The 72,089-nt window shown below is 35.1% G+C and overlaps 4 protein-coding genes and 1 long non-coding RNA gene across 5 annotated transcripts; 1 reads left to right on the top strand and 4 right to left on the bottom strand.

The window, feature by feature from the left end:
* The first annotated feature begins 28,599 nt into the window (after positions 1-28,599).
* On the top strand, positions 28,600-32,313 carry LOC139432357 (uncharacterized). Its single transcript, XM_071200838.1, has 3 exons — positions 28,600-29,155; positions 29,220-30,665; positions 30,713-32,313. Exons 1-3 carry the CDS (start codon positions 28,600-28,602, stop codon positions 32,311-32,313), a joined length of 3,603 nt encoding a protein of 1,200 aa, XP_071056939.1.
* A 4,311-nt stretch (positions 32,314-36,624) lies between these two features.
* Positions 36,625-37,628, bottom strand: LOC139432392 (uncharacterized). The gene is made up of 3 exons (XR_011642203.1): positions 37,535-37,628; positions 37,415-37,480; positions 36,625-37,356 (listed from the first exon to the last, which is right to left on the bottom strand). It is a non-coding gene; the product is annotated as an uncharacterized lncRNA (long non-coding RNA).
* A 2,341-nt stretch (positions 37,629-39,969) lies between these two features.
* LOC139432356 (uncharacterized) lies at positions 39,970-40,809 on the bottom strand. Its single transcript, XM_071200837.1, has one exon. The coding sequence runs from the start codon at positions 40,807-40,809 to the stop codon at positions 39,970-39,972; it is 840 nt and encodes a 279-aa protein (XP_071056938.1).
* A 15,046-nt stretch (positions 40,810-55,855) lies between these two features.
* On the bottom strand, positions 55,856-57,052 carry LOC111423958 (uncharacterized). The gene has a single exon (XM_023057342.2). The coding sequence runs from the start codon at positions 57,050-57,052 to the stop codon at positions 55,856-55,858; it is 1,197 nt and encodes a 398-aa protein (XP_022913110.2).
* A 5,493-nt stretch (positions 57,053-62,545) lies between these two features.
* Positions 62,546-66,424, bottom strand: LOC139432355 (uncharacterized). The gene has a single exon (XM_071200836.1). The coding sequence runs from the start codon at positions 66,422-66,424 to the stop codon at positions 62,546-62,548; it is 3,879 nt and encodes a 1,292-aa protein (XP_071056937.1).
* Positions 66,425-72,089: the final 5,665 nt, after the last annotated feature.

Raw genomic sequence — 72,089 nt, 5'->3', positions numbered from 1 at the left:
GCTACAACTTTTGTAGTAAAAGTTTTTCTGTACTCTGCTTCCGATACCGTTTTTTTTCAACACTCTTCTATTTTTAACATTCTTGAAAAATTTTCGACATTGATGCATCTGGGAGCAAAAACGTTACAGACCATTGCGTTAAGGGTACAATTTGCTACTACTTTTGTAGTAAAAGTTTTTCTGTACTATGCTTCCGATACCGTTTTTTTTCAACACTCTTCTATTTTCCACATTTTTGAAAAATTCTCGATATTGATGCATCTGGGAGCAAAAATGTTACAGACCATTGCGTTAAGGGCACAATTTGCTACAACTTTTGTAGTAAAGGTTTTTCTGTACTCTGCTTCCGATACCGTTTTTTTTCAACACTCTTCTATTTTCCACATTTTTGAAAAATTCTCGATATTGATGCATCTGGGAGCGAAAATGTTACAGACCATTGCGTTAAGGGCACAATTTGCTACAACTTTTGTTGTAAAGGTTTTTCTGTACTCTGCTTCCGATACCCTTTTTTTTCAACACTCTTCTATTTTCCACATTTTTGAAAAATTCTCGATATTGATGCATCTGGGAGCAAAAATGTTACAGACCATTGCGTTAAGGGCACAATTTGCTACAACTTTTGTAGTAAAGGTTTTTCTGTACTCTGCTTCCGATACCGTTTTTTTTCAACCCTCTTCTATTTTTAACATTCTTGAAAAATTTTCGACATTGATGCATCTGGGAGCAAAAATGTTACAGGCCATTGCGTTAACGGTACAATTTGCTACAACATTTGTAGTAAAAGTTTTTCTGTACTCTGCTTCCGATACCGTTTTTTTTCAACACTCTTCTATTTTTAACATTCTTGAAAAATTTTCGACATTGATGCATCTGGGAGCAAAAATGTTACAGACCATTGCGTTAACGGTACAATTTGCTACAACTTTTGTAGTAAAAGTTTTTCTGTACTCTGCTTCCGATACCGTTTTTTTTCAACACTCTTCTATTTTTAACATTTTTGAAAAATTTTCGACATTGATGCATCTGGGAGCGAAAATGTTACAGACCATTGCGTTAAGGGCACAATTTTCTACAACTTTTGTAGTAAAAGTTTTTCTGTACTATGCTTCCGATACCGTTTTTTTTCAACGCTCTTCTATTTTTAACATTCTTGAAAAATTTTCGACATTGATGCATCTGGGAGCAAAAATGTTACAGGCCATTGCGTTAAGGGCACAATTTGCTACAACTTTTGTAGTAAAAGTTTTTCTGTACTCTGCTTCCGATACCGTTTTTTTTCAACACTCTTCTATTTTTAACATTCTTGAAAAATTTTCGACATTGATGCATCTGGGAGCAAAAACGTTACAGACCATTGCGTTAAGGGTACAATTTGCTACTACTTTTGTAGTAAAAGTTTTTCTGTACTATGCTTCCGATACCGTTTTTTTTCAACACTCTTCTATTTTCCACATTTTTGAAAAATTCTCGATATTGATGCATCTGGGAGCAAAAATGTTACAGACCATTGCGTTAAGGGCACAATTTGCTACAACTTTTGTAGTAAAGGTTTTTCTGTACTCTGCTTCCGATACCGTTTTTTTTCAACACTCTTCTATTTTCCACATTTTTGAAAAATTCTCGATATTGATGCATCTGGGAGCGAAAATGTTACAGACCATTGCGTTAAGGGCACAATTTGCTACAACTTTTGTAGTAAAGGTTTTTCTGTACTCTGCTTCCGATACCCTTTTTTTTCAACACTCTTCTATTTTCCACATTTTTGAAAAATTCTCGATATTGATGCATCTGGGAGCAAAAATGTTACAGACCATTGCGTTAAGGGCACAATTTGCTACAACTTTTGTAGTAAAGGTTTTTCTGTACTCTGCTTCCGATACCGTTTTTTTTCAACCCTCTTCTATTTTTAACATTCTTGAAAAATTTTCGACATTGATGCATCTGGGAGCAAAAATGTTACAGGCCATTGCGTTAACGGTACAATTTGCTACAACATTTGTAGTAAAAGTTTTTCTGTACTCTGCTTCCGATACCGTTTTTTTTCAACACTCTTCTATTTTTAACATTCTTGAAAAATTTTCGACATTGATGCATCTGGGAGCAAAAATGTTACAGACCATTGCGTTAACGGTACAATTTGCTACAACTTTTGTAGTAAAAGTTTTTCTGTACTCTGCTTCCGATACCGTTTTTTTTCAACACTCTTCTATTTTTAACATTTTTGAAAAATTTTCGACATTGATGCATCTGGGAGCGAAAATGTTACAGACCATTGCGTTAAGGGCACAATTTTCTACAACTTTTGTAGTAAAAGTTTTTCTGTACTATGCTTCCGATACCGTTTTTTTTCAACGCTCTTCTATTTTTAACATTCTTGAAAAATTTTCGACATTGATGCATCTGGGAGCAAAAATGTTACAGGCCATTGCGTTAAGGGCACAATTTGCTACAACTTTTGTAGTAAAAGTTTTTCTGTACTCTGCTTCCGATACCGTTTTTTTTCAACACTCTTCTATTTTTAACATTCTTGAAAAATTTTCGACATTGATGCATCTGGGAGCAAAAACGTTACAGACCATTGCGTTAAGGGTACAATTTTCTACAACTTTTGTAGTAAAAGTTTTTCTGTACTATGCTTCCGATACCGTTTTTTTTCAACGCTCTTCTATTTTTAACATTCTTGAAAAATTTTCGACATTGATGCATCTGGGAGCAAAAATGTTACAGACCATTGCGTTAAGGGCACAATTTGCTACAACTTTTGTAGTAAAAGTTTTTCTGTACTCTGCTTCCGATACCGTTTTTTTTCAACACTCTTCTATTTTCCACATTTTTGAAAAATTCTCGATATTGATGCATCTGGGAGCGAAAATGTTACAGACCATTGCGTTAAGGGCACAATTTGCTACAACTTTTGTAGTAAAAGTTTTTCTGTACTCTGCTTCCGATACCGTTTTTTTTCAACACTCTTCTATTTTCCACATTTTTGAAAAATTCTCGATATTGATGCATCTGGGAGCGAAAATGTTACAGACCATTGCGTTAAGGGCACAATTTGCTACAACTTTTGTAGTAAAGGTTTTTCTGTACTCTGCTTCCGATACCCTTTTTTTTCAACACTCTTCTATTTTCCACATTTTTGAAAAATTCTCGATATTGATGCATCTGGGAGCAAAAATGTTACAGACCATTGCGTTAACGGTACAATTTGCTACAACTTTTGTAGTAAAAGTTTTTCTGTACTCTGCTTCCGATACCGTTTTTTTTCAACACTCTTCTATTTTTAACATTTTTGAAAAATTTTCGACATTGATGCATCTGGGAGCAAAAACGTTACAGACCATTGCGTTAAGGGTACAATTTGCTACTACTTTTGTAGTAAAAGTTTTTCTGTACTATGCTTCCGATACCGTTTTTTTTCAACACTCTTCTATTTTCCACATTTTTGAAAAATTCTCGATATTGATGCATCTGGGAGCAAAAATGTTACAGACCATTGCGTTAAGGGCACAATTTTCTACAACTTTTGTAGTAAAAGTTTTTCTGTACTATGCTTCCGATACCGTTTTTTTTCAACGCTCTTCTATTTTTAACATTCTTGAAAAATTTTCGACATTGATGCATCTGGGAGCAAAAATGTTACAGACCATTGCGTTAAGGGCACAATTTGCTACAACTTTTGTAGTAAAAGTTTTTCTGTACTCTGCTTCCGATACCGCTTTTTTTCAACACTCTTCTATTTTTAACATTCTTGAAAAATTTTCGACATTGATGCATCTGGGAGCAAAAATGTTAGAGACCATTGCGTTAACGGTACAATTTGCTACAACTTTTGTAGTAAAAGTTTTTCTGTACTCTGCTTCCGATACCGTTTTTTTTCAACACTCTTCTATTTTTAACATTTTTGAAAAATTTTCGACATTGATGCATCTGGGAGCAAAAACGTTACAGACCATTGCGTTAAGGGTACAATTTGCTACTACTTTTGTAGTAAAAGTTTTTCTGTACTATGCTTCCGATACCGTTTTTTTTCAACACTCTTCTATTTTCCACATTTTTGAAAAATTCTCGATATTGATGCATCTGGGAGCAAAAATGTTACAGACCATTGCGTTAAGGGCACAATTTGCTACAACTTTTGTAGTAAAGGTTTTTCTGTACTCTGCTTCCGATACCGTTTTTTTTCAACACTCTTCTATTTTCCACATTTTTGAAAAATTCTCGATATTGATGCATCTGGGAACAAAAATATTACAGACCATTGCGTTAAGGGCACAATTTGCTACAACTTTTGTAGTAAAGGTTTTTCTGTACTCTGCTTCCGATACCGTTTTTTTTCAACACTCTTCTATTTTCCACATTTTTGAAAAATTCTCGATATTGATGCATCTGGGAGCAAAAATGTTACAGACCATTGCGTTAAGGGCACAATTTGTTACAACTTTTGTAGTAAAGGTTTTTCTGTACTCTGCTTCCGATACCGTTTTTTTTCAACACTCTTCTATTTTCCACATTTTTGAAAAATTCTCGATATTGATGCATCTGGGAGCGAAAATGTTACAGACCATTGCGTTAAGGGCACAATTTGCTACAACTTTTGTAGTAAAAGTTTTTCTGTACTCTGCTTCCGATACCGTTTTTTTTCAACACTCTTCTATTTTCCACATTTTTGAAAAATTCTCGATATTGATGCATCTGGGAGCAAAAATGTTACAGACCATTGCGTTAAGGGCACAATTTTCTACAACTTTTGTAGTAAAAGTTTTTCTGTACTATGCTTCCGATACCGTTTTTTTTCAACGCTCTTCTATTTTTAACATTCTTGAAAAATTTTCGACATTGATGCATCTGGGAGCAAAAATGTTACAGGCCATTGCGTTAACGGTACAATTTGCTACAACATTTGTAGTAAAAGTTTTTCTGTACTCTGCTTCCGATACCGTTTTTTTTCAACACTCTTCTATTTTTAACATTCTTGAAAAATTTTCGACATTGATGCATCTGGGAGCAAAAATGTTACAGACCATTGCGTTAACGGTACAATTTGCTACAACTTTTGTAGTAAAAGTTTTTCTGTACTCTGCTTCCGATACCGTTTTTTTTCAACACTCTTCTATTTTTAACATTTTTGAAAAATTTTCGACATTGATGCATCTGGGAGCAAAAACGTTACAGACCATTGCGTTAAGGGTACAATTTGCTACTACTTTTGTAGTAAAAGTTTTTCTGTACTATGCTTCCGATACCGTTTTTTTTCAACACTCTTCTATTTTCCACATTTTTGAAAAATTCTCGATATTGATGCATCTGGGAGCGAAAATGTTACAGACCATTGCGTTAAGGGCACAATTTGCTACAACTTTTGTAGTAAAAGTTTTTCTGTACTCTGCTTCCGATACCGTTTTTTTTCAACACTCTTCTATTTTCCACATTTTTGAAAAATTCTCGATATTGATGCATCTGGGAGCAAAAATGTTACAGACCATTGCGTTAAGGGCACAATTTTCTACAACTTTTGTAGTAAAAGTTTTTCTGTACTATGCTTCCGATACCGTTTTTTTTCAACGCTCTTCTATTTTTAACATTCTTGAAAAATTTTCGACATTGATGCATCTGGGAGCAAAAATGTTACAGACCATTGCGTTAACGGTACAATTTGCTACAACTTTTGTAGTAAAAGTTTTTCTGTTCTCTGCTTCCGATACCGTTTTTTTTTCAACACTCTTCTATTTTTAACATTCTTGAAAAATTTTCGACATTGATGCATCTGGGAGCAAAAATGTTACAGACCATTGCGTTAACGGTACAATTTGCTACAACTTTTGTAGTAGAAGTTTTTCTGTACTCTGCTTCCGATACCGTTTTTTTTCAACACTCTTCTATTTTTAACATTTTTGAAAAATTTTCGACATTGATGCATCTGGGAGCAAAAACGTTACAGACCATTGCGTTAAGGGTACAATTTGCTACTACTTTTGTAGTAAAAGTTTTTCTGTACTATGCTTCCGATACCGTTTTTTTTCAACACTCTTCTATTTTCCACATTTTTGAAAAATTCTCGATATTGATGCATCTGGGAGCAAAAATGTTACAGACCATTGCGTTAAGGGCACAATTTGCTACAACTTTTGTAGTAAAAGTTTTTCTGTACTCTGATTCCGATACCGTTTTTTTTCAACACTCTTCTATTTTTAACATTCTTGAAAAATTTTCGACATTGATGCATCTGGGAGCAAAAATGTTACAGACCATTGCGTTAAGGGCACAATTTGCTACAACTTTTGTAGTAAAAGTTTTTCTGTACTATGCTTCCGATACCGTTTTTTTTCAACGCTCTTCTATTTTTAACATTCTTGAAAAATTCTCGATATTGATGCATCTGGGAGCAAAAATGTTACAGACCATTGCGTTAAGGGCACAATTTGCTACAACTTTTGTAGTAAAGGTTTTTCTGTACTCTGCTTCCGATACCGTTTTTTTTCAACACTCTTCTATTTTCCACATTTTTGAAAAATTCTCGATATTGATGCATCTGGGAGCAAAAATGTTACAGACCATTGCGTTAAGGGCACAATTTGCTACAACTTTTGTAGTAAAGGTTTTTCTGTACTCTGCTTCCGATACCGTTTTTTTTCAACACTCTTCTATTTTCCACATTTTTGAAAAATTCTCGATATTGATGCATCTGGGAGCAAAAATGTTACAGACCATTGCGTTAAGGGCACAATTTTCTACAACTTTTGTAGTAAAAGTTTTTCTGTACTATGCTTCCGATACCGTTTTTTTTCAACGCTCTTCTATTTTTAACATTCTTGAAAAATTCTCGATATTGATGCATCTGGGAGCAAAAATGTTACAGACCATTGCGTTAAGGGCACAATTTGCTACAACTTTTGTAGTAAAAGTTTTTCTGTACTCTGCTTCCGATACCGTTTTTTTTCAACACTCTTCTATTTTTAACATTCTTGAAAAATTTTCGACATTGATGCATCTGGGAGCAAAAATGTTACAGACCATTGCGTTAACGGTACAATTTGCTACAACTTTTGTAGTAAAAGTTTTTCTGTTCTCTGCTTCCGATACCGATTTTTTTCAACACTCTTCTATTTTTAACATTCTTGAAAAATTTTCGACATTGATGCATCTGGGAGCAAAAATGTTACAGACCATTGCGTTAAGGGCACAATTTGCTACAACTTTTGTAGTAAAGGTTTTTCTGTACTCTGCTTCCGATACCGTTTTTTTTCAACACTCTTCTATTTTCCACATTTTTGAAAAATTCTCGATATTGATGCATCTGGGAGCAAAAACGTTACAGACCATTGCGTTAAGGGTACAATTTGCTACTACTTTTGTAGTAAAAGTTTTTCTGTACTATGCTTCCGATACCGTTTTTTTTCAACACTCTTCTATTTTCCACATTTTTGAAAAATTCTCGATATTGATGCATCTGGGAGCAAAAATGTTACAGACCATTGCGTTAAGGGCACAATTTGCTACTACTTTTGTAGTAAAAGTTTTTCTGTACTATGCTTCCGATACCGTTTTTTTTCAACGCTCTTCTATTTTTAACATTCTTGAAAAATTCTCGATATTGATGCATCTGGGAGCAAAAATGTTACAGACCATTGCGTTAAGGGCACAATTTGCTACAACTTTTGTAGTAAAAGTTTTTCTGTACTCTGCTTCCGATACCGTTTTTTTTCAACACTCTTCTATTTTTAACATTCTTGAAAAATTTTCGACATTGATGCATCTGGGAGCAAAAATGTTACAGACCATTGCGTTAAGGGCACAATTTGCTACAACTTTTGTAGTAAAGGTTTTTCTGTACTCTGCTTCCGATACCGTTTTTTTTCAACACTCTTCTATTTTTAACATTCTTGAAAAATTTTCGACATTGATGCATCTGGGAGCAAAAATGTTACAGACCATTGCGTTAACGGTACAATTTGCTACAACTTTTGTAGTAGAAGTTTTTCTGTACTCTGCTTCCGATACCGTTTTTTTTCAACACTCTTCTATTTTTAACATTTTTGAAAAATTTTCGACATTGATGCATCTGGGAGCAAAAACGTTACAGACCATTGCGTTAAGGGTACAATTTGCTACTACTTTTGTAGTAAAAGTTTTTCTGTACTATGCTTCCGATACCGTTTTTTTTCAACACTCTTCTATTTTCCACATTTTTGAAAAATTCTCGACATTGATGCATCTGGGAGCAAAAACGTTACAGACCATTGCGTTAAGGGTACAATTTGCTACTACTTTTGTAGTAAAAGTTTTTCTGTACTATGCTTCCGATACCGTTTTTTTTCAACACTCTTCTATTTTCCACATTTTTGAAAAATTCTCGATATTGATGCATCTGGGAACAAAAATATTACAGACCATTGCGTTAAGGGCACAATTTGCTACAACTTTTGTAGTAAAGGTTTTTCTGTACTCTGCTTCCGATACCGTTTTTTTTCAACACTCTTCTATTTTCCACATTTTTGAAAAATTCTCGATATTGATGCATCTGGGAGCAAAAACGTTACAGACCATTGCGTTAAGGGTACAATTTGCTACTACTTTTGTAGTAAAAGTTTTTCTGTACTATGCTTCCGATACCGTTTTTTTTCAACACTCTTCTATTTTCCACATTTTTGAAAAATTCTCGATATTGATGCATCTGGGAGCAAAAATGTTACAGACCATTGCGTTAAGGGCACAATTTGCTACTACTTTTGTAGTAAAAGTTTTTCTGTACTATGCTTCCGATACCGTTTTTTTTCAACGCTCTTCTATTTTTAACATTCTTGAAAAATTCTCGATATTGATGCATCTGGGAGCAAAAATGTTACAGACCATTGCGTTAAGGGCACAATTTGCTACAACTTTTGTAGTAAAAGTTTTTCTGTACTCTGCTTCCGATACCGTTTTTTTTCAACACTCTTCTATTTTTAACATTCTTGAAAAATTTTCGACATTGATGCATCTGGGAGCAAAAATGTTACAGACCATTGCGTTAACGGTACAATTTGCTACAACTTTTGTAGTAAAAGTTTTTCTGTTCTCTGCTTCCGATACCGTTTTTTTTCAACACTCTTCTATTTTTAACATTCTTGAAAAATTTTCGACATTGATGCATCTGGGAGCAAAAATGTTACAGACCATTGCGTTAACGGTACAATTTGCTACAACTTTTGTAGTAGAAGTTTTTCTGTACTCTGCTTCCGATACCGTTTTTTTTCAACACTCTTCTATTTTTAACATTTTTGAAAAATTTTCGACATTGATGCATCTGGGAGCAAAAACGTTACAGACCATTGCGTTAAGGGTACAATTTGCTACTACTTTTGTAGTAAAAGTTTTTCTGTACTATGCTTCCGATACCGTTTTTTTTCAACACTCTTCTATTTTCCACATTTTTGAAAAATTCTCGACATTGATGCATCTGGGAGCAAAAACGTTACAGACCATTGCGTTAAGGGTACAATTTGCTACTACTTTTGTAGTAAAAGTTTTTCTGTACTATGCTTCCGATACCGTTTTTTTTCAACACTCTTCTATTTTCCACATTTTTGAAAAATTCTCGATATTGATGCATCTGGGAACAAAAATATTACAGACCATTGCGTTAAGGGCACAATTTGCTACAACTTTTGTAGTAAAGGTTTTTCTGTACTCTGCTTCCGATACCGTTTTTTTTCAACACTCTTCTATTTTCCACATTTTTGAAAAATTCTCGATATTGATGCATCTGGGAGCAAAAACGTTACAGACCATTGCGTTAAGGGTACAATTTGCTACTACTTTTGTAGTAAAAGTTTTTCTGTACTCTGCTTCCGATACCGTTTTTTTTCAACACTCTTCTATTTTCCACATTTTTGAAAAATTCTCGATATTGATGCATCTGGGAGCGAAAATGTTACAGACCATTGCGTTAAGGGCACAATTTGCTACAACTTTTGTAGTAAAGGTTTTTCTGTACTCTGCTTCCGATACCCTTTTTTTTCAACACTCTTCTATTTTCCACATTTTTGAAAAATTCTCGATATTGATGCATCTGGGAGCAAAAATGTTACAGACCATTGCGTTAACGGTACAATTTGCTACAACTTTTGTAGTAAAAGTTTTTCTGTACTCTGCTTCCGATACCGTTTTTTTTCAACACTCTTCTATTTTTAACATTTTTGAAAAATTTTCGACATTGATGCATCTGGGAGCAAAAACGTTACAGACCATTGCGTTAAGGGTACAATTTGCTACTACTTTTGTAGTAAAAGTTTTTCTGTACTATGCTTCCGATACCGTTTTTTTTCAACACTCTTCTATTTTCCACATTTTTGAAAAATTCTCGATATTGATGCATCTGGGAGCAAAAATGTTACAGACCATTGCGTTAAGGGCACAATTTTCTACAACTTTTGTAGTAAAAGTTTTTCTGTACTATGCTTCCGATACCGTTTTTTTTCAACGCTCTTCTATTTTTAACATTCTTGAAAAATTTTCGACATTGATGCATCTGGGAGCAAAAATGTTACAGACCATTGCGTTAAGGGCACAATTTGCTACAACTTTTGTAGTAAAAGTTTTTCTGTACTCTGCTTCCGATACCGCTTTTTTTCAACACTCTTCTATTTTTAACATTCTTGAAAAATTTTCGACATTGATGCATCTGGGAGCAAAAATGTTAGAGACCATTGCGTTAACGGTACAATTTGCTACAACTTTTGTAGTAAAAGTTTTTCTGTACTCTGCTTCCGATACCGTTTTTTTTCAACACTCTTCTATTTTTAACATTTTTGAAAAATTTTCGACATTGATGCATCTGGGAGCAAAAACGTTACAGACCATTGCGTTAAGGGTACAATTTGCTACTACTTTTGTAGTAAAAGTTTTTCTGTACTATGCTTCCGATACCGTTTTTTTTCAACACTCTTCTATTTTCCACATTTTTGAAAAATTCTCGATATTGATGCATCTGGGAGCAAAAATGTTACAGACCATTGCGTTAAGGGCACAATTTGCTACAACTTTTGTAGTAAAGGTTTTTCTGTACTCTGCTTCCGATACCGTTTTTTTTCAACACTCTTCTATTTTCCACATTTTTGAAAAATTCTCGATATTGATGCATCTGGGAACAAAAATATTACAGACCATTGCGTTAAGGGCACAATTTGCTACAACTTTTGTAGTAAAGGTTTTTCTGTACTCTGCTTCCGATACCGTTTTTTTTCAACACTCTTCTATTTTCCACATTTTTGAAAAATTCTCGATATTGATGCATCTGGGAGCAAAAATGTTACAGACCATTGCGTTAAGGGCACAATTTGTTACAACTTTTGTAGTAAAGGTTTTTCTGTACTCTGCTTCCGATACCGTTTTTTTTCAACACTCTTCTATTTTCCACATTTTTGAAAAATTCTCGATATTGATGCATCTGGGAGCGAAAATGTTACAGACCATTGCGTTAAGGGCACAATTTGCTACAACTTTTGTAGTAAAAGTTTTTCTGTACTCTGCTTCCGATACCGTTTTTTTTCAACACTCTTCTATTTTCCACATTTTTGAAAAATTCTCGATATTGATGCATCTGGGAGCAAAAATGTTACAGACCATTGCGTTAAGGGCACAATTTTCTACAACTTTTGTAGTAAAAGTTTTTCTGTACTATGCTTCCGATACCGTTTTTTTTCAACGCTCTTCTATTTTTAACATTCTTGAAAAATTTTCGACATTGATGCATCTGGGAGCAAAAATGTTACAGGCCATTGCGTTAACGGTACAATTTGCTACAACATTTGTAGTAAAAGTTTTTCTGTACTCTGCTTCCGATACCGTTTTTTTTCAACACTCTTCTATTTTTAACATTCTTGAAAAATTTTCGACATTGATGCATCTGGGAGCAAAAATGTTACAGACCATTGCGTTAACGGTACAATTTGCTACAACTTTTGTAGTAAAAGTTTTTCTGTACTCTGCTTCCGATACCGTTTTTTTTCAACACTCTTCTATTTTTAACATTTTTGAAAAATTTTCGACATTGATGCATCTGGGAGCAAAAACGTTACAGACCATTGCGTTAAGGGTACAATTTGCTACTACTTTTGTAGTAAAAGTTTTTCTGTACTATGCTTCCGATACCGTTTTTTTTCAACACTCTTCTATTTTCCACATTTTTGAAAAATTCTCGATATTGATGCATCTGGGAGCGAAAATGTTACAGACCATTGCGTTAAGGGCACAATTTGCTACAACTTTTGTAGTAAAAGTTTTTCTGTACTCTGCTTCCGATACCGTTTTTTTTCAACACTCTTCTATTTTCCACATTTTTGAAAAATTCTCGATATTGATGCATCTGGGAGCAAAAATGTTACAGACCATTGCGTTAAGGGCACAATTTTCTACAACTTTTGTAGTAAAAGTTTTTCTGTACTATGCTTCCGATACCGTTTTTTTTCAACGCTCTTCTATTTTTAACATTCTTGAAAAATTTTCGACATTGATGCATCTGGGAGCAAAAATGTTACAGACCATTGCGTTAACGGTACAATTTGCTACAACTTTTGTAGTAAAAGTTTTTCTGTTCTCTGCTTCCGATACCGTTTTTTTTTCAACACTCTTCTATTTTTAACATTCTTGAAAAATTTTCGACATTGATGCATCTGGGAGCAAAAATGTTACAGACCATTGCGTTAACGGTACAATTTGCTACAACTTTTGTAGTAGAAGTTTTTCTGTACTCTGCTTCCGATACCGTTTTTTTTCAACACTCTTCTATTTTTAACATTTTTGAAAAATTTTCGACATTGATGCATCTGGGAGCAAAAACGTTACAGACCATTGCGTTAAGGGTACAATTTGCTACTACTTTTGTAGTAAAAGTTTTTCTGTACTATGCTTCCGATACCGTTTTTTTTCAACACTCTTCTATTTTCCACATTTTTGAAAAATTCTCGATATTGATGCATCTGGGAGCAAAAATGTTACAGACCATTGCGTTAAGGGCACAATTTGCTACAACTTTTGTAGTAAAAGTTTTTCTGTACTCTGATTCCGATACCGTTTTTTTTCAACACTCTTCTATTTTTAACATTCTTGAAAAATTTTCGACATTGATGCATCTGGGAGCAAAAATGTTACAGACCATTGCGTTAAGGGCACAATTTGCTACAACTTTTGTAGTAAAAGTTTTTCTGTACTATGCTTCCGATACCGTTTTTTTTCAACGCTCTTCTATTTTTAACATTCTTGAAAAATTCTCGATATTGATGCATCTGGGAGCAAAAATGTTACAGACCATTGCGTTAAGGGCACAATTTGCTACAACTTTTGTAGTAAAGGTTTTTCTGTACTCTGCTTCCGATACCGTTTTTTTTCAACACTCTTCTATTTTCCACATTTTTGAAAAATTCTCGATATTGATGCATCTGGGAGCAAAAATGTTACAGACCATTGCGTTAAGGGCACAATTTGCTACAACTTTTGTAGTAAAGGTTTTTCTGTACTCTGCTTCCGATACCGTTTTTTTTCAACACTCTTCTATTTTCCACATTTTTGAAAAATTCTCGATATTGATGCATCTGGGAGCAAAAATGTTACAGACCATTGCGTTAAGGGCACAATTTTCTACAACTTTTGTAGTAAAAGTTTTTCTGTACTATGCTTCCGATACCGTTTTTTTTCAACGCTCTTCTATTTTTAACATTCTTGAAAAATTCTCGATATTGATGCATCTGGGAGCAAAAATGTTACAGACCATTGCGTTAAGGGCACAATTTGCTACAACTTTTGTAGTAAAAGTTTTTCTGTACTCTGCTTCCGATACCGTTTTTTTTCAACACTCTTCTATTTTTAACATTCTTGAAAAATTTTCGACATTGATGCATCTGGGAGCAAAAATGTTACAGACCATTGCGTTAACGGTACAATTTGCTACAACTTTTGTAGTAAAAGTTTTTCTGTTCTCTGCTTCCGATACCGATTTTTTTCAACACTCTTCTATTTTTAACATTCTTGAAAAATTTTCGACATTGATGCATCTGGGAGCAAAAATGTTACAGACCATTGCGTTAAGGGCACAATTTGCTACAACTTTTGTAGTAAAGGTTTTTCTGTACTCTGCTTCCGATACCGTTTTTTTTCAACACTCTTCTATTTTCCACATTTTTGAAAAATTCTCGATATTGATGCATCTGGGAGCAAAAACGTTACAGACCATTGCGTTAAGGGTACAATTTGCTACTACTTTTGTAGTAAAAGTTTTTCTGTACTATGCTTCCGATACCGTTTTTTTTCAACACTCTTCTATTTTCCACATTTTTGAAAAATTCTCGATATTGATGCATCTGGGAGCAAAAATGTTACAGACCATTGCGTTAAGGGCACAATTTGCTACTACTTTTGTAGTAAAAGTTTTTCTGTACTATGCTTCCGATACCGTTTTTTTTCAACGCTCTTCTATTTTTAACATTCTTGAAAAATTCTCGATATTGATGCATCTGGGAGCAAAAATGTTACAGACCATTGCGTTAAGGGCACAATTTGCTACAACTTTTGTAGTAAAAGTTTTTCTGTACTCTGCTTCCGATACCGTTTTTTTTCAACACTCTTCTATTTTTAACATTCTTGAAAAATTTTCGACATTGATGCATCTGGGAGCAAAAATGTTACAGACCATTGCGTTAAGGGCACAATTTGCTACAACTTTTGTAGTAAAGGTTTTTCTGTACTCTGCTTCCGATACCGTTTTTTTTCAACACTCTTCTATTTTTAACATTCTTGAAAAATTTTCGACATTGATGCATCTGGGAGCAAAAATGTTACAGACCATTGCGTTAACGGTACAATTTGCTACAACTTTTGTAGTAGAAGTTTTTCTGTACTCTGCTTCCGATACCGTTTTTTTTCAACACTCTTCTATTTTTAACATTTTTGAAAAATTTTCGACATTGATGCATCTGGGAGCAAAAACGTTACAGACCATTGCGTTAAGGGTACAATTTGCTACTACTTTTGTAGTAAAAGTTTTTCTGTACTATGCTTCCGATACCGTTTTTTTTCAACACTCTTCTATTTTCCACATTTTTGAAAAATTCTCGACATTGATGCATCTGGGAGCAAAAACGTTACAGACCATTGCGTTAAGGGTACAATTTGCTACTACTTTTGTAGTAAAAGTTTTTCTGTACTATGCTTCCGATACCGTTTTTTTTCAACACTCTTCTATTTTCCACATTTTTGAAAAATTCTCGATATTGATGCATCTGGGAACAAAAATATTACAGACCATTGCGTTAAGGGCACAATTTGCTACAACTTTTGTAGTAAAGGTTTTTCTGTACTCTGCTTCCGATACCGTTTTTTTTCAACACTCTTCTATTTTCCACATTTTTGAAAAATTCTCGATATTGATGCATCTGGGAGCAAAAACGTTACAGACCATTGCGTTAAGGGTACAATTTGCTACTACTTTTGTAGTAAAAGTTTTTCTGTACTATGCTTCCGATACCGTTTTTTTTCAACACTCTTCTATTTTCCACATTTTTGAAAAATTCTCGATATTGATGCATCTGGGAGCAAAAATGTTACAGACCATTGCGTTAAGGGCACAATTTGCTACTACTTTTGTAGTAAAAGTTTTTCTGTACTATGCTTCCGATACCGTTTTTTTTCAACGCTCTTCTATTTTTAACATTCTTGAAAAATTCTCGATATTGATGCATCTGGGAGCAAAAATGTTACAGACCATTGCGTTAAGGGCACAATTTGCTACAACTTTTGTAGTAAAAGTTTTTCTGTACTCTGCTTCCGATACCGTTTTTTTTCAACACTCTTCTATTTTTAACATTCTTGAAAAATTTTCGACATTGATGCATCTGGGAGCAAAAATGTTACAGACCATTGCGTTAACGGTACAATTTGCTACAACTTTTGTAGTAAAAGTTTTTCTGTTCTCTGCTTCCGATACCGTTTTTTTTCAACACTCTTCTATTTTTAACATTCTTGAAAAATTTTCGACATTGATGCATCTGGGAGCAAAAATGTTACAGACCATTGCGTTAACGGTACAATTTGCTACAACTTTTGTAGTAGAAGTTTTTCTGTACTCTGCTTCCGATACCGTTTTTTTTCAACACTCTTCTATTTTTAACATTTTTGAAAAATTTTCGACATTGATGCATCTGGGAGCAAAAACGTTACAGACCATTGCGTTAAGGGTACAATTTGCTACTACTTTTGTAGTAAAAGTTTTTCTGTACTATGCTTCCGATACCGTTTTTTTTCAACACTCTTCTATTTTCCACATTTTTGAAAAATTCTCGACATTGATGCATCTGGGAGCAAAAACGTTACAGACCATTGCGTTAAGGGTACAATTTGCTACTACTTTTGTAGTAAAAGTTTTTCTGTACTATGCTTCCGATACCGTTTTTTTTCAACACTCTTCTATTTTCCACATTTTTGAAAAATTCTCGATATTGATGCATCTGGGAACAAAAATATTACAGACCATTGCGTTAAGGGCACAATTTGCTACAACTTTTGTAGTAAAGGTTTTTCTGTACTCTGCTTCCGATACCGTTTTTTTTCAACACTCTTCTATTTTCCACATTTTTGAAAAATTCTCGATATTGATGCATCTGGGAGCAAAAACGTTACAGACCATTGCGTTAAGGGTACAATTTGCTACTACTTTTGTAGTAAAAGTTTTTCTGTACTATGCTTCCGATACCGTTTTTTTTCAACACTCTTCTATTTTCCACATTTTTGAAAAATTCTCGATATTGATGCATCTGGGAGCAAAAATGTTACAGACCATTGCGTTAAGGGCACAATTTGCTACTACTTTTGTAGTAAAAGTTTTTCTGTACTATGCTTCCGATACCGTTTTTTTTCAACACTCTTCTATTTTCCACATTTTTGAAAAATTCTCAATATTGATGCATCTGGGAGCAAAAATGTTACAGACCATTGCGTTAAGGGCACAATTTGCTACTACTTTTGTAGTAAAAGTTTTTCTGTACTATGCTTCCGATACCGTTTTTTTTCAACACTCTTCTATTTTCCACATTTTTGAAAAATTCTCAATATTGATGCATCTGGGAGCAAAAATGTTACAGACCATTGCGTTAAGGGCACAATTTGCTACAACTTTTGTAGTAAAGGTTTTTCTGTACTCTGCTTCCGATACCGTTTTTTTTCAACACTCTTCTATTTTCCACATTTTTGAAAAATTCTCGATATTGATGCATCTGGGAGCAAAAATGTTACAGACCATTGCGTTAACGGTACAATTTGCTACAACTTTTGTAGTAGAAGTTTTTCTGTACTCTGCTTCCGATACCGTTTTTTTTCAACACTCTTCTATTTTTAACATTTTTGAAAAATTTTCGACATTGATGCATCTGGGAGCAAAAACGTTACAGACCATTGCGTTAAGGGTACAATTTGCTACTACTTTTGTAGTAAAAGTTTTTCTGTACTATGCTTCCGATACCGTTTTTTTTCAACACTCTTCTATTTTCCACATTTTTGAAAAATTCTCGACATTGATGCATCTGGGAGCAAAAACGTTACAGACCATTGCGTTAAGGGTACAATTTGCTACTACTTTTGTAGTAAAAGTTTTTCTGTACTATGCTTCCGATACCGTTTTTTTTCAACACTCTTCTATTTTCCACATTTTTGAAAAATTCTCGATATTGATGCATCTGGGAACAAAAATATTACAGACCATTGCGTTAAGGGCACAATTTGCTACAACTTTTGTAGTAAAGGTTTTTCTGTACTCTGCTTCCGATACCGTTTTTTTTCAACACTCTTCTATTTTCCACATTTTTGAAAAATTCTCGATATTGATGCATCTGGGAGCAAAAACGTTACAGACCATTGCGTTAAGGGTACAATTTGCTACTACTTTTGTAGTAAAAGTTTTTCTGTACTATGCTTCCGATACCGTTTTTTTTCAACACTCTTCTATTTTCCACATTTTTGAAAAATTCTCAATATTGATGCATCTGGGAGCAAAAATGTTACAGACCATTGCGTTAAGGGCACAATTTGCTACTACTTTTGTAGTAAAAGTTTTTCTGTACTATGCTTCCGATACCGTTTTTTTTCAACACTCTTCTATTTTCCACATTTTTGAAAAATTCTCAATATTGATGCATCTGGGAGCAAAAATGTTACAGACCATTGCGTTAAGGGCACAATTTGCTACTACTTTTGTAGTAAAAGTTTTTCTGTACTATGCTTCCGATACCGTTTTTTTTCAACACTCTTCTATTTTCCACATTTTTGAAAAATTCTCGATATTGATGCATCTGGGAGCAAAAACGTTACAGACCATTGCGTTAAGGGTACAATTTGCTACTACTTTTGTAGTAAAAGTTTTTCTGTACTATGCTTCCGATACCGTTTTTTTTCAACACTCTTCTATTTTCCACATTTTTGAAAAATTCTCGATATTGATGCATCTGGGAGCAAAAATGTTACAGACCATTGCGTTAAGGGCACAATTTGCTACTACTTTTGTAGTAAAAGTTTTTCTGTACTATGCTTCCGATACCGTTTTTTTTCAACACTCTTCTATTTTCCACATTTTTGAAAAATTCTCGATATTGATGCATCTGGGAGCAAAAATGTTACAGACCATTGCGTTAAGGGCACAATTTGCTACTACTTTTGTAGTAAAAGTTTTTCTGTACTATGCTTCCGATACCGTTTTTTTTCAACGCTCTTCTATTTTTAACATTCTTGAAAAATTCTCGATATTGATGCATCTGGGAGCAAAAATGTTACAGACCATTGCGTTAAGGGCACAATTTGCTACAACTTTTGTAGTAAAAGTTTTTCTGTACTCTGCTTCCGATACCGTTTTTTTTCAACACTCTTCTATTTTTAACATTCTTGAAAAATTTTCGACATTGATGCATCTGGGAGCAAAAATGTTACAGACCATTGCGTTAACGGTACAATTTGCTACAACTTTTGTAGTAAAAGTTTTTCTGTTCTCTGCTTCCGATACCGTTTTTTTTCAACACTCTTCTATTTTTAACATTCTTGAAAAATTTTCGACATTGATGCATCTGGGAGCAAAAATGTTACAGACCATTGCGTTAACGGTACAATTTGCTACAACTTTTGTAGTAGAAGTTTTTCTGTACTCTGCTTCCGATACCGTTTTTTTTCAACACTCTTCTATTTTTAACATTTTTGAAAAATTTTCGACATTGATGCATCTGGGAGCAAAAACGTTACAGACCATTGCGTTAAGGGTACAATTTGCTACTACTTTTGTAGTAAAAGTTTTTCTGTACTATGCTTCCGATACCGTTTTTTTTCAACACTCTTCTATTTTCCACATTTTTGAAAAATTCTCGACATTGATGCATCTGGGAGCAAAAACGTTACAGACCATTGCGTTAAGGGTACAATTTGCTACAACTTTTGTAGTAGAAGTTTTTCTGTACTCTGCTTCCGATACCGTTTTTTTTCAACACTCTTCTATTTTTAACATTTTTGAAAAATTTTCGACATTGATGCATCTGGGAGCAAAAACGTTACAGACCATTGCGTTAAGGGTACAATTTGCTACTACTTTTGTAGTAAAAGTTTTTCTGTACTATGCTTCCGATACCGTTTTTTTTCAACACTCTTCTATTTTCCACATTTTTGAAAAATTCTCGACATTGATGCATCTGGGAGCAAAAACGTTACAGACCATTGCGTTAAGGGTACAATTTGCTACTACTTTTGTAGTAAAAGTTTTTCTGTACTATGCTTCCGATACCGTTTTTTTTCAACACTCTTCTATTTTCCACATTTTTGAAAAATTCTCGATATTGATGCATCTGGGAACAAAAATATTACAGACCATTGCGTTAAGGGCACAATTTGCTACAACTTTTGTAGTAAAGGTTTTTCTGTACTCTGCTTCCGATACCGTTTTTTTTCAACACTCTTCTATTTTCCACATTTTTGAAAAATTCTCGATATTGATGCATCTGGGAGCAAAAACGTTACAGACCATTGCGTTAAGGGTACAATTTGCTACTACTTTTGTAGTAAAAGTTTTTCTGTACTATGCTTCCGATACCGTTTTTTTTCAACACTCTTCTATTTTCCACATTTTTGAAAAATTCTCAATATTGATGCATCTGGGAGCAAAAATGTTACAGACCATTGCGTTAAGGGCACAATTTGCTACTACTTTTGTAGTAAAAGTTTTTCTGTACTATGCTTCCGATACCGTTTTTTTTCAACACTCTTCTATTTTCCACATTTTTGAAAAATTCTCAATATTGATGCATCTGGGAGCAAAAATGTTACAGACCATTGCGTTAAGGGCACAATTTGCTACTACTTTTGTAGTAAAAGTTTTTCTGTACTATGCTTCCGATACCGTTTTTTTTCAACACTCTTCTATTTTCCACATTTTTGAAAAATTCTCGATATTGATGCATCTGGGAGCAAAAACGTTACAGACCATTGCGTTAAGGGTACAATTTGCTACTACTTTTGTAGTAAAAGTTTTTCTGTACTATGCTTCCGATACCGTTTTTTTTCAACACTCTTCTATTTTCCACATTTTTGAAAAATTCTCGATATTGATGCATCTGGGAGCAAAAATGTTACAGACCATTGCGTTAAGGGCACAATTTGCTACTACTTTTGTAGTAAAAGTTTTTCTGTACTATGCTTCCGATACCGTTTTTTTTCAACACTCTTCTATTTTCCACATTTTTGAAAAATTCTCGATATTGATGCATCTGGGAGCAAAAATGTTACAGACCATTGCGTTAAGGGCACAATTTGCTACTACTTTTGTAGTAAAAGTTTTTCTGTACTATGCTTCCGATACCGTTTTTTTTCAACGCTCTTCTATTTTTAACATTCTTGAAAAATTCTCGATATTGATGCATCTGGGAGCAAAAATGTTACAGACCATTGCGTTAAGGGCACAATTTGCTACAACTTTTGTAGTAAAAGTTTTTCTGTACTCTGCTTCCGATACCGTTTTTTTTCAACACTCTTCTATTTTTAACATTCTTGAAAAATTTTCGACATTGATGCATCTGGGAGCAAAAATGTTACAGACCATTGCGTTAACGGTACAATTTGCTACAACTTTTGTAGTAAAAGTTTTTCTGTTCTCTGCTTCCGATACCGTTTTTTTTCAACACTCTTCTATTTTTAACATTCTTGAAAAATTTTCGACATTGATGCATCTGGGAGCAAAAATGTTACAGACCATTGCGTTAACGGTACAATTTGCTACAACTTTTGTAGTAGAAGTTTTTCTGTACTCTGCTTCCGATACCGTTTTTTTTCAACACTCTTCTATTTTTAACATTTTTGAAAAATTTTCGACATTGATGCATCTGGGAGCAAAAACGTTACAGACCATTGCGTTAAGGGTACAATTTGCTACTACTTTTGTAGTAAAAGTTTTTCTGTACTATGCTTCCGATACCGTTTTTTTTCAACACTCTTCTATTTTCCACATTTTTGAAAAATTCTCGACATTGATGCATCTGGGAGCAAAAACGTTACAGACCATTGCGTTAAGGGTACAATTTGCTACTACTTTTGTAGTAAAAGTTTTTCTGTACTATGCTTCCGATACCGTTTTTTTTCAACACTCTTCTATTTTCCACATTTTTGAAAAATTCTCGATATTGATGCATCTGGGAACAAAAATATTACAGACCATTGCGTTAAGGGCACAATTTGCTACAACTTTTGTAGTAAAGGTTTTTCTGTACTCTGCTTCCGATACCGTTTTTTTTCAACACTCTTCTATTTTCCACATTTTTGAAAAATTCTCGATATTGATGCATCTGGGAGCAAAAACGTTACAGACCATTGCGTTAAGGGTACAATTTGCTACTACTTTTGTAGTAAAAGTTTTTCTGTACTATGCTTCCGATACCGTTTTTTTTCAACACTCTTCTATTTTCCACATTTTTGAAAAATTCTCGATATTGATGCATCTGGGAGCAAAAATGTTACAGACCATTGCGTTAAGGGCACAATTTGCTACTACTTTTGTAGTAAAAGTTTTTCTGTACTATGCTTCCGATACCGTTTTTTTTCAACACTCTTCTATTTTCCACATTTTTGAAAAATTCTCAATATTGATGCATCTGGGAGCAAAAATGTTACAGACCATTGCGTTAAGGGCACAATTTGCTACTACTTTTGTAGTAAAAGTTTTTCTGTACTATGCTTCCGATACCGTTTTTTTTCAACACTCTTCTATTTTCCACATTTTTGAAAAATTCTCAATATTGATGCATCTGGGAGCAAAAATGTTACAGACCATTGCGTTAAGGGCACAATTTGCTACAACTTTTGTAGTAAAGGTTTTTCTGTACTCTGCTTCCGATACCGTTTTTTTTCAACACTCTTCTATTTTCCACATTTTTGAAAAATTCTCGATATTGATGCATCTGGGAGCAAAAACGTTACAGACCATTGCGTTAAGGGTACAATTTGCTACTACTTTTGTAGTAAAAGTTTTTCTGTACTATGCTTCCGATACCGTTTTTTTTCAACACTCTTCTATTTTCCACATTTTTGAAAAATTCTCGATATTGATGCATCTGGGAGCAAAAATGTTACAGACCATTGCGTTAAGGGCACAATTTGCTACTACTTTTGTAGTAAAAGTTTTTCTGTACTATGCTTCCGATACCGTTTTTTTTCAACACTCTTCTATTTTCCACATTTTTGAAAAATTCTCAATATTGATGCATCTGGGAGCAAAAATGTTACAGACCATTGCGTTAAGGGCACAATTTGCTACTACTTTTGTAGTAAAAGTTTTTCTGTACTATGCTTCCGATACCGTTTTTTTTCAACACTCTTCTATTTTCCACATTTTTGAAAAATTCTCAATATTGATGCATCTGGGAGCAAAAATGTTACAGACCATTGCGTTAAGGGCACAATTTGCTACAACTTTTGTAGTAAAGGTTTTTCTGTACTCTGCTTCCGATACCGTTTTTTTTCAACACTCTTCTATTTTCCACATTTTTGAAAAATTCTCGATATTGATGCATCTGGGAACAAAAATATTACAGACCATTGCGTTAAGGGCACAATTTGCTACTACTTTTGTAGTAAAAGTTTTTCTGTACTATGCTTCCGATACCGTTTTTTTTCAACGCTCTTCTATTTTTAACATTCTTGAAAAATTCTCGATATTGATGCATCTGGGAGCAAAAATGTTACAGACCATTGCGTTAAGGGCACAATTTGCTACAACTTTTGTAGTAAAAGTTTTTCTGTACTCTGCTTCCGATACCGTTTTTTTTCAACACTCTTCTATTTTTAACATTCTTGAAAAATTTTCGACATTGATGCATCTGGGAGCAAAAATGTTACAGACCATTGCGTTAACGGTACAATTTGCTACAACTTTTGTAGTAAAAGTTTTTCTGTTCTCTGCTTCCGATACCGTTTTTTTTCAACACTCTTCTATTTTTAACATTCTTGAAAAATTTTCGACATTGATGCATCTGGGAGCAAAAATGTTACAGACCATTGCGTTAACGGTACAATTTGCTACAACTTTTGTAGTAGAAGTTTTTCTGTACTCTGCTTCCGATACCGTTTTTTTTCAACACTCTTCTATTTTTAACATTTTTGAAAAATTTTCGACATTGATGCATCTGGGAGCAAAAACGTTACAGACCATTGCGTTAAGGGTACAATTTGCTACTACTTTTGTAGTAAAAGTTTTTCTGTACTATGCTTCCGATACCGTTTTTTTTCAACACTCTTCTATTTTCCACATTTTTGAAAAATTCTCGACATTGATGCATCTGGGAGCAAAAACGTTACAGACCATTGCGTTAAGGGTACAATTTGCTACTACTTTTGTAGTAAAAGTTTTTCTGTACTATGCTTCCGATACCGTTTTTTTTCAACACTCTTCTATTTTCCACATTTTTGAAAAATTCTCGATATTGATGCATCTGGGAACAAAAATATTACAGACCATTGCGTTAAGGGCACAATTTGCTACAACTTTTGTAGTAAAGGTTTTTCTGTACTCTGCTTCCGATACCGTTTTTTTTCAACACTCTTCTATTTTCCACATTTTTGAAAAATTCTCGATATTGATGCATCTGGGAGCAAAAACGTTACAGACCATTGCGTTAAGGGTACAATTTGCTACTACTTTTGTAGTAAAAGTTTTTCTGTACTATGCTTCCGATACCGTTTTTTTTCAACACTCTTCTATTTTCCACATTTTTGAAAAATTCTCGATATTGATGCATCTGGGAGCAAAAATGTTACAGACCATTGCGTTAAGGGCACAATTTGCTACTACTTTTGTAGTAAAAGTTTTTCTGTACTATGCTTCCGATACCGTTTTTTTTCAACACTCTTCTATTTTCCACATTTTTGAAAAATTCTCAATATTGATGCATCTGGGAGCAAAAATGTTACAGACCATTGCGTTAAGGGCACAATTTGCTACTACTTTTGTAGTAAAAGTTTTTCTGTACTATGCTTCCGATACCGTTTTTTTTCAACACTCTTCTATTTTCCACATTTTTGAAAAATTCTCAATATTGATGCATCTGGGAGCAAAAATGTTACAGACCATTGCGTTAAGGGCACAATTTGCTACTACTTTTGTAGTAAAAGTTTTTCTGTACTATGCTTCCGATACCGTTTTTTTTCAACACTCTTCTATTTTCCACATTTTTGAAAAATTCTCAATATTGATGCATCTGGGAGCAAAAATGTTACAGACCATTGCGTTAAGGGCACAATTTGCTACAACTTTTGTAGTAAAGGTTTTTCTGTACTCTGCTTCCGATACCGTTTTTTTTCAACACTCTTCTATTTTCCACATTTTTGAAAAATTCTCGATATTGATGCATCTGGGAACAAAAATATTACAGACCATTGCGTTAAGGGCACAATTTGCTACAACTTTTGTAGTAAAGGTTTTTCTGTACTCTGCTTCCGATACCGTTTTTTTTCAACACTCTTCTATTTTTAACATTCTTGAAAAATTTTCGACATTGATGCATCTGGGAGCAAAAATGTTACAGACCATTGCGTTAAGGGCACAATTTGCTACAACTTTTGTAGTAAAAGTTTTTCTGTACTATGCTTCCGATACCGTTTTTTTTCAACGCTCTTCTATTTTTAACATTCTTGAAAAATTCTCGATATTGATGCATCTGGGAGCAAAAATGTTACAGACCATTGCGTTAAGGGCACAATTTGCTACAACTTTTGTAGTAAAGGTTTTTCTGTACTCTGCTTCCGATACCGTTTTTTTTCAACACTCTTCTATTTTCCACATTTTTGAAAAATTCTCGATATTGATGCATCTGGGAGCAAAAATGTTACAGACCATTGCGTTAAGGGCACAATTTGCTACAACTTTTGTAGTAAAAGTTTTTCTGTACTCTGATTCCGATACCGTTTTTTTTTCAACACTCTTCTATTTTTAACATTCTTGAAAAATTTTCGACATTGATGCATCTGGGAGCAAAAATGTTACAGACCATTGCGTTAAGGGCACAATTTGCTACAACTTTTGTAGTAAAAGTTTTTCTGTACTATGCTTCCGATACCGTTTTTTTTCAACGCTCTTCTATTTTTAACACTCTTGAAAAATTTTCGACATTGATGCATCTGGGAGCAAAAATGTTACAGACCATTGCGTTAAGGGCACAATTTGCTACAACTTTTGTAGTAAAAGTTTTTCTGTACTATGCTTCCGATACCGTTTTTTTTCAACACTCTTCTATTTTTAACATTTTTGAAAAATTCTCGATATTGATGCCTCTGGGAGCAAAAATGTTAGAGACCATTGCGTTAAGGGCACAATTTGCTACAACTTTTGTAGTAAAAGTTTTTCTGTACTATGCTTCCGATACCGTTTTTCTTCAACACTCTTCTATTTTTAACATTTTTGAAAAATTCTCGATATTGATGCCTCTGGGAGCAAAAATGTTAGAGACCATTGCGTTAAGGGCACAATTTGCTACAACTTTTGTAGTAAAAGTTTTTCTGTACTATGCTTCCGATACCGCTTTTTTTCAACACTCTTCTATTTTTAACATTCTTGAAAAATTTTCGACATTGATGCATCTGGGAGCAAAAACGTTACAGACCATTGCGTTAAGGGTACAATTTGCTACTACTTTTGTAGTAAAAGTTTTTCTGTACTATGCTTCCGATACCGTTTTTTTTCAACACTCTTCTATTTTTAACATTCTTGAAAAATTTTCGACATTGATGCATCTGGGAGCAAAAACGTTACAGACCATTGCGTTAAGGGTACAATTTGCTACTACTCTTGTTGTAAAAGTTTTTCTGTACTATGCTTCCGATACCGTTTTTTTTCAACACTCTTTTATTTTAAACATTCTTGAAAAATTTTCGACATTGATGCATCTGGGAGCAAAAACGTTACAGACCATTGCGTTGAGGGTACAATTTGCTACTACTCTTGTAGTAAAAGTTTTTCTGTACTACGCTTCCGATACCGTTTTTTTTCAACACTCTTCTATTTTTAACATTTTTGAAAAATTCTCGATATTGATGCCTCTGGGAGCAAAAATGTTACAGACCATTTCGTTAAGGGCACAATTTGCTACAACTTTTGTAGTAAAAGTTTTTCTGTACTATGCTTCCGATGCCGCTTTTTTTCAACACTCTTCTATTTTTAATATTCTTGAAAAATTTTCGGCATTGATGCATCTGGGAGCAAAAATGTTACAGACCATTGCGTTAAGGGCACAATTTGCTACAACTTTTGTAGTAAAAGTTTTTCTGTACTATGCTTCCGATACCGTTTTTTTTCAACACTCTTCTATTTTTAACATTTTTGAAAAATTCTCGATATTGATGCCTCTGGGAGCAAAAATGTTACAGACCATTTCGTTAAGGGCACAATTTGCTACAACTTTTGTAGTAAAAGTTTTTCTGTACTATGCTTCCGATACCGTTTTTTTTCAACACTCTTCTATTTTTAACATTCTTGAAAAATTTTCGACATTGATGCATCTGGGAGCAAAAACGTTACAGACCATTGCGTTAAGGGCACAATTTGCTACAACTTTTGTAGTAAAAGTTTTTCTGTACTATGCTTCCGATACCGTTTTTTTTCAACACTCTTCTATTTTTAACATTTTTGAAAAATTCTCGATATTGATGCCTCTGGGAGCAAAAATGTTACAGACCATTTCGTTAAGGGCACAATTTGCTACAACTTTTGTAGTAAAAGTTTTTCTGTACTATGCTTCCGATACCGTTTTTTTTCAACACTCTTCTATTTTTAACATTCTTGAAAAATTTTCGACATTGATGCATCTGGGAGCAAAAACGTTACATAAACATAAAGTTCCCGCTAACTCAGAAACTTAGACGATGAGCTATAACATCGTTTAATAGCTTGGATAATACCGCATCGCTTTTGTTTTGCGATATTTCTCATATTTGTCATAATAAGGGAGGGGGAGGCCAATACGTTTTCATATGTTTACATTTTAATATCTCCTAGACCATTCAACTGATTTGAATATTTTCGGTGTTGTTTGAAAGAGCATTTTATGCTCTTTTTAAAGATATTTTCAGTAAGACCGTTTGCTTTAAAACAAATGCGCTAAAGGGCGTTATCTGCAGCAATTACATATTTTTGTGTTTTTGAAGAAAAGTTAAATGGAACGATACTATTTACTTCACAGACCGTTAGTCACTTTAAACTTTGCAAAATTTTGGTGAAAAGCGCATCTCGATATCGCCACCCGTTCTCGAATTATAGAAGAAAATGTTAAAAACTCGAGTAGTAGTATAGATTCGCCGATTCAAGAACCTCCTCCTCGAACCTGCGTTCTAGGAGGAGGTTCTTGAATCGGCAAATTTTTTGGGGGTCAGAGGAGCTTCGATGAGGAGAGGAGGTTCTTGAATCGGCGATTCTTCTGAGGGTCGGAGGAGATTCGATGAAGAGAGGAGGAGGTCAATTAACTTGAGAAGGTCATGTTATTTTGACGAAATTATTAAAAATTTATCTTTATTAAAAATGTATCTTTATTTAGGTTATGTTATTAAAAATTTATCTTTATATGTAACCTGTTTACCTAGACGAAAACAATTACTATGTTTATCCTTCGACGCTTCTCAATGAACTGTTAATGTTTTCGATATATCTCTTAACTTATTGTACACAAAGGTATTCGGTTTTGGGACATGTAGGTATACAAATAAGTGAGTCATGATCTACCTGAGGGATATTTTTTAAAATTTATTGTGTAAAGGTATACGGAGCTTTAAAATATGCGAGGAGGTTCTTGAATCGGCAAATTTTTTTTGGGGGGATACGTTCGAGGAGGAGGTCAATTAACTTAATACTAGTAAGTGAGTCATGATCTACCTGCGAGATATTTTTTTAATTTATTATGCAGAGGTATACGGAGTTATAAATATACATGTATACAAACGCACTCGATGCATCCTCCTCCTCCCCAATAAGTTTCAGGAGCGGTGAGGGTTTATAAACGCCTGCGAAATGTGGTATTGACGTAGTTCTTGCATAACAAGTAGAAGTGTACAACATTAAATTGTAAAATGGTCGTGTGTGAGGATTGTGGAAAAAGTTTTACTCGAGTTGACAATTTAAAAAGACATCAACGATTATCTTGTATTGGTAAGAGAATCAAGCTTGACGCACCGCAAATTCCAAAAGCAGTAAAATGTGAGGCTTGCGATGATTATGTAAATAGACAATGTTACTCTGCACATTTACGAAGCAACGCACACAAGCGTAACGCTTTTGTTATAATCGATGACGGAGTGGAGAGAATAGCTGGAGCATTCGGTGACAAAATCGTCAGTTATCGAATAAGTGAAGAAGGTTTTTTTGTGGATTTGGATGAATTTTCTCATAGAATTCGAGAAAAAATACTAAATCTAATACAAAGCGCAATCGATATTCACCGAAATGTAAAATTAAATATGGAATGTTTTGGTTTGTATTTTTTACAATCAAAGGAAGACTGTGAAATAAAATCATTCAATACGAAAAATAAGATAGTATCATTAGCGTCGGATCTGTATAAAATATATAAGGAATTTATTGATGAAATTTCATCAAAAATGTCAGAATTCCAGGAACGAGATTCAGGTAAGCGTAATGTGACATAATATACCTATATATTAAAAAATAAATGTTTCAATATCTTATTTAGGATGGACTTTAATGCAAATTCTCTATATGGAGTTAAATTTAAACAAATATAATCCTATCAGAGCATCTAATTACATCGATCTACCATCGCAAATAAAAGCAAAGCGTGCTGTGATAAATATACAAAACGCGGATGATGCGTGTTTTGCATGGGCTGTAACATCCGCACTACATGAACCGAACGGTTTACCACAGAGGACATCTTCGTATCCGAATTACCTAGACTGCGGCTTAGACTATTCAAATATTGTTTTTCCAGTTAAATTACGAGATATACCTGTATTTGAAAAGCAGAACAAACTATCTATTAATGTATATGGAATAAATGAGTATTTTAAAGACGGTGTTATGAATTATGACATAATTACAATGTATATATGTCGACAAAAAGAAGAAAGACATATAAATTTATTATTGGTTACAAATGATTCCGGGAATAGTCACTATTGTTGGATAAAAAATCTGTCTCGATTACTATCATCGCAAGCATCGCAGAATGGTCATGAAAAGTATATTTGCGACGGATGCTTGGTATTCTTTACGTCAGAAAATAAACTTATCCGTCATCAAAGTGACGATTGCAGCAAGGTAAGGGCAATTTTACCAACAACAAATTTGAAAATAAATAAATATGGAAATGAAGAAAAGGAAAATATACTACAGTTCGAAAATTTTGAACGACAATTAAAAATACCGTTCGTGGTGTATGCAGATTTTGAAGCATTACAGAAACCGATCGCCGATGCGGAAGCAACAGAACTTAACGATGATAATTCATACTCCGTCAAATGTTTCACACACGAACCTTATGCATTTGCATATTATATAAAATGTTCATATGACGAATCATTGTCGAAGTTTGAAATATATCGCGGATGTAATGCTGCTCAAATTTTCATGAGCAAGTTGGAACATGACGTTCTGAATATATACAAAAATTATTTAAGCCAACCAAAAGAAATGCTCCCATTACCACCTATAGATAGATTAATACATGAGATGCAGGATATCTGTCACATTTGTTCGCACAAAATAGGAGAAGGTAATAAAGTGTGCGATCATGATCACCTAACTGGGTTGTATAGAGGACCCGCACATGCTGTATGTAACATCAATTATCAATTACCAAAGTTCATACCGATATTCTTTCACAATCTTTCGAACTACGATTGTCATATGTTTGTGAAAGATATGGCATTAAAAGAAGAAGACGTGGACGTTATAGCACAGAATAAAGAAAAGTATATATCATTTTCGAAAAAAATTATCGTAGGAGAAAACATTGACAGCAAGGGAAAGCTAAGGCGGGTTCATATGAAATTGAGATTTGTGGATTCATTTAGGTTTATGGCTTTATCGCTAGAGAAGTTGGGTTCATTTTTGGAAGACAACCAATGCGTTCAAATCAGAAAATATTTTAGGAACGAAGAACAGTTTCGACTTATACGTCAGAAAGGAGTTTTTCGAAAGGGCTTTTCGAATGAATCCACAAAGGAATACGGAAATCCTTTGTGGATTCATTCGAAAAGCTGAATCTTACCGCTCTGCCAGATCGAAGTAGTTTTTACAATACTTTATGCGACGATAGTATAACCGAAGAAAATTATTGTCGTGCACAAACGGTGTGGAACTTATTTAACTGTCGCACTTTAGGCGAATATAGCGACATTTATTTAACGTCTGACGTTTTACTTTTGGCGGACGTATTTGAGAATTTCCGAACCATCTCGATGAAGTATTACTCTTTAGATCCATGTCATTACTTCACAGCGCCGGGCTTCGGTTGGGATGCATTATTACGAATGACAGGGGTAAAATTAGAATTATTAACGGACATAGACATGTTACACTTCTTTAAAAATGGTATTCGCGGTGGATTAAGTATGTGCACTAAACGCAGTGCGAAGGCTAACAATAAATTAATGATGGAATTTGATGAAACCAAAGACCCATCTTATATTTTGTATCTCGACGCTACGAATTTGTATGGACACGCAATGAGACGAAAATTACCGACGGGGGGATTTCGATGGCTATCAGGTGAAGAGATTCAAAAGTTAGATATTTACAATACGGAAGACGATTCCGAAAAGGGTTACGTGTTCGAGGTAGATTTAGAGTATCCGGAAGCAATACATGATGAACACAACGATTTGCCATTTTGTCCAGAACGGATTGTACCCCCAGGTTCAAAAAATGCAAAGTTAATAGCAAATTTGGAAAATAAAACAAAATACATCATTCATTACGTGAATCTAAAGCAGTGTATCAAGTTCGGATTGAAACTAACGAAGATTTACAGAGTATTAGAATTTAAACAATCCAACTGGATGCGGAGCTACATCGATTTCAATTCCGATAAACGTGCGAAAGCTAAGAATGAATTTGCAAAAAATCATTACAAAGCAATGAATAACATCGTATACGGTAAGACAATGGAAAATGTGGAAAAGCGAGTGGATATAAGACTAGTTACCCACTGGGAATGTCGTCATAAGAAACCGGGCGTGGAAGCCCTAATAGCTAAACCAAATTTTAAATCTTCGAAAATATTTTGCGATAATTTGATAGCCGTTCAATTGAACGTCGCGGAAGTTCGTTATTGCAAACCGCTGTATGTGGGTTTCAGTATATTAGAGCTTTCGAAAACCGTAATGTACAGCTTCTTCTATGATTACTTAAAAGTTAAATATGGAAATAACATAACACTTTTATACACCGATACTGATTCCCTAATCCTAGAAATTACTACTCCCAATGTATATGAGGATATAAAAGAAAATATTGAATTTTTTGACACGTCCAATTATCCGTTAGAGAATATACACAATATACCTCGCGGTCGATCTGTGTTGGGAAGAATGAAAGATGAATATCCAAACAGGTGCATAACGTCATTTGTTGGAACAGGAGCTAAGGCGTACTGCATCACCTTGTTGAATGATAATGTAAAAAAGGCTAAAGGAGTAAAGAAATATGTTATAGATAAACATTTAAGCGTGACGATTATGAACGTGTGGTTGAATGTGGCGGATCGGTTCATAAAAAAATGTACATTTTTAAGTCAGAATTTCATACTATGTATACCGAATTAAAGAATAAAATTGCTCTTTCATCGTGCGATGATAAACGATACATATTACCGAACGGATGTAATACTTTGGCGTGGGGTCATTGGTTGATAAAAAGATTGAATGCGAATAAATGAATTTAATTTAAAAAAAATTGTAAAGAATAATAATAATAATGTATTTGTAATGTTCGATTGTTAATAAAGTCTTGTAAACTTTTAAATAGGTCTTTATACGTTTTAAAGAACGTTAGTTTTTGAGATCCAAGAATTATGAGACGGACCTAATCCTAACCATTTCACAAACACTTGATTTCCTTTTCGCCGTAGCACTTTTTCCACCAAGTAGACGTCAGGATATTTAACTTTTTGTAATTCCTCTCGATAAAAACCACCCATAATTTTTTCATTGGATGCATCTTTGAGCAGATATGTTGTTGGGAAAGTATTACGAACAGAATGTATTGTAAACACTTCGTTAGACCAATTGGGAGTATAGTTTTTGGTGAAGGCGTGTCGATGCTTGCTCACTCTGACGTGATCACCGACATTAAATTTTTTGGTATAAGGATCGGCAATTTTTATGTAATTATAAACAGTTTTTAACAGTGTCGATGCGTTTCTGTTATTTACCTCGCTAGGTTTCATTCCTATCGTCCTGTGAACTTGGTTGTTATAATCCAGAATTAATTTGGGAAGCAATTCCAACCAACGATAGTTACCTTGCATACTAAATTCTTTCCACATTTTTTCTTTTATTGTTCTATTAAACCGTTCAACAATAGAACTCTTTAAATTGGAAAATGAACTGTAGTGATTGATGTGATATCGTGACATGAGCTTTTTAAAATCCTCATTGTAAAATTCTTTTCCGTTATCCGTTTGCAGATTCTTCGGTATGTTTTTCCGCTTTTCCGATAGAATTGTTTCCATAGCTCGCGTAACTTCTTTGCCAGTTTTGTTTTTTAGTGGTACAGCCCATCCATACTTTGAGAAAGCATTAATAACTGTTAGAATATATTTAAAATTACCATTTGCTTTTGAATAAGGTATCATCTCCACTAAATCAGCTTGAAATAAGTCCGTTAAACCTTTTATAATAACACGTCTGCGTTTATACTTTTTCCTCGCGGACGCGTGCAACTCGTTTACGACGGACCTTTTAATATCGCTCATTTTCTGGATATTTCAATGAGCAGTTCTACCATAAATGGTTTCTTGAGTAAAGTGGTCTTCGTTGTGGGTTTGCAAACTATTTTATCTCCAAAGAAGAGAACATTTAACTTTTTATTTGGATCGAAGATACTCCCGTTAATAATCATTTCAACGTCTCCTTCAAATCGGTATTTCACTATTTCACCAATATATAAAAAGTTTATATATTTACTTACGTAACCTAAATTTTGAATAATGTAATAATTATCCGTTGTATCCGTAGTTCCATCTCCGCTAAACGTAAGTATTGTTGGTTGTTTGAAATATCGTTGTAAGTTTTCACGTTTATTAAAATGAGCAGCAATGTTGTGTCCGTGTACGTGTTTACCAAACTTATCGATCGTCATACTAGACGAATGTTTTCCGAACTTGCTTAAACTCATCTGCTCTAGTTAACAAACGTCGGTGTTTTAAAACAAAAAATGTGAGAGTCGTATATTTATGATAATATTTTAACGTATAATCTCGGCCTCTGTTAGCTCCGATATTATTGATGATATTTCATTGACATGTGCAGAATGACCTGCAGTTTGCGAGGCCATCAACAAACGCAGTCTGTCCACAAGTTCGTTGGGATCGTCCCAATACTCGTATTCGATAAGAGCCCCAGGAACGACTTGTTTTTGTAATGCACCACCGACTTTTTTCTTCGGATTCGGCCAGTATTTAGCATAATGCACCTTGGGTTTGTTACCTTCAACGATAGGCTTGATAATATTCTGAAATTTCCCACTGTCGTCCTCAGTAGTCATACCTGCCTCTGGAATGTAATTAATGTACGGAGCATTTGAACGTAGTAAGATATCTTTGTAGTTGCGCATGTCCTGAATTGTAAATTTGCCCGGTTCGTTTTTAAATAGTAAATCATATAAACCAACGGTTCCCGTATATTTGAAGTTTCCAACGTGAATATCCTGATCCTCAAAGTGAACAGGACTGACTCCAATGTAGAAACCTTCGGGAGTTTCGCGAACACCGTATAAACGATCATAATCATCTTTTAAATCAGTTGTTAAACCAACAATATACGTTCTGGGCAAAGGATGAAACTGACTCAAAGCGGCTTGTACCTCTGGAGACTCCAATCTTTCTTCTATTTCATCTTTAAGTCGTTCTATTCGATTATGTGCGTCCGAAATAAGAGCTCCGGTATCCTCGCTAGAATCGAGGAGTTCTTCTTCTTCGCCCGGCGGAACTTCATATACTTCTTCTTCTGCATGAGCTAATGGACCAAGAGGAGAAGACGTGGGAGAAGATACCAACCTTTTTTCAGGAGTCGATGTAGCAAATTTTCGTCGTTGTTCTTTTAATGGAACTTTCGGTTTTCGAATAAAATATTCGGTCTCGGTTTTAGCTGGTACGTCAGAAATATCCGGCGAGTAGCGTTGTATCTTAGATATCAATTTTTCTTCTTTTGGAGATAAACTTCGTTTTGGAATGGATAGTAAAGGCGCAGTGTCAAGTTTTGCGACAATATCCTGTAAGGGCCTTGCGATGGGTGCATATGCGGTTTCCGACCGAATCCTTGACTCCTCTAAGTCTTCTTTTAAAGAACGAATTTTGTCTCTCACGACTTCTCGTGCCGCGATAAGTTCTGCAGCTATCGTCTTGTTCATTGTATGATGTATGTGAAGTTACTACGAACTGTACAGCTGAAGTCGTTAGTTTTAAACTTCAATGAATTTATCAAAACCCTTACGGTAACGTCCCTTAGATACACTACAATCTAAATCAATAACTAGGATGCCGTGTCTATTCTCCCAACAAGCATCGCTAATTTCCTTTAGCCGATGAAACTCCATATCGCTCATTATGTGATCTTCAAATACGTGTTTTAAATTTGTTAAGTCTTGTTTAAATAACACCAAAAAGTTACAATTATCACGAACTAATTGTTTTGGAATTGCACTATAACTTTGACAAATTAGAAAACAATCAATGTTTTTATGTCGACCATACGAAAAAAATTCCTTAATGACATTTTGACCTGTACAGGAAACATCGTCAAATACGACTACCGAATATTCTTTCGCATCTTCCGGTCGAATGAACTCGTCTATATTAGAAAATTCATAGTAACCGCAATCTTTTATAGGTTCAATTAAACGTCTTAAAAAATCGTACTTATTTTGGTATAACGAATTAGAGCATAAGTACAAGTTTAGGAAGCGCAACCCATTACGTGCAACTAAAAGCGATAACATAGCATTTGTTTTTCCGACACCTGAGGGTCCTACAATTAAACCTCGCTTACATTTTCCACCAAATAAATTGCTGTGCCTTGTAAAGTGTTCTTCGGCCGAACCATTACTAAAATTTACTATAGGCAGTGTTAGAAGTTGCGGTAAACATTTTAATTTCTCGTCGATCATGATTCTCGTACTAAATGAATTATAACATTAACAGAATAAGACTGAATGAAAATATAGCAAAAGAAACTATATATACATATATTTAAGAATAATAATAATAATAATAATAATAAGTATAATACCTTAACCATATATTTAACCTAACATAACCTAACCTAACCTAAGGAAGAGGAGGAAAAATGGTTACCACTCCTCCTCCTCTTCCTGCTCATCCCGCACTTCATACGGGGGCGGAGGCGCTGCAGGTGTCGGTGTCGGAGGTTCTATCCCAGTCGAACAATGGTGTATGTGCATGTTTTGAACATGCACCTGCCCTCTCACCACTGCCGACTCTGAGACAATACTGTTTACCTAAGAAGATTATGAAATTAAAAACGTGCAAAAAAGATTATAGATATAGCCTACCAGCTGAAACAGGGTATCTACTTTGACCTCCAATGACGCAACTCTTCGCTCCAACGTGAGCACCCTCCCGAAGTTGTTGCTACCGGACATCTTTTTAGCTAGGAAGGGAAGTTATTAGTATGTAAAGAAGACAAAATGAATTCTGCTTTTTTCATTTCAACGGTTAATGTTGCAACGGTGATGTCGAGTGACGTTATTAAAGAGTGGTTAGAACTCGACGCCAGCCCTTCCCTAAACTGTGCAAGTTCTCTCAAAGAGGTCTGCAATTGAAGTACCTTTGCATGAAGGTCTTTATAAAAATTTTGATACAAAATATTAATTTCGGTCAAAATCTCCTGTTTGGTTGTTTCTACTGCTGCACACATTGCATTTGAAAAAAGGCTGGCAGGTACATCGGAAATGACTGAAGTAGCGGGAATTGTGTCCACCCTTAAGATTTGTACTTTCGGGCTTAATGAGGGAATTTCTATGGTAGGAATGTTTATGTTAGTAGGGGGAGTGGGAATCGACGAAGCTTTAGAAGAAGAAGCCTTAGAAACAAAAGCTGCATTAATAGCTTTAAGGTATGTCCGGTTTTCGGTGCAGTGTTGGGATACCGCCATTAAAGAAAGAGAGTCGTTGGACTCATCGCCGCTAGCCACTTCCGAGTGTGTCACTTCAACCTTTGACAGAGTCGCAGGTTCAACTGACACACGCTTGTGTTTGGTACTTCGCGAACGAGCACGGGTCTCCCGTCGAAGCTCTCTATACTTATCTGGCGGTAACCACACACCTGCACCCTTCTTCCGGTGTTCACGGTTCCCCGACTTTCGACGAAGTGAAAGTGAAAGGTGTTTCACATTCTTATCGTCGACTTTCGAGGAACCTGCGATGTTTGGAAGCGCCGTAGCTTGCTGCACATTAGATTCAACGTTTGGATCCATCGGCTGCTCATTAGGCTGCACGTTTGGATCCAGAGCCTTCTCAACAGTCGACATGTTCAACAGGTTTATGTCAAAACTGTTTAACAGAAAGGATTCCTGGCTGGCGAAACCCGGAGCAGTTAAATCAATTTGACTAAAACCGTCTTGAGACATCTTGATAAGAAAAGAAAATTAATTAATTTTATTTTAATAAAAAAACATGTACACTTACATCGCTTGATGAAAAATACAGTTGCACGTTAAAATCTAACTGCAGAGGGTGCTTGTCAACAAAGTGCTGAATGATAGGATATGAATGATAAAACGTTCGAAAAAATAAAGTTATGCTTACCAATAAAAGTTAACTTGAAAAAATAGAAGGAGCTATAGGAATGAAAAACACAAGATTAAAAACAATATATGCCAAGAAAGGAGACTATACTTACCAGAAAAAGTTGCTGAAATTACGATGTTAAAAACTGATCGGTCTAATCAAACTGATCGGTCTAATCGAACTGATCAGCAGTAAGCTCCTGTAGGAATTGGGAAAAAAATATCAATTTAACATAACAAACAAATAAACAAGTTGTACTCACAAAAACAAAATAGAACGAGCTGTCATGATGAAATAAAGCAAGAATATATTATATAAACATGGAAGTAGAAAAGGTTACTTACCAAATAAAACACAGCAAAAAAAGAGAAAGCTGAATGAGCAAGGATGTCTAGGAGTGGAAAAAACAATTTTAAATATTATATAAACATGCAAAACAAATATAGTTTTACTCACCAAAAAAGAGAAAGTTGTAGAAAGAGCTGTAGTGATGGAGAGAAAATGAACGTTATATAAACATGATAATAAAGAAGGTTGTACTTACCAAAAAACTGAAGAACACAAACACTTAAGTGACTTTCAAAGGCTGGGAGGTGCCTTCTTATAGTAGAGTAATGAAGGGGGGCGTGGGGTGGGGCGTGACAAGGGGGAGGAGTGGGGAATGGGCGGAGTTAGAGTGGGGGTACTTTTTTTCTGGCTCAACTTTCCTGGCAACTGGGGGGGGGGAATTTTAGATTTCCCCCACTCCCATCCCCACTCTTCCATCTCCACTTTGGGAGGAGCCTGAGGAGGAGCATGGGAGGAGCATAGGAGGAGCTTCAATAAACAATCCTTTTCCCTTTTTCTTTTCTTTTTTTTTTCTTCCTTTTTTCCCCTTTCTTTCTTCCTTTTTTTCTTCCTATTTAATACTTTTTCAATGTACAACCCAACTCATACCAACCCAACCCAATGTATACATACCATGTATTCATTTAGATTAACTATTTTTTCTTTTAAATTAAAACAACTTTTTACACTTTTTACAATCTTTTATTATTATTATTATTAATTTACAATCTATAACTGACAATGTTTATATACTAAACCATACATAAAGAACAATCCTTTCTTGCCGATGGTGGACCATCAATATGCGTTTCCCAATGAGGCAAATTATAATGTTCAAAACAGGGCAGCTTGCTTTGTAATCGCTCATCGTTTCTATACTTCAACGGTAATTTAAACCAAACCGCCGCCAAATCTAATGGCTTTACTTTATTGATATAATAATCGATTGGTAAATAACATAATTCGTAGTTTTTAATATTCGCAAAAGATAAATCAGATTCGTATCTTTCCATAATATCCCACACTTTATTAATTATAAAAGTTGAAAGTCCCAACCTGGTAACTAACCGCCAAAGACGTTCCATCTTGAACTGCTCTACCGCTACTACCCGTCTGCCTTTCTCAATTCGTTTACATATAGTTATAGATGTCTGAATACGTATGAAAATAAATAAAAAACATTCGATAAGGAGCACATACTTGGTCTCTTTTTATGATAGGGACACATCGGCGCACCAACCTCCAATTTGCATTCATTTTCCGGCAATTCTTTTACCGGTATTGTTAAAATTCTTCTTAAAAATGTAGCTTTCTCACGTCCTTTTACGTACGCTACTTTTGTCGAACGACACAAATAACAAACGATCTCATCGAAACGAGACGCAGGAACAATCCCGTCGTTCCAATCAATACAATGATGATGACTCATTAACCAATTCGCCGTATTGCGAAATTTGGTAGATAGTGAAGAAAAGCTTCGACTAGGTTGAAACACGTAATGACTTATACAATGATTACTGTCGTAAGAAGCCAGTTCCTTTGGGATAAATTCTTCATCGTTTATCGTGAAACCTTGAATGTCCAAAATAATAAAATCCCTTTGAAAAACCATAATATCCATAATACCTATATCACTATATGCAAACGTTTCCTTCGATGTTTAGAGATACACTAAATGACGTTGCTTCAACAGTACCACTATATTAATTGCTTAACCATTTTCGTAAGAGGCGAATACACAAATGCTCTGTCATGCAGAATTAATGCGTAAGCTGTCGTACCCTCCGGAATTGGATTTTTCGTTGAATACTCGATTTTTATTTCTACTCCGCTTTTATGTATTGCTTCCTGTTGATACGTGCAATCGATTCCAATTAACGGCGCGTAAGTTTTAAATTCTTCCGGTGAAAACAAAGGTTCGCTTTCTTGATAGTAGTATGCTTGCTGAAATCTTGAATACATATCATACAAAATCGCATAGTGATTGTTATCAAAATCCACATTCAAATTATCGTACGGAAAACGTTCTCCATTCAAGAAAACGGTTACGTTCGTTAAGTTTATATTATCAAATAGTGCCATGTTTCCTTTAAATATACCCTTTCGATTCGTTTGAAATCCGATGATTATAAATCTAGGCGTTTCCAATTGTGGAGTAGTTTTGACGGCCTAAGATTGCTTCGTAGTTTGAGGTAATTGAGGGTACTCGTGTATTTCCCACGATCGAAAAGGAACGTGAATGTCTGATAGTCTGATAGAGTTTCTGATAGTTTTGTTAATGCCAACTGTTCGCGTAATCCCACCGCCACGTGAGGAACTCTCCATATAATTTTATTAATGATCAATTTCAATTTTTCGTCGTTCGGAGCGGCTGCTGGTTGAAAGATGACGTCCGTATCATCGTGTCCGCGAATTAGCACAAGTTCCTGTCGAACGTTCATCATAATCTTTCTGAAATCTTCTGCGAATCCTAGCAACGTTTTTAGCGGAACGCTAAGACCGAAATTTCCATTTTTATCTAAAGCCTTTGAAACACCCGCTATATCATCTTTCCAAGGTTTTATGTGCCAACCGGCGTTCTCTAATTTCACCACCTCGTTCTGTGTAGATGAGAAATAACCCTTCATGCATGAGCTTATACCGACGTTCCGCACACCATCAACATGTACTCCGTTAATAAGATATCGAATATCGCTAAACATAAATGCAACGGGATTGTTAACCAATTGCCCCGTTGCGCTGGCATCTTTTGTTATACTTCCGTCCGCGGCTAACTTACGAACGCTACCCTCGACGTATAGATAACTCTCGCTCGGTAAAGTATAATTATCTATTTCCGGAATTGAAATTCTAATTTCGTCATTGTTATCGAACGTGGTCGATCCACACGGTTGATGCGAATGGAATTCATAACTTACGATAGAGTGATCTGTTTTTATCTTATCCGTTACTTTTAAAATGTCCATTACTTTAACACTTCGTATCCTAACTGAACTAAATACCTTCGATTGACTGGTGATAATCGATGAATGGATCGTCTTCTACTGCCGCTACCATAGATAATGTATAGATGTGACATTAGCGTTGAATTTTTGTCGCTCAGCACTAGCGCCACCAAATGCTTGATTCCATACTAATATCAAATACCGCCAATTTCAATTGTGGCATATTTTTTATTCTAAAAAAACTTTTCAGATAATTTTTTGATTTTGGGGCAATTAAGAAGTGTATGTTGTATACTTAAAAATTTTATTTAAATATTGAATGTTGTAAAACAAAAGTACAGTTTTGAACAGTAAAAAACTTAAAACTTAGACAATAAATCAATGTTAGATAATAAAGAAAAAGTTTTCTAGTTATAAAGTTTTAAACAGAAATAATAATAAATAAAATAATTGAAATTTACAATTACAATAGTTGGAAATGTTAACAATATCAGAAAAATTCACATTAATTCAGATATGTGCACTGTAATTTGGAATAAACACTTTATGTTCTATTTTGCATTATAATTTATGTTGAATAAAGACGTTTATTATTAGTATTAACAGTATTAAATACTCTTATTTTATTTTTTTGTTATTTTTCCTAATTCGTTTCCAATTTGAAACCTTTGTCACATTCTGACTATCGGTTCATCCTAAAACGTTCATAAAATAAAAATTTAATGTATAAGTACAATTGTTACAACAGTCATATTAAAATTTTAACATTGATTTGATGTTACACAAAGGTTAATTGCTGTATATATAAAGATCCAACAAAATTGCTTACAATATGTTACTATGGTATTTTAACTAACACAGAAATTAAATAAATAAAAAGTTATAAGTATAATAAGTATTATAATTATGGTATATTATTATATTATAACATTTATTTCATTATATATAATATATAACATGCATGTATAAGCCTGTAGGTACAGACCTATGTATAATGTTTATAATATATAAAATATATATATTGTAATAATAACCATTACCAGCAGTTTAGTCTTGTTTGATTATCGTATTGATCGTAGAAGAGTTTTTTTTTAAACAATTATAAAATAATGTTAGATACTATACACTAGTGAATTTCGGTACATTTTATTGTTCTTTAATGTTCTAATCCTAAACTATCACTTGTAAAGTCGATGCGAAGTAATTTTAAAGATTCGATATTAGATAACCTCAATTTAAATTTTTCAAAATTATTTATTTAAATCTTTATCTACCCGGATCATACCTATTTAGAACGATAAACTTAACTTGGTTAACAAAGAAAATAATTAATATTTGTATGGAATAATGAAATTTGGATGAAAATTTACAAAATTAGTTTGAACATATTGGAAAATTTATAGTTGAGATCAGAAGAAAATGAATGGATATTTGAAAATTGTTTTAAAAGAGCATCAAAACTACGAAATATCACGCATAATTATAAATAATTTTCCGTTCCTGTTTAAGTCTGAAAAAAAACAATTCATCTTGTTCCTATTAAAGAAGAATATCCGTTCCTGTTCAATAATTTCGAAGAAACGATTAAATTCGCTCCTGATCAAGTAAAGCAATTGGTTCCGTTTCTGGTAGAAACCATCATCACTAGTGAAGAGAAAAATTGGTTCTCAATCCTGAAGCCAACCATCACCTGTCACGAAGAAAATATTATTCTGAGTTTGACCTCCAAGGTTCCCATAGAAACAAATTGGCTAAGTTATTTTTATTTTATAATTTATTGTTTTTGTTGATACATTTTTTAAAGAAAAAAACTCTTCTTACCTTCAATAAGAGAAGTTCTTGATAAATTCAATATAATTTTTGAGATTACTATTACAATTTCCTAATTAATTTAATATTTGACGAGTTGTTATACATATCTGAGTTGATAAATATTACTTCGAATCAACTAATTTAGAATATTTGTTTATATAATCAGTATATTTTGTTAATTTTGTCGACAACATCTTAATTTGATTGCACCTTAAGTTGTGTACATGTTTGTCTTGACAGTATTACCAGAACCTGCCTTAACCCTGAGATAATTCGACAATTCTGTTTAAATATTTAAATTTTTTTTCAATTTAATAAAAAAACAAATTATTATAAAATTTAGTAATGTTGTTTTCATTAAAATAATTCTTCTCAAAAGAAGAGGGACTATTTGCAGTCCATTTGGAAAAACATTACAATATAAACTTATAATCTCTTATCATACCATCGGCAAAACTAGAACATACTATTATTCCTTATTACTATTCCATCCAACATGTTCCTTAGAGAAATGCTTTCCACCATGAACATTTCTGTAAATTCTCATGTCTTCATATTGCCACAATTCTTCCCATCCACTTAGTTCAATTGATCTTTGAAATATTTGTGGATAGTTTTGGGTTTGGAAATCGGTAAAAAGTTCCACACCGTTCTCTGCATTCATCCGTAGCGTAATTCCTTCCACTAATTTTCTATTAAAAAAGATGTACCTACATATTTGTCATTTTTAAATTACATTTATAAAAAAAGAAAACTCTTAAATTAAATGTACTTACCATAAGTAAAACTTCGGAAAATAACATCCTTAATAAAATACATAGTAACAAATTACTTAAAAAACACCGAAAACTTACAAAATTCTTAATCAACTTACACCAACAAACTGTCATTGTCAACAAAACAAAGCTTTCCTAAGTCGCCCCTGAAGTTGGTAACGATATAACGAACACTAGCGCCATCAACGCGTCGGTTCTACACTAACAATAACGTTCGTGACTATGTTCACAATGGTTAACCTAGCTCCTATTAAGTGCCAGGGGTATGGCCGCTACGTTGACTGATGACGCGCGCTTTATAGTTTTCTCCATTAAACAATTTTCTCGCTCTGTCTCTTCTTGACCACCGCATTCTTTTGTTTTGATATAACACTGTCATAACGTTAGTCAAATTTAAATAATTCAATTTATCGATCTCAGGTGAACTCTCACTGTTATTTCTTCTTCTCTGAAGTCTACCAAGTTTCCGTCCTGATCAAGTATACGTACTGTTAAGCTACTAATCACGTTCGTTAAAACCGGTAAATAAATAGGCAGTTGTGGTGATTCGATTATTTTAAAACCTGCCGGAACGTTTGGGAAAAAATGATATAAAACGTGCACGGGAACTCCGTTATTATACGATCGCGTCACTAAATTACAATAAATTTGTAAGGCGTTCGTTTTATTTATGTTTACTACGAAATCGGATTCCACTTCCGTATCTCTAGGTAATATTTGAGGCTTGAAGCCAAGTAACGGCCCTATAGAATTATCGCATGCAAAATTAATTCGACGGGTACTTTTTATTAAAGAATGTTGTGTGTTATTATTCCCCTTATTCCTTATTACGACTCCTTTAGCGTGTCTTTTGTCTAGCTGTTCATTCACGAACTCGGCAATATCATCAATATCGTACGTTCCAACAGGTACTATTATATTGTTTTTAAAATGTCCTGTCTTATCTTCGTATTGGATTACGTTGTTGTTTTTATTAACGTTTGCTAAACTATTAAACGTTTCGAAATTCAAAAGAGCCAACTCGTAACTACCAAATTCGTTCAAATAGATCGGAGGATTAAAATTACAAGTCAATTCAGATGACTTTCCAGTCAACGTAAATGTATATGTCGTGTGTATTGCTTCTTTCTCCATTACTTCTGAACGTCTAAACGTCTCTAGACTCTAATAGATCCTTTTATTACTTAGAAACTTCAGATACAACTGTCCGGAATTTTGATCTATTTCTCTTTGATATCGACAGTAATTATACTTTACTTGACCACCCCTACCGTCTGACAGCAAATATTGTTCAATTTCTAATGGCGGCCTTAAATCACCGTAACTGTCGAAATAGTATATGTCCTTGTCGTCTTTCTTATAGGCGACCCAATGCGTCCCTCGTCCTTTCAAGTTGTCCAAGTTAACAATACCTCTTTCCTTCTTTTTAATCTTACTCGGGAGATTGTCTCTCATAAATATACCCCGGAAATGTGGAATTTTTAGTACTTTCGCAAATTTTTCCAACTCGACGTTAGTTAACGCACGACGAGGTATTCGAACTAGTTTTTTGAACTAGTGGTTATACCGCAACCTTTCTTATAGGGTTTATTGAAGTAACCTGTGCCGCCAACATTATTCCCCTTTCCTTCAATAAACAAACCGCAACCTTTCTTATATGGTTTTATATAAAATCCGCTACCTACGGCCTTTGCTTCCATAGCCTTGTTATGTCTTCGTTCTTCATCTAATTGCTCTCTAGCTGTTTTCGCGTTGTTTATAGTTCTTGCAATAGCGGCAGCACCACCGCCGATACTACCTAGGGCACCTAAAGCTGCGAACAGGGTGTTGTGTACCGCCGCCACCGATGTTTATATTCTTACGATGTAACGTCGATATTTACGAATATATTTATTTCTTCGTTGTGAAGGGCAATTTATTAAATTAAACAACTTTCTTCTGTTCTTAATTTTAGTTAAATTTTATTTAAGAGACGACGATGACGACCGGTAACAATTTGTTCTAAAACTAACTGATCAACTAGATCTAATAGAGACGACTAACATAATGTGACTTGACTTTTCGACTGCTCTTAGTGAAGTGCCTTTTCGGCTTAACCCCCCTGTTCCTAGTGAACTCTGTTTTTACAGCAGTGCTTCCCACGCAAAATATCATATAACTAAGTATGTTTCCATCTGTTTCTTGATATACGCAGAGACAAGGAGAATTAGGGGTTGTTCCCATCTGGTTCCGTCCCCTGATATATTTATTATTCACACATGTCTCTGGTGGTTGTTTGGTTTTTAGTTACCGAATCATTACTTTTGATACCTACATTATTATATTGTAAACTTATTATATTCCTATTATTATAAAGATAAATACTACGTGAGTAGTACTACGTAGACGGGTGGTACCACAACACCTCCCCCCTTAATGAGAGCTTTCATGGAGTTTTAGCGACAATGAAAGTTCGATCGGACATAAAACGGAACTACTTATACCTACTTATTACATAATATGCGACATTAATTATAACATTTTTCTATTGCTTAATATTTAATTTTGTTTAGCTGGTCGTCTTGCAGGCACGTTTATTTGAGATGTTCAGAATACTAACAAAACACCTTCTGTTTTCTACTTTAGTTAAAGTTGATCCTATGTAAAGTTCTTCAGAAATTTGCTTTGCCTTTACTATTCCTTCGATATCAGAAGTGTTTGTTAATGCGGAAATTATTTTTTCACATCTTGCCGGAATAATCGTAATTATTTTGGAGGGTAAAATTGGTAAATAGTTGTTGTCAAAATATACAATTTCTTTTTCGTAATCTATCTTGGCTTTATGTTTCTGAAGGAAATCACGACCTAAAAGTCCATCGTTTTTTATTGGAATGTTATCAGGGATAATGTGGAATTCATGATTTAAAATTTTATTTTTTAACTTAATTGAGATAGTAGAAATTCCCAAGGTATAAATTGGTTGTTCACTAATGCCTTTTAATTGTAAAACTGAGTCTTTATTTATTTTAAAATCATATGCTAACTTACTTATTTTTAAAAGAGAGACATCAGCTCCGGTATCAAGTAAAAGTTGAACACAAGAACTTTGAAAATTCGGGGATTCTATCTCGATTATATCTAATTGTGTTTGATCGTTTGAAAGTGAAACTGACTTGGACGAACTTGGGGTGATTTTATTTATGGTTTTCAGTATATCTGGAGAATGCAAAAATGGATTATTCTTATTTGTTGAACAGCTATTGTTAACTACCATACTCGGCTGTTCGCGATTATGGGTTAATGCTCGTTTCCCGAAACATTTTCTTGGGAGGGTAACGGTACGGAACGACTTGTAGGAGACAACGTAGGCAGATTTTGCCGTTGAACTGTTTGAATTTGACCACTAAAAGGATTATTAAAATTTTGGTTTGCTTGGGGTTGACTTAAATGATTATTTCCTCTACTAAAATTATTCGGTTGCCCTTGGTTATAATGATATCCAGAATAATTTTGTTGATTACAATTATTATGCGTTGTATTTGAATCATTTGGGTTGTTGGAAAAAAATTGCTGTCTTGAATTATTCTGATTATTGTATCTCGAAAAGAATAATTTCGTTGGTCTGGATAGCTCTGATTAGGATAATTTTGTTGTGAATGTCTAGGGTTATTTGAAAATTGATAGTTTGTGGAACCATTTGACGAATGGAACCTATTATTGCCTCGGTTGTGTTGAAATCTAAAATTATAACTTTTTTGTTGAGGGGAAAAATGAAATGAATTTGAGTGACTATTTTGTACTTGGCCTTGTTCATAATTTTGAAGTTGTCTGCACTGTGATGTTAAGTGATTTGTTCTGTGACAAAACATACATGATATTTGGTTTTGACTCAATTGATTTTGAAAATTACTTTTTTGAATGAAACTAATATTTCGTGAATTTTGATTAAATTTGTAATTTTCGTTTTGCTCAAGTCCCATTTCAATTGCTATCGAAATTGCCCTATGTAAATCTTTTGTATTTTCCGCTATTATTCGTAATTGGACCTTTTCGTCGTGCAACCCTTTTCTAAAATTTGTTACTAATATGCTGTTAACATTGTCGATTAGTACTTTTGCTTCACCGGATCCATAATTTGACATGCAAGTTTCTTTATATTTGTTAAATAAATTTTGAATGCGCTTTCCGTAATCTTTAATGTTTTCTTTGTAATTTTGTTTGATATTCATTAATAAGTTTAAAAAATGTGTAGGGGGTCGCTTATCAGTAAATTGTTCTAACAAAAAATCTTTTATGTCGTCCCAATTCAAAAATTCTTGAGACTGGGTCACTTCTTGTGCTTTCCCTTTTAATTTTGTTGCAAAAATTAGTTCTGCTAAATTATCTTTTTCTGTTTCTTTTACTACGTTCATCATAGCATCACAGCTTTTTAAGAAAAAATTCAATGAATTTGTGTCACCATACCCATCGAATACTTCGATTTGGTTTAAAACATCTATAGCATCTTTACGATTATCTGGTTGTTGAGCCATATTTATTAAAATATAATTATATTAAATAATTTGAAAAGAAAAAAAAAATTTTTTATTGTACTTATTTATTTGCAGTTTCCCTTGAATTTAATTATTATTATTATTATTTTTTATTTTTTATATTTCCTTCTCTCTTTTTTTTTTAAATCTAATACCTAATAAACCTAACCCTTAAAGGACTTGCAAGGAAAAGTAGTGTCACACAAGAAACAATGCAAGTGACTTACATATACATGATCAATTCTGCACCACGTCTAGGCCTTGGTCCACCTGGATGCGTGTATCTGCAGATCCTTGAATAACGTCTGTCCACTTCTGATGAAACGTCTGCTGCGTACTGGCGCTCCTTCAGTCCGATATCAGGTGTTTCCCGTGCTGATTTCTCCAGGAGGTCTTGATGCGTCTCCGCGCTCCTTCAATACCTTCTTTTCTTTTCCTTGTTTCCCCCAGGACGTCGTTGGTAGTAAACCGAAAATCCCACCGCTGCCACCAATGTTGCGTACCGCCGCCACCGATGTTGTATATTCTTACGATGTAACGTCGATATTTACGAATATATTTATTTCTTCGTTGTGAAGGGCAATTTATTAAATTAAACAACTTTCTTCTGTTCTTAATTTTAGTTAAATTTTATTTAAGAGACGACGATGACGACCGGTAACAATTTGTTCTAAAACTAACTGATCAACTAGATCTAATAGAGACGACTAACTTAATGTGACTTGACTTTTCGACTGCTCTTAGTGAAGTGCCTTTTCGGCTTAACCCCCCTGTTCCTAGTGAACTCTGTTTTTACAGCAGTGCTTCCCACGCAAAATATCATATAACTAAGTATGTTTCCATCTGTTTCTTGATATACGCAGAGACAAGGAGAATTAGGGGTTGTTCCCATCTGGTTCCGTCCCCTGATATATTTATTATTCACACATGTCTCTGGTGGTTGTTTGGTTTTTAGTTACCGAATCATTACTTTTGATACCTACATTATTATATTGTAAACTTATTATATTCCTATTATTATAAAGATAAATACTACGTGAGTAGTACTACGTAGACGGGTGGTACCACAACAAGGGGAATTAAAGGTAAAAATCCTCCCGTTTTCGGAATTCGAATAACTCGACCTCTAGGTCCGGAAATTGTTTTTCTTATCTTTTTCAAAGCTCCGTACGCCGCTTTAACGTTTGTCAACAAATTCTTAGCACCTGATCTCGATATTGCGTTGCGAGCGAATCGAAGTGCATCTACAAAAGATATAGCTCCACCACGCTTTACACGCGTTCGGACTTTTTTTAAAGGTCGTCGACCCGTACGATTTCTTTTTCTACCTACGCCCATACCGACCGCTACTTTTGCTTTCATTAAGGCGGCAACTGCGGACGATGCCACTTTTTCTCCAAGAGTAGACTCTTTATTTCGTATTCGTTCTTTCGCTGCTTTATATAATGCTCTGTCTGCGTCGTGTCTAAATTTTAAATTTGAACTGACCGTATATGCTATATCGTGTTTCTTACACGCTTCGTCTAATGGATTCACGCCTCGATCTCCTCTCGATAATCTCTTTTCTTGGTACCCGGTCCACAAAAATTATATCCTGGCAAATGAAGTTCTATCGGAAGTTTATCTATCAACTTGTTAAAAAATCCTCGACCAATTCGTTTGCCTGTCAAACGATAACTGTTACGATTAGGTTCTAACAAATTCATTTTATAATTTCACTCCTTCTTCCTTTTCTTCACAGTTAAAAACTAGAAATGAAGCTCTGCTGTTGTGCTTTAAGCTTTTATTCCTTTTAAATATTTTACAAAAACAGTTTTGCTCTTAATTTATACTTAAATCTATTAATATTATTATTATTCAGCTACACTTAAATCTACTAATATCCTAAAAATTAATTGTTACTCAGTTAAAAACATTTCGATTACTCTACAATGCTAAAACGTTCTTGATATATATTTAATCTATAATCTACATCTAAATATTTTTCTAATAACTTATTTACGTTTCTTATCCTAGTCTTAAATCTAATTCCGTCCAACATCTTTTCTTCCCAGTCACTTATCCTTGATTGTCTGTAAGCAAACGTCCAAGTGTGCATTCGGTACACTCTATTTTTCGATTCGCAAAACGTCACTTTTTTTTCCATTTTATTCACTTCACATCTTCATTAATGCGTGCAAATCTAAATCCAGTAATACCTTATCCATACCGTATACGAGCAGTTCGTTAGTTACGCACAAATGTTCACTTGGTGCACCGTTTGAAGCAACCAATATATTCGATTTTATATCACCTTGCATTGTTGATACCATATCGATCACGCTATCGTAATAATTTTTATATTCCATACACTTTAATACTTCTACCCTACTCGAAACTAAATCGCTAAGTTTCCACAATTCGTGTAACGAGTCGTAAGCCAGGTAAAATATTTCTGACCCCCTTTCCATTTTCAACACTTTTCGTACATTTTCTATCCATTGGCTGCTGCAGGTCACGCCGCTTACAACGAAATGTGGTGGTGTCGATAAATCACCAACAAAACTATTCATAATCAATTGTCTGCTATTAATCACATTTTTCCATTAGTCTTCGGTAAAAGTTATGCATTGCCCTTTTCCCATTAATCTTATAACCGGATCAAAATGTAGATTGGCAGACATGCCAACCGATATCCATTTCGTTCGACTTTTATTTAAATAATATGTACTCTCGGAGAATAATGGCGCTTGATTACCTTTTTGGAGATTATTTTTCACTGCTTCATTTAATACTACGTTACTTGTGAAAGGTAACTTTCCACAATTTTCTACATAATGTTGTTGATTGCTAGGAAATACGTACTCCGCTAAGTCGAAAGCCAACAAATTAACTCCATCGAATACCACATCCTTTTTTCTTTGATTATCACTTCCTAGCGACACATTTGTTGCAGTTGTCTCATTACAATTACCCTCCATTTTGATGTTTCGGGCAGGTTTTTTATTTTCACCCTCTTCAAATGAATTTACAGCAGCTCTCTTAGTTGGACATTTGGGGTTCGGTCTGGTTGCAACTAAACATCAATATTATTGTTTACATTAGTACATTATCTACTTGTATTACATTTGAATTACTTACTCGTTACGTTAAAAATCCTCTGTACTAAATGCACCAAAAATGTACACGATATTTTTAATATGTACTAAATACACAAAAACCTTACTCTGAAGCACAACACTCTGCGGTACAACTTCGACCAACGTTTGTATTTATAGCAATACATAAGGTTGCTGGTGGGGGGAGTAATATTTCACATCATTACCGAATATATCTATTATACATGTTCTAACACGTCATTATATCGTGAGACGTCAGACAAAACGCATGACAAATTTATTAAGAAGCTCTTAAAAAATATCTCGCAGGTGGATCATGACTCATCTACTACTAACAAGTTAGTTGACCTCCTCCTCAAACCTGTCCTCCCAAAAAATTTGCCGATTCAAGAAGCTCCTCGCATATTCTTAAATACCCGTACACCTTTACATAATAAAATAAAAAATATCTCGCAGGTGAGTTATGATTCACTTATTTGTATACCTGCATGTCTCAAAACCGTATACCTTTGTGTATAATAATAAATTAAGAGATATATCGAAAACATTAACAGTTCATTGAGAAGCGTCGAAGGATAAACATAGTAATTGTTTTCATCTAGGTAAACAGGTTACATATAAAGATAAATTTTTAATAACATAACCTAAATATAGATAGATTTTTAATAATTTCGTCAAAATAACATGATCTTCTCAAGTTAATTGACCTCCTCCTCTCTTCATCGAATCTCCTCCGACCCTCAAAAGAATCGCCGATTTAAGAACCTCCTCTCCTCATTGAACCTCCTCTGACCCCCAAAAAATTTGCCGATTCAAGAACCTCCTCCTAGAACGCAGATTCGAGGAGGAGGTTCTTAAAAAAATATCTCGCAGGTAGATCATGACTCACTTACTAGTATTAAGTTAATTGCCCTCCTCCTCGAACGTATCCCCCCAAAAAAATTTGCCGATTCAAGAACCTCCTCGCATATTTTAAAGCTCCGTATACCTTTACACAATAAATTTAAAAAAAATATCCCTCAGGTAGATCATGACTCACTTATTTGTATACCTACATGTCCCAAAACCGTATACCTTTGTGTACAATAAGTTAAGAGATATATCGAAAATATTAACAGTTCATTGAGAAGCGTCGAAGGATAAACATAGTAATTGTTTTCATCTAGGTAAACAGGTTACATATAAAGATAAATTTTTAATAACATAACCTAAATAAAGGTACATTTTTAATAAAGGTACATTTTTAATAAAGGTACATTTTTAATAAAGATAAATTTTTAATAATTTCGTCAAAATAACATGACCTTCTCAAGTTAATTGACCTCCTCCTCTCTTCATCGAACCTCCTCTGACCCCCAAAAAATTTACCGATTCAAGAACCTCCTCCTAGAACGCAGGTTCGAGGAGGAGGTTCATGAATCAGCGAATCTATACTACTTTGGAGCATGTTGGAGATAAAAAACAAAATGTGCCCAAAACGTTATATTATGACGTTATACGCCGTTCTGAGCCATGTTTGAACTTTCTATCACTTTTGGTTCCGATAATTCTGTTGACCATATTTGTGATGTTCAGGCGCCAAATGATATGTTGGAGCATGTTGGATATAAAAAACAAAATGCGCCCAAAACGTGATATTATGACGTTATACGCCGTTCTGAGACATATTTGAACTTTCTATCAGTTTTGGTTCCGATAATTCTGTTGACCATATTTGTGATGTTCAGGCGCCAAATGATATGTTGGAGCATGTTGGAGATAAAAAACAAAATGTGCCCAAAACGTGATATTATGACGTTATACGCCGTTCTGAGACATGTTTGAAGTTTCTATCACTTTCGGTTCCTTAATTCTGTCGACCATATATGTGATATTCAGAGGCCAAATGTCATATTGGAGCATATTGGAGATAAAAAACAAAAGGCGCCCAAAACGTAATATTATGACGTTATACGCCGTTTTGAGCCATGTTTGAACTTTCTATCACTTTTGGTTCCGATAATTCTGTGGACCATATTTGTGATATTCAGGCGCCAAATGTCATATTGGAGCATGTTGGAGATAAAAAACAAAATGCGCCCAAAACGTGATATTATGACGTTATACACCGTTGTGAGCCATGTTTGAACTTTCTATCACTTTTGGTTCCGATAATTCTATTGACCATATTTGTGATATTCAGGGGCCAAATGACATGTTGGAGATAAAACACAAAATGTGCCCAAAACGTGATATTATGACGTTATACGCCGTTCTGAGACATGTTTGAACTTTCTATCACTTTTGGTTCTGGTAATTCTGTGGACCATATTTGTGATATTCAGGCGCCAAATGACATATTGGAGCATATTGGAGATAAGAAACAAAAGGCGCCCAAAACGTGATATTATGACGTTATACGCCGTTCTGAGCCATGTTTGAACTTTCTATCACTTTTGGTTCCGATAATTCTGTTGACCATATTTGTGATATTAGTAGGGGAATAATGAGAGTTCTGCAGCGGAAGTATTCCTTCATTCCTTCGTGACGTCACACGCGCATGTGTTGTTGGTTTCCTACCTCGTGCGACGCCACCTAGCGGTGGGTGGTGAAATGATGACCTTCTCAAGTTAATTGACCTCCTCCTCTCTTCATCGAACCTCCTCTGACCCCCAAAAAATTTACCGATTCAAGAACCTCCTCCTAGAACGCAGGTTCGAGGAGGAGGTTCATGAATCAGCGAATCTATACTACTTTGGAGCATGTTGGAGATAAAAAACAAAATGTGCCCAAAACGTTATATTATGACGTTATACGCCGTTCTGAGCCATGTTTGAACTTTCTATCACTTTTGGTTCCGATAATTCTGTTGACCATATTTGTGATGTTCAGGCGCCAAATGATATGTTGGAGCATGTTGGATATAAAAAACAAAATGCGCCCAAAACGTGATATTATGACGTTATACGCCGTTCTGAGACATATTTGAACTTTCTATCAGTTTTGGTTCCGATAATTCTGTTGACCATATTTGTGATGTTCAGGCGCCAAATGATATGTTGGAGCATGTTGGAGATAAAAAACAAAATGTGCCCAAAACGTGATATTATGACGTTATACGCCGTTCTGAGACATGTTTGAAGTTTCTATCACTTTCGGTTCCTTAATTCTGTCGACCATATATGTGATATTCAGAGGCCAAATGTCATATTGGAGCATATTGGAGATAAAAAACAAAAGGCGCCCAAAACGTAATATTATGACGTTATACGCCGTTTTGAGCCATGTTTGAACTTTCTATCACTTTTGGTTCCGATAATTCTGTGGACCATATTTGTGATATTCAGGCGCCAAATGTCATATTGGAGCATGTTGGAGATAAAAAACAAAATGCGCCCAAAACGTGATATTATGACGTTATACACCGTTGTGAGCCATGTTTGAACTTTCTATCACTTTTGGTTCCGATAATTCTATTGACCATATTTGTGATATTCAGGGGCCAAATGACATGTTGGAGATAAAACACAAAATGTGCCCAAAACGTGATATTATGACGTTATACGCCGTTCTGAGACATGTTTGAACTTTCTATCACTTTTGGTTCTGGTAATTCTGTGGACCATATTTGTGATATTCAGGCGCCAAATGACATATTGGAGCATATTGGAGATAAGAAACAAAAGGCGCCCAAAACGTGATATTATGACGTTATACGCCGTTCTGAGCCATGTTTGAACTTTCTATCACTTTTGGTTCCGATAATTCTGTTGACCATATTTGTGATATTAGTAGGGGAATAATGAGAGTTCTGCAGCGGAAGTATTCCTTCATTCCTTCGTGACGTCACACGCGCATGTGTTGTTGGTTTCCTACCTCGTGCGACGCCACCTAGCGGTGGGTGGTGAAACTAAAAGGGTGTGGTTGCCCTGATAACCTATAGATGGCGGTCGCGGCGCCCTCTAATTGCCAATCCTGCGGTGACGTCACGTTTCAATGTATTAAGTATAGGGAGGGGTATGAACCAAAGTTTGGGGGAAAAAAATTAGGTTGGTATTAAAAGTAACTAGATCTAGAGATTTTTAGAAAAGTAAATAGAAAAATTTAAATACAATGGCGCCACCTAGATTTGAGTGTGGTGGATAAATAAAACACAAATTTAATAAATAAAAATTAATATATTTATTTTAAAACACATTTTCTTTTCTTCAAATTTGTTTTAACATCTACCCTAATATATTTAAACATATTAAAGACACTGAACCTCTGATGATCGAAGATGCATCTTTCATCGCTGTGGTTGTTGTAGGTTGAAGGTTTCAGCTAAAGGTGATGCAGTAACTTCTACGGTTGTTTCTTCTTCTTCTTCCTCGCTATCGCACATTGTTGTCGTAATAAAAAGAAAGAAGAGGAAGACCGTTGTACTCGAAATTGCACTAAATATTTTCTTTTATATCGTGATTTACGAACTAGACGAATCAACAGCCATTAAAAACGTACTGAATCGGGTCTTTCGAGTGCGGCGGTTGTTGACGCGTTAACGAATCGCAGGAAATATGCGGTAGGAAATGTGCGAAGATTAGATAAGAGGAAACTCGCTCGCAGATGATGAATAAGAATAGGTAATACATTTAATTAAAAAAAAATAATATATATAATGAATAAAATAAATTTACCTGACGGACTGTTATATTTTTAAAATTGAAATTTGCTGAGCGCTAAAGGCGTGCCTCTCGTCGCTTGAATGCGCGTGCGCAGGAAATTAGGAATATTTCTAATAAAACTTCAGCCAACTTAAATACGACTAACTTTATTTTATTTACATAAAAATCCAGTTCATCTGCTTTATTAAAACCTAATGTTATTGTCATAGAGTTATTTACAAACTGATCTATATTTGATTAATCATACCAGCTAAAGGAACATATTTGAAAACTCTATCATGTAAGATTAAACAGTAGAGCGAAGTAGCATTAAGTATCTCTTCACTCTTTTCAAATCCAATGCGAATATCTACGGTTCCAACATTTAAAATATCATTTTGCCGTGAACAATCAATTACAATAATCGGTGTATGTGCTAAAAATGTATCTCTGTTAAACATTGGTTCTGCAAGTTCTCGATCGTAATAGGTCTTTGCGAAATTACAATACATTTCATATAAAACTGCAATTTGACCTGTCTTAAAATTTAAATTTAAAGCTTCATAGGGATATTTCTCACTATTTAAAAACACTTTCATATCTGTTAAATCACAGTGGTCAAATTGTGATGCAGAACGATTATCTTTTCTATTGATTTGAAACCCTAATATAAAGTATCTGGGCTTTTCTAATTGAGTAGATGTTTTAATTGTCCATGTGTGTTGTCTACTTTTTGGTAATGATGGGTATTCATGTAAATCAAATGATCTAAAGCCCATGTCTAATTCAATTCCTTGTTCTATGTACTCTAAAAGTTTTAAACGTTCAACATCGGCTACAGAAACATGAGGGACTTTCCATACTATTTTATTAATATTAAACTTCACATTAGGTAAAAGACTTTCAATAACATTGTTGTCTGAATTACTGCGCACTAAAACTAGTTCTTGGCGGAGATTTATCAAAATTTTATTATAATCTTCTGCGAAACCAAGAAAATATTTCAAGGGAACACAAAAATCAAAATCTCCTGTATTTTCATTTACTTTAACATTTGGATATTCGAAACCTGCATTAGAGGCATGATAGTATTCCGATCTTGTTAATGAGCAAAGAGTTTTTAATGTGCTAGCTATTCCTGGATTTCTTACTCTGTCAATTACATTCCCTCCACATTCAAATCGTACTTCACTAAACATATGAGCGATCGGATTTACTGATAATTTTGAATCTTTATCAACGGTTCCGTCATCTTTCAATAGTTTCCCTTGTACGTAAATAAAAGATTGACTTGGTAACGTGTAAACGTCCTGTTGTTGAATTGCAATACGAATTTCATCGCTATTGTTAAAAGAATTTGATGAGTATGGTAAATGATTATGATACTGAATCCGTACGAGTGAATTATCAAATTCTACTTTATCCGAGACGTTTAAGATACTCATATTGAATATTATTTTATTAATTGTAAACCTAATGATTCAAGAAATTGTTTGTTTTGAGGTGTTAACTGTTTCACAGTGTGAGGAGAACTAAAAGTATTGGTTTGATTTCGTAGGTTTATATAACCTTTCACCTTAAGAACCATTATTACTAGAGAGCTTTAAATGTAGTCTTATCTTGATGACTTCTCCTCTGAAATTGACCAACAATCCGTTTTGATCAACTATTTTAAGAGTAATATTATTAATTATTTGTGTATTCAAAGGCATATATATTAAATTGTGGGGAGTTTCTGATATTTTATAACCTTTAGGTACTGTAGGGAAAAATGAGTAGATAGTGTGCGCAGGTATGTCGTTGTGATAAGCTCCATGTGTTATGCTACATAGTCCTTGTATAGAATTTACTTTAAATATATCTACAATATTGCGAGCTCTATGCGGGGATTTTATTGGATCCAGTACATCTGATTTATTAAATCCTAATATTGTTGAGATGGAGTTGTTTATATTAAAATCAATAGTTTTGTTACATGTGATCACTGCTTGTAGCGTATCCTCATTTGCTTGTAGGCTAAAGGTCACACCATTAATATTCTTTTCTTTAAGTTGTTTATTAATAGCATTCGATATGTGTATTAATTCATAAGATCCTGTTGGTAGTGCTATCAACACATTATCTATTTTTAAGCAATTGTTTGTTTCATCAATATTTGGAATTGAGTTGTAACCATCAAAGCTTACAAGTGCCAGTTCATATTGATAATTAGGATTCAGTTCTATTGCAGGGTGGTAATTTGCTGTTAGAACAGATGTTTTTCCTACTAAATCAAACGTCCACATCCTTTGATTGTTGAAACTATAATGCGCCCGATAACAAGAAATTTAAACATAAATAACCACAATTACTTGTGTTATAGGTTTGATATTGATGGTGATTATATTTAATAATTACATTATTTCCAGCACTCTTGAAATAGTGTTACCAGACGCGTAGAAAGGATAACACCAACAAGTGGCTGTAATCCGAAACCAGAAGAAGAGATAAACGTAAAAAAGTATAAAAGCACGTACAAATCTATTGTTTATTCAGTTATTAATCAACTTCTTAATAACCCACATCTTAATTCGTTAAAATTGTAATTCGTAGTTACTTTAATTTTCTGTGTGATTGTTTTTTTTTAAAATAAAACTCTTTTTAAAAAACAAACCAACGCGGTCGGTTATTGTAATTGGCGACGAGGATGGGATTACTCTAAGTGTACAGAACTTTCTTGAATAAAAAACGTCGCGCTAGTGCTGGTGGATTTTAATCCTTTGACAACTTGGACCTAAACCAACGAGAAGATTGCTTCAGCCGAGGGACGTAGCTGAAATCGCCACAACCCCTGGATCAATCGGAAAAGAAGAAAAAGAAACAAAGAAAACCCAAACCAACGAGAAGATTGCTTCAGCCGAGGGACGTAGCTTAAATCGGCACAACCCCTGGATCAATCGGAAAAGAAGAAAAGAAACAAAGAAAAACCCAAACCGAATGAAAATTATTTTACTATCACTGTAAGTACCTTTTTCATTATTTTCGGATCCTTTCTTATTCCCACGGGAACCAAACATAAACACCCACGTACGAGGGATCTTATTACACGTAATTGACACCTAAACGTACTTGGATTACCAACCAAAATTGAGAAGATAAAATTCAACGACTTATTCGAGGCTATCACAGAAATAGAGAAAGCCACAGACATGAATAGAGAAAGACAGTTAGAGATAAAACCTGTCGATCAAAATCTTATTCCAGTATTTACGGGAGATCGTATGACTCTACGCAGTTATGTGAATGCTTGTGAATATTTGATCGAGGAATTTTTGACTCCTGACCCGAATGATCAGAGAATGTCACGGAGATTGTTGATGATCTTCATGGGAAAACTCGAAGGAAAGGCACGTGAAGCAGTGGATGCCAACCGTACACCAACATCATGGCCGGAATTAAAGGCGATACTGGTCCACAGCTTTGGCGATAAGAGATCGGAGGATGTTTTGGCTTATGACTTGAACAATATTCGACCATTAAAGAACGAGTCATCGCTCGAATATGCTAACAAAATTAAAGCTACTCTGTATACCTTGCTATCGAAGATTAATTTGGGGGAAAACGACATAAATATCCGTCATATGAAAATAAGTCAATATAATTCTTTAGCTCTCCGTACATTTTTGTTCGGATTAGACCTGATCAATGACAGACTTGGTTTAGAAGTTAAGATGCGACAACCCAATGACATCGAAACAGCTGAGGGGTACGCATCCGAGATAGAAAATTATAATTTACAGAAGAAACGTTACCTGGACGTTCATAAACCTTTGACTCTACCAACGACGAGACCAATGCCCTCGTATGCATGGCATCATGCACCGACACAAACAAGGCCGTTAGCACCTTTCCAGAGACAACAAATCTCTATGGTACCACAACAACGGAGTAATTTTATACCACCTGCTCATACCGTACCAAGAGCACCACCGAGATTCGCTTCATCTCCTGGACAAATGATGCAACAGAGACCATACCGACCAGTACCGATGGACGTCGATACTTCGGCTCAAAAACGACAAGCATCAACAATACAAAGGCCTGCAAAGAGACCCTGGCCAAATAATATGATGATTGAAGAACAAACTCCAACTCATCCTATAGAAGAAAATGAAGAAGCAGGATATCTTGAGATGCCAGAAGGATATTTCAGTTATGGAATGAACTCCGAAGAAAGAAGCAATGAGGAACAATATCAAGAAGACAATGACAAAGAAGAGACAGAAGCTGTAAATTTTATAATGGTCAGCCCTGTCAACGATTTGACATAACAGGTACAATAACTTACAACACAGCTACTTTAGATCCTAAACTCCCCTATCTAAAATTTGGTCGATATAAAATCCTCATCGATACAGAAGCATCAAAAAGCCTTGTTAATGAAAAGATTTATAATTCGATGGAAGAAGATTATGCTGTGCATGACGAATTTCGTATACAAACACCACACGGGATAGAAGAAGGATCAAGAGCTCTTAAAGTACCATTATCCGATATTTTTCATGATAACCAAGAATACGTTTTCTATTGTTTCAACTTCTCGAACGTTTATGACATGCTAATTGGAATGGATGTAATCAAAGCGTTAAAAGGAACAATTGATACGGAAAGGGAAATCCTAAAAACTCCAAAAACAGAAATTCCGTATTACACGACCATCAACGAAGTAAAACTTTTTCCACAATCTTCGCAAATCGTAGAATACCAAGTTAATAACATGATAGAGGGTTACGCCTATTTTCCCAAAACGAAATTGAAATTGGGGACAGAAGAAATAACTTTATCACCTTCAGCATTAGTTAGGGTACAAAATGGCAAAACCTTAATTCGTGTAAATAATATGACAGATCAACTTTTGGTGACTGATAAAAAAAACCATTACGTGAACGTACAACCAATATGGGAATTTGAAGAAAATTACAACGTTGGATATAAACAAAAGCATTCGAAAGAAATAATTAAAAAGGAAGAAATAGAAAAATTATTGTCAAAACAAAATTCGTTAAACATCGAAGAAGAAGCATCACTAAAAGCATTATTAATGAAATTTAGAGATCTCTTTCACGTGGAATGTGACAAACTAACTTTTACGCACAAAATAAAACACACCTTGAACATGAAAGATGATAAACCAGTATTTGTGAAAATGTACCGTCAACCAATGGATATGCGACAAGAAATAAAAAAACAAGTATCGGAACTTCTTACACAAGACATTATACAGGAAAGTGTATCCCCATGGTCAGCTCCAGTTCATATAGTAACTACCGAAAAGGATGGAAGGATAAAAAAGCGAATGGTAGTCGACTATAGGAAACTCAACGAGCAAATGATTGAGGACAAATATCCCATACCAAATATTGCGGATATCCTTGACAAATTGGGACGCAGTCAGTTTTTCACCTCTTTGGACCTAGCCAGTAGATATCATCAGGTAGAAATGGCAGAAGCCGATGCACCGAAAACAGCATTTTCAACCGAACAGGGTCATTACGAATTTAAGCGCATGCCCTTCAGACTAAGAAATGCGCCTGCAACTTTCCAACGTTTGATGGATAATGTACTCAAAGGATTGCAGGAAGATACCTGTCTAGTATACTTAGACGATATCATAGTATACTCAAAATTAACAAAAGTGTTTACACGATTGTGAGAAGCAAATTTTAAAATCCGACTAGACAAATGCAGTTTCTTTAAAAAAGAACTCAAATATCTGGGACACGTCATTACCAATAGTGGAGTAAAACCTAACCCAGAAAAAATCGACGCAATTAAAAGATACCCAATACCGAAGACCAGGAAGGAAATTAAATCATTCCTAAGACTACTGGGGTACTACAGAAAATTCATAAAAGATTTTGCCGGAGTGACTAAACCATTCTCCAAGTGTCTGAAGAAAAATGCTAAAATTGAATTAACTGAAGAGTATCAAAAGGCATTTGACAATTGCAGAGAACTATTGATGAATGATCCGATTCTGCAATATCCGGACTTCGAAAGAGAATTTATGATCACCACGGACGCGTCTGACATTGCAGTAGGTGCAGTATTATCCCAAGGACCTGTAGGTACAGATAAACCAGTATGTTATGCATCTCGTACACTCTCAGGAACTGAACAAAGATACTCAACGATTGAGCAGGAACTGTTAGCAGTTGTCTATGCAATTAAGCAGTTTCGTCCCTACGTGTATGGAAGGAAATTTGTTCTGTTCACGGATCATAAACCACTTGTATGGCTCTGGTCGCTTAAGGAGCCTAACTCCAGGCTTAAGCGATGGAGAATCAAGTTAGAAGAGTATAATTTCGAGATTGTGTACAAAAAGGGAAAACTGAATTGTAACGCTGATGCTCTCTCCAGAATTAAATACGATGACCTCACCTGTTATGTGCAGTAACATTCAATACAATTTTTTATGGGACAGGGCTGATTCACTTACCCACCATTGATTAACCACGCTGTTAATTGTTCTTTTCTTCACTAGCTAGACTTTTGATTAATCGGTACAGCCTTTCTTCAAGTCGCACACTTTGTTTTCACTCGTTTCGGTTTTAAATACGGTTCTCATCTATCTTCACGACACACGATATCTTAAAATTCTCGTTCGAGGGTATGGTCTGGACCAAAGTTAAAATCACACTGTCACCAAAAATTTAGACCAACTTCCCCAAAAAAAAAAAGAACTGGTTCGCCCCCACCCTCAATCAATGGAACGAACCGAAACCAAATAATAACGAATAACGAAAATAAACAATAATAAGAAACTAATAATGTGATGCGTGAACATCCCGCCCACCGAAAATAATAATTTTCCAAAAAAAAAATAGAACAAAAATGCTATTCCATAATACAAATACGAAAGGAAATTAAATTCTGAATCAAGGTAAATATTTTATACCTTAATTAATAGGTAACGGGCACACCTTGGTAATAGGTCGCATTAAGGTGCCCGTTGCCGTTTTAATCGTTACCACCCTGGTAACTCCATCCTGACCAGGGTGAACTTCGAGAATTTTACCCATTTTCCAGGAAAGGGAAGAATGTTGGTCTGACTTCAATAAAACCATTGTTCCTGGGTTTATCTGTACCGCTGGATCTGTCCACTTTTCTCGTTGTTGTAACGTGTGCAAATATTCTTGATGCCATCTGGACCAGAAATGGTCTCTCATCTTCTGGATCAATTGCCACCGCGTCAGTCGGCCGACAGGAACTTGAGCCAAATCCGGACTAGGTACATTGTTTATCAGAGGTTCCGAGATTAAAAAATGGCCAGGAGTTAACGGCAGAAGGTCATTTGGATCATCACTTATTGGGCACAAAGGACGTGAGTTGAGTACGGCTTCAATTTGAGTAAGGAGTGTGGATAATTCTTCGTAAGAGAGTATTTGGTTTCCAATGACTCTGTTTAAATGTGTTTTTATTGACTTCACCCCGGCCTCCGCCAAGCCGTTGAAATGAGGAGCGCTGGGTGGATTTAATATCCATTTAATCGATAATTGTTCTCCCGCTTGTCTGGATAGTTCTTCTAGTTGACGCCGTGCACCGACAAAGTTGGTTCCTTGATCGCTATAGATTACTGAGCAATGTCCGCGTCGGGAAACGAAACGACGAAATGCTGCGAGGAAAATATCGGATGATAAATCCGAAGCGACTTCCAAATGGATTGCTTTTGTGGCACAACAAACAAACACGCAAACATATGCCTTGGTGGTTTTAACTCCTCGAGCACGAGTCATTGATATGATAAAAGGCCCTGCATAATCGATACAAATGGCGTCAAAGGGTTTGCTTCTTGTTACTCTAACAGAAGGCAGATCACTCATCCGTTGAGTAATGGTTCGAGGTCGACATCTAAAACATTTCAAGCATTTAGAGAGGCAACGCCGGATACTTCTTCTTGATGACAAAATCCAGAATTGTTGTAGTAAAAGATATTGGAGCGTTTTCAAACCAGAATGAAGACTAATTTTGTGAGCATTCTCAATTATCAATTCCGTCAAGCGATGTTTACTCGGTAAAAGTAATGGATGACAAGTTTGAAAATCAAGTTGTGAACGACGAAGACGACCGCCCACCCTAATCAAGTGTTGATCGTCCAGAAATAACGACAGCTTTCGATAGGATTTTGGGATTAAACGGTTTGCTTTCAAACAACCAATCACTTGGGGAAAACTTTCCTCTTGCACCATTTTTATAAGTTTGAGTAATGACGCATGGCATTCATCAGGCGAAGGTATTATTTCATAGTGGCGAAGTTTCGACGAAAATCGAAGTAAATATGCAACGATACGTATAATTTTAGGTAACGACGAAAAGCGAGTTAAAAGGTAGGTAATAATGGATAAGTCCGTTGTAACCTGCAACGAAGCTCGGACTTCTTCCGGCGGTGTTTCGTTTGAGTTAGCTTGAAAAGAGGAATCGGGCCACGATTCTTCTGGCATCGTCAACCAATGAGGTCCATTCCAGTATAAACAATCTGCAATGAGTTGTGCTGGTGTCAAACCTCGAGAAGTGCAGTCAGCAGGATTAGACTCAGATGAGATATGTCTCCAATGGGTTTTTGGAAGAACTTCCTGTATGTGAGCTACTCGGTTTGCTACAAAGGTTTTCCAACGAGTTGGAATTGAAAAAAGCCAGCTCAGTACTATTTGGGAATCAGTCCAGGTTACAAGTGTATTGATAAATATCTGTTCTTTAAGAGCGTCAAGGACATAATCAATGCTATCCGCCAGCAACACGGCACCGCACAATTCCAGACGAGGTATAGAAAGCTGTTTTAAAGGTGCAACGCGCGATTTAGCATAGATCAAATGAGTGGTAATTTTATCCGAATTGCTTATTCTCAAGTAAATTACAGCTCCATAACCGGACTCCGAAGCGTCACAAAACCCGTGCATATCAACAATAGGGGCACCAATCTGACCATAAAATCTAGGAATTTGAATTCTCCCAAGCATTTCAAACTCTGCAAGAAATTGAGTCCAAGAAGAATAGATAGCGTTGGGTAACGGATCATCCCAGTCCAATTTCAAGGTCCAAAGTTGTTGCATCCATTTTTTAGCGAGAAAAGTAATCGGGGTTAGGAATCCCAAAGGATCGTATATCCTGGCGATATTTGACATCATGCTTCTTTTGGTAGCAGTTTGATCCAAAGGTGCAAAGGCATAAGTAAAGCAGTCTGAAGCGGGATTCCATTGGAGACCCAATACCTTGATGTAAATGGGGGATTCTTTATCAAAATCTATAGTGGATTTTCTTTCAACTATTGAAATATTTTCTAATAATTCCGAATGACTGCTTGCCCATTTCCGCAACTCAAAACAACCTTGTTTCATTAACTGGATTAACTGTTTCTGCAACGCCAATGCTTCTGAAAGGTTATTTGCACCGGCAACAATATCATCGACATAGATATGGTTTTGTATTATTTTTGCTGCCGAAGGAAAACGAAAACCCTCACGAGTAACAAGTTCTTGTAAAGTGCGGAGAGCTAGAAATGGAGCAGAGGCAACTCCATAAGTAACTGTGTTGAGACTATATTCATCGATTGGTTCTGTTTCAGAAAATCTCCACAAAATTCTTTGGTAATCTCTTTGGTTCGGATCAACTAAAATTTGACGATACATCTGACGAATGTCGCAAATAAATCCAACAGCAAAACATCGAAAGTTGAGCAAAATATTGGTGATATCCTTCTGCAACTTAAGTCCGATAAGCAGTGTATCGTTCAACGAAATCTGATTTGACGTTCTTGCTGAAGCATCAAAAACGACTCTAAGACGAGTAGTTGTACTATCCGGGCGGATAATGCAATGATGGGGTATGTAATAAGCTTTAGAAGATTGGTAATCCTCTCTTGGTACCAGAGACATGTGTCCATTGTCGAGGTAATCACGCATAAATTCTGAATATTCGAAGCGAAGGTCTGGAAGTTTGATCAATCTATTTTCTAAGGTCATGAATCGACGCATCGCTTGTGTGTATGACAATCCTAAAATCGGTCTTTCTGTTTTGAATGGCAATGAAACCATGAAGCGCCCGTCAACGGTACGTTGAACCGTATGTTGAAATATCTCCTCACACTTGGCATCTTCTGACGATATCACTGTTTTCTTATTTATATTCTCCACTTCCCAGAATCGTTCCATAATTTGATCTAAGGAGGTATGTAATGACGTGCGAATAGAAAAGTTTGTAGTAGGGGAAGCTCTACCTTGGAGAACCGATCCAAAAACTGTTAATTGAGCAGTAGGTTCATCAATCGTTTTCCCGAAAACGCGATCAGTTTTCATTATATAGGGTAGTAATTCGGCTCCAATCAATATATCTATTGGTCCAGGAACACCACAACTGTCATCAGCCAATTGTAAACCTCGCAAGTGTTGCCACTTGGAAACGTCAAGGACCATTTGAGGCTGATTCGAACAGATCTTCGCCAGCACCATAGCGTCAAAATCAAATACAGGATCGACTAGCCCTCTGGGCTTAATATGACATTGGACAATGCCTTTGCTACACGTCGATGATAATCCACTAATTCCCTCAATCGGAATTGATGATCGTTGACGACTCAATCCTAATCTATAGGCACAGGCATCAGTGATAAAGTTACTCATGCTTCCTGAATCCAATAAAACACGGACAGTCTGATGCACTCCGTTTGAATCTAATATATTTACTTTTGCTGTTGATAACAAGACGGTGGCTGACTTCAAAACAGAACTCGATAAAGATGCATTCGTATGATTTGGAGAATCGGTGGGCTTATTTCCCGCCATGATGGGGTTATTATTAGGTACCGCATTGGTAGACTCTTTTGGAAATCGATGTAATAAGGTATGATGACGTTTTTGGCATGTTTTGCACGACGATTAGGAAGGACAATTTGTCATCATATGTTTAGACGAAAAACAATTTAAACATAAATTATGGTTTTTGATTAATGCGAATCTTTGTTCTGGAGTTTTGGATGCAAATGTTTGACATTTGATTAATAAATGCGAATCTTTACAGGCGATACATCTGGGCAAACGAACCGACGAAGTACTATTATTATTCGTGGATAAGAAAGTCGATCGCTTTCGACACTTATTTGGGGTTGTTGTAATAGACGATGACAAAGTGGATGTAAATAAAATGGACTCCAAGGCTTTACAATGATTTTCCAAGAATGAAATTAATTGGCCATATGTTGGGAGTTCCGTGTCAGTATGTTTCAACTCGAATCCTGTCCGTGTTTTATTATCTAATTTATTTAATAGAAGATTAAACAGCAAGAAGTCCCAATGTTGTACCGGAAACTGTAGCATTTTTAATGCGGCTAGATTTTCGACAAAAATATTGGATAGAGTCCGAAGGTCGGCGGCATGTTTGGTTTCATTGGAACGCGATATCGCCGAGGCATTGTATATTAAATTGTAATGATGTGTGGCTAGAAGCCTTTTATTCTGGTATCTTTGTTTTAATGCGTCGTATGCGATGGTATAATAATCTGCAGTAACAGGCAAATGTTTTACAATCGCTAAGGGTTCATTAATCAACGATGTGATTAAATAATGGAACTTCTCAATTGACGAAAATTGTGGGTTATTATGTACCAATGAATTAAACAAATCAAAAAACGATGACCAATTCTTGATATTACCATCGAAAACCGGAATCGAGATCTTTGATAGATTTAGGTTGAATTTTGCTGAACCTGCGTCGACAACGGGCGTTGACGGCACGCTTTGTTTCAACATATCATTCCATGTAGCTTTTACGGAAAAATATATTTGATCAGCTTGTAAACGAATTTTATCTTCTTCGTCGAATTCTGAATCATCTTCTAGAAGACCAATTACGGAATTATGCAATGTTCGAAATTGTTCATATACTTGAGAAAGGGTTTCAGTTTGTGCTTCCAGAAGTGATCTTAAATTTGGGTCTTTTTTTGCAGCAAGACTGACTTCTTCCGCCTCTTTTAGCCGGTTTAACTCAATTGTACGTTTCAATTTAATTTTTGTAATTTTACTCATAGCGGAGTGAGAATAATTTTAAGATGCAATATTTAGTTGAAATTCTAGGTGGACGAGAAAAAGAAAGGGAGACGATAAGTTGATCGGACGATCGAACGACGAGGATCCCACGATGTCTGCGGAGCTTGACCCGGACAGTGCGACGGACGACGCACAACTGGATGTGAAGAGTAGGATGCGCACGCACGAGCAATGACGTGCGCTTCGAAAGAACGATAGAAAGATAGAGAGACGAGCGACGACGTACCAAAAATGACGAAAAATGGCGAGTTTTTACAAATCTTGAAGAAACGTGGATCCACTATCGGACCCTCTCAACTATCCGGCTCGAAGGACCATATGTTATGTGCAGTAACATTCAATACAATTTTTTATGGGACAGGGCTGATTCCCTTACCGACCATTGATTAACCACGCTGTTAATTGTTCTTTTCTTCACTAGCTAGACTTTTGATTAATCGGTACAGCCTTTCTTCAAGTCGCACACTTTGTTTTCACTCGTTTCGGTTTTAAATACGGTTCTCATCTATCTTCACGACACACGATATCTTAAAATTCTCGTTCGAGGGTATGGTCTGGACCAAAGTTAAAATCACACTGTCACCAAAAATTTAGACCAACTTCCCCAAAAAAAAAAGAACTGGTTCGCCCCCACCCTCAATCAATGGAACGAACCGAAACCAAATAATAACGAATAACGAAAATAAACAATAATAAGAAACTAATAATGTGATGCGTGAACATCACCCGAAAATGACGAGGAAGATGTCGACTCTTTAATGGCCCAATTGGACGATGAAGAATTGTTAACATTAGCAGATGAGCTTTCGATAAAATTAGTAGAAAAGACCGAACCAAAAAAGAAACGCCTAGGTATAGGAACGGCTAGAAAGGAGATCAGAATATCAGACCAACAACCAGATATGGAATCAGAATCTGATACATTCTACTAATACTGTACAACCTAAAAGAACTATAGAAATTTTGGACACAATTATTGACAATAAAAGAAAACAATTTATTCTGAAAACAGGACTTAATAATGAACTAGAAGTACAAGTAAGAAAACAAGATGAGAGAACGATTCACGAAGTAAGGATACCTAAAAATAATCAAGACGAAGAAATATTCAGGCTATACAAAGAATACATGACGTCTTCAGGGACTTCATATATCTATACCGAAGAGGAAGAATTATATCATCGCTGTTGTCAAGTATATACAGAAAAACTAACAGACAATGGACCAAAAATAATACGCTGCGTGAGAAGAGTTAAAGTAATTACCAACACAGAAAGACAAATAGAATTAGTAACGGAATATCACGAAGGAATGAATAACCATCGAAGAATAGAAGAAACTTGTAAACACCTTCAGCGATATTATTGGTGGAAAGGAATGAAGAAAACGATAGAAAGAATAATCAAAAATTGCAACACTTGTAATAAATCGAAATATAACCGACACCCTGAAGTTACATTATTACCAATCACACAAACGCCTGATGCGCCATTCGAAAAATTATATGTGGATCTGTTTTCAGTGGGACAGGAAAAATATTTAACGATAATTGAATCATTCTCGAGACTCGGACAAGCCATCAAAATATCAAGTAAAAATCCTACAGAAATTATCAACGCATTACTTACATATTTTTCATATTACGGAGTTCCAAACGAAATAATAAGTGACCAAGGAACGGAGTTTAACAACAAACTATGAAAGGAACTAGCCGAACTCCATAAAATCAAATTACACTTTGGAACAGCCAAAAACCCGGAATCCCAATCGAATATCGAAAGATTTCATTCAACTCTTATTGAGCATTTAAGATGCATGGAAGATACCGAAGGTAAACAGAAAGAACAACACATGAAGACAGCCCTGATAGCATACAACAACAGCATTTGTAAAGCCACTGGAATGACACCGATAGAAATACTATTTGGTCATACAAAAATAAGAAATCCCCTAGACTTATTCTACGATCAAATGACTTATCAAGATCAGATCAGTAAGCATAAAGAAAGGATGAAATTGCTCTATAATAAAATAAAAGCAAAAGATGAAGTAAGAAAAGAAAACACTCAAAGAAAACAAAGGGAGAAAACAAAAGAAACAGAGTGGGTAGTAAAAGAAAAGGTTTATGTGGAAAACGTCACTAAAAGCAGTAAACTCATGAAACCATTTTTCGGTCCTTACACTATCCTTAAAGTTAACGATAATAACACCGTAGAGGTGAGCACAAAAAGAGGTAATCAAACCTATCATCAACGACACCTGAAGCATGGATTTGTTCCAGATGCGCTGTCATCGGAGCAGTAGCAGAAGTCAAATTAATAGAAATAAAAGAACCACTTTTTCCATTATATCTGGGCACGGCCGAGAATAAAATCTCAACTTGGACAATAATCACCCAATATGACATAAAACCGTTACTCGAAGAAATCAATCATATGAACAATCGATGTGATGAACTACACGAAGCATTAAACAACAGCAAAGAGGCAAAGACTCATTATCAAGAGTTGGAAAATGCTTTGTCATCATTAGACACAAACCGACAATTGATGAACTCTAATAAAAACCAATTATTACCCAAAATAAGATCACGTAGAGGAGCGGCAAATTTCCTTGGAAGTATTATCACAGTATAAATAACAGACAGTACTCTCACTCGGTTTGGCGGGAAGATATGCGCAGCCCTCATTACGCAGGCGAGCGGCCATTACGCTGGTTTAAATCTTGCTAATCGCCAGTGTGTCTGTGAGGTTTGTTTTTATGCAGAGCCGTAACGACAAGTGTAAAGATTAAAATAAAATATCAAATATTATAAATAATGACGTTATTACTTATATAATATATAACTCAATAACTAATGTTTTTATCAGTTCAGAAATTTAATTGCGAATAACTTTTTTAATTTAATATTTTCGACGTTTTAAATATTTTTAATGCGGACCTGTTGTGTTTTATGCCAGAATAATGGCTTCGAGGTCATTGAAAATCAATTCGCCACATCAAACGTGCCGCCACTGAGTGAGAGTACTGTCTGTTATATATACTGTGGTATTATCAAGGCAATTTCCGGCAACTTGGATCAAGAGGACGCGGAAAGATACGATAAAGCTATAGAAGCTTTAGCGAAGAACCAAGAAAAGATTATCAAAATTCAAAAGGATCAAATTTCGCTTTCAACCAAAGCCGTTAATGAATTTAAACGTAATATGGACCTTTTGCAAAGAAACCAAATTGTTCTGAAGTCACGACTTCTACAACTGGGAAAGGCACTACAAAATGTTAGCTTTTTCGCACTTGAAACCAACAAAAAGATGAATCTTTACGGCATTATATTCGCTTTAACGAACGGAATTACCACTATCAATACCATCATGGAAAAGGTAATAACAGCCAAAACATTCGCAAAATTACAAACTTACCACCCAACAATGTTAGATACCGAATTGTTACTGATGGAATTATTAAAAATTGAACGAGAAACCAAACGAGAAAAATTACCGTTACCTATTACGGAAGATAGTATCTATGCGCTTGAAAGAACGTTAACAATAAAGGCGTACAGTAAGGGTACTAAAATACACTTTATCATCGAAATTCCCCTTTGCGAAAATGAAAAATACCAATATTATCAGATTTATCCCGCAATCTTTTAATTCATCCATTGGAATCCTAAATATCCAAAACCAGTACCTTGCCGAAAATAATGTGCGGTACATTAGTAATGGAAACAAATGTCAAGAAATAAAGGACAAAAAGTTTCTATGTCAAGCAACCAGCAAAGATATTCAAATGGGCACTCCATGCGAATATCAATTACTCAAACACAGATACCAAAAGGGACAATGTAAACACCAAATTGATAAAAGAGCATTACCGTCAATACAAAAAATAAGTTCCAATGAATGGCTTCTACTGACTCGAACAGAGGAACGCATAGTAACAACATGCGAGGAAAGAAAGGAAAATCAAATAATAACGGGGCCACATCTCATTCAAATTTCCCAAGAATGCGAAGTGAGATGGAATCATGAAATTCTCAAGACCCATTCGAAAACTCTCCAAAATAGGGTTTTTCAAATCAACAAGATTAACATCAGCAATACGGAGGAGGAAATGCCTCATTGGAAACTACACGACGTAGAGTTACGAAACATGGAATGGCAACAGTTCAATGAATCGAGAAAAGCCTTGAATGATCTAAAAGACGACTTAAATCAATTGGAAATCACCCACCAACATACGACAATTGGAACAGCCACTACTATCGTGTTTATAGTAATCACCTGTATAATAATTTATGCAATTTATAAGTGTTATAGGAAAAAATCAATTAGAATCGAAAGGGAGGAAGAATTGAAATCCCAAGACGCACCAAAACGAAAGGAAGGATCTCACCCTTGGCTGC

This window comes from Onthophagus taurus, unplaced genomic scaffold (genome assembly GCF_036711975.1).
Source record: "Onthophagus taurus isolate NC unplaced genomic scaffold, IU_Otau_3.0 ScKx7SY_15, whole genome shotgun sequence".
In the NCBI taxonomy this organism is placed as follows: domain Eukaryota; kingdom Metazoa; phylum Arthropoda; class Insecta; order Coleoptera; family Scarabaeidae; genus Onthophagus; species Onthophagus taurus.
The sequence above is the reverse complement of the archived record's forward strand: the minus strand, read 5'-3'. Positions and strand labels throughout refer to the sequence as shown.

Coding starts and splice junctions, on each gene's coding strand:
- LOC139432357 (XM_071200838.1), top strand. CDS start 28,600: ATGGTCGTGTGTGAGGATTGTGGAAAAAGTTTTACTCGAGTTGACAAT. Junction 29,156..29,219: donor ATTCCAGGAACGAGATTCAG/GTAAGCGTAATG, acceptor TATCTTATTTAG/GATGGACTTTAATGCAAATT. Junction 30,666..30,712: donor AGAACAGTTTCGACTTATAC/GTCAGAAAGGAG, acceptor GAATCCACAAAG/GAATACGGAAATCCTTTGTG.
- LOC139432356 (XM_071200837.1), bottom strand. CDS start 40,809: ATGGACATTTTAAAAGTAACGGATAAGATAAAAACAGATCACTCTATC.
- LOC111423958 (XM_023057342.2), bottom strand. CDS start 57,052: ATGAGTATCTTAAACGTCTCGGATAAAGTAGAATTTGATAATTCACTC.
- LOC139432355 (XM_071200836.1), bottom strand. CDS start 66,424: ATGGCGGGAAATAAGCCCACCGATTCTCCAAATCATACGAATGCATCT.